Source organism: Cryptomeria japonica, unplaced genomic scaffold (genome assembly GCF_030272615.1).
Source record: "Cryptomeria japonica unplaced genomic scaffold, Sugi_1.0 HiC_scaffold_116, whole genome shotgun sequence".
Classification (NCBI taxonomy): Eukaryota; Viridiplantae; Streptophyta; class Pinopsida; order Cupressales; family Cupressaceae; genus Cryptomeria; species Cryptomeria japonica.
In genome coordinates, this window is record NW_026728938.1 from 256383 (window position 1) to 328471 (window position 72089).

The 72089-nt window shown below is 35.9% G+C and overlaps 6 protein-coding genes across 6 annotated transcripts; all 6 read left to right on the forward strand.

Annotated features, from left to right (window-relative positions):
• The first annotated feature begins 9032 nt into the window (after positions 1-9032).
• Positions 9033-10358, forward strand: LOC131865678 (aspartic proteinase nepenthesin-1-like). Its single transcript, XM_059215351.1, has one exon. The coding sequence runs from the start codon at positions 9033-9035 to the stop codon at positions 10356-10358; it is 1326 nt and encodes a 441-aa protein (XP_059071334.1).
• A 10084-nt stretch (positions 10359-20442) lies between these two features.
• LOC131865679 (aspartic proteinase nepenthesin-1-like) lies at positions 20443-21768 on the forward strand. Its single transcript, XM_059215353.1, has one exon. It carries the CDS (start codon positions 20443-20445, stop codon positions 21766-21768), a length of 1326 nt encoding a protein of 441 aa, XP_059071336.1.
• Positions 21769-31875: 10107 nt separating this feature from the next.
• Positions 31876-33201, forward strand: LOC131865680 (aspartic proteinase nepenthesin-1-like). Its single transcript, XM_059215354.1, has one exon. It carries the CDS (start codon positions 31876-31878, stop codon positions 33199-33201), a length of 1326 nt encoding a protein of 441 aa, XP_059071337.1.
• Positions 33202-43300: 10099 nt separating this feature from the next.
• On the forward strand, positions 43301-44626 carry LOC131865681 (aspartic proteinase nepenthesin-1-like). Its single transcript, XM_059215355.1, has one exon. The coding sequence runs from the start codon at positions 43301-43303 to the stop codon at positions 44624-44626; it is 1326 nt and encodes a 441-aa protein (XP_059071338.1).
• A 10102-nt stretch (positions 44627-54728) lies between these two features.
• Positions 54729-56054, forward strand: LOC131865682 (aspartic proteinase nepenthesin-1-like). The gene has a single exon (XM_059215356.1). It carries the CDS (start codon positions 54729-54731, stop codon positions 56052-56054), a length of 1326 nt encoding a protein of 441 aa, XP_059071339.1.
• Positions 56055-66160: 10106 nt separating this feature from the next.
• On the forward strand, positions 66161-67486 carry LOC131865683 (aspartic proteinase nepenthesin-1-like). Its single transcript, XM_059215357.1, has one exon. The coding sequence runs from the start codon at positions 66161-66163 to the stop codon at positions 67484-67486; it is 1326 nt and encodes a 441-aa protein (XP_059071340.1).
• The last annotated feature ends 4603 nt before the right edge of the window (positions 67487-72089 follow it).

Consider the following 72089-nt stretch of genomic DNA (forward strand, 5'->3'; position numbering starts at 1 on the left):
CCTTGTAAATCCTAACATGTTAATTTCAATTTCACATGATCTATGTTGCAGTGTCTACTTACGTATTATTATAGTCCAATGAACACAAAGGATACTAAAATCAATTATTTGAGAGAGTTGACACTTATTAGATTTTTAGATAGCCAAAAAACTTCTCAGATGAATAAAATATTGGTTGAGATAATTCTTAAATAGATATTATTATATTTATTTAAATAAACAATAATTTCTTAAAAAATATCCTTAATATAGAGGGAGAGAGAACTAATTATATATTCCAAGGAAAAAGTATTCGTAGTATTACATAGTTTACAATTGATAAAGCATTAACAAGTAAGAAACACACAATGAATAATAAATAAAACATATAAATTTAAAATAATTATTAAATCAACCTCATACTTATTTCACCTTGACAATGCAAGGAGGGTAAGAGGAGGGATGGCGGCCCAATATGCTATTCATATAGTTTCTAAGGGCATTGGACAACATCTAAACTAACATCTTAGCTTATATTTTCTTAGTTTATTCAATTGGGCGATGAAGGTGAAGAGTGGAGTGCATTTACATTTGATTAAATTCTTGTTCTAATTTCATTCTTATTACTTATTTATTATCTTGTAAAACTATTGTGCTAACTAGATAATGTGCAACCTTTGTTAAGGATTTTTCCATCTCCCTCGACCCGATCAACCACCTAAGGTGAGATGCATTTAGAGCTACAAGCGATATAAAAAATTCTATGTTTCTCAATGCTCGACAATGTATGTCACACGAGGATAATATTAGGAAGTTTTAGATTGAACCAGTTTAAACAGAGCCTCCTCTTTTCTTTTTTTATTTTATTTTTGTAATTACTCCTTCAGCAAGGCATTTAACTAGCTACAATTGCTTTGTATCCATTAATTTACTATTTTGGGTCATCAAAATAATGTATTCTAGTATAATGCCATTTCATTTTTCTTTACTTATTATTATTATTATTATTATTATTATTATTTTTCTATCGAAGATTCTTGTTGCAACGGATATAGATGCTGGAAAATATTTATTTACTATTCAATGTATAGCTAGAAAGGAAGAAGGATCATTCAATTGGGAAAGGGATAATTTTACACTCTTAACTTAAATACAATAGAGCACTACAATTATTCAGTTGGTTTACTTTTTTATGGAAGAACTCCTTATAAATCATGTATCATAGTAGAGATGTCGACATTTGAATAATTGGCCGGCACAGGCCAAACCTAATCCCAACTAACTCTTCCATCATATTGCACACGTAGACTACTTTCATATACCGTCCTAAAGAATCCCATCTCAAAGCACATAGAGGTACCATGTTTCGAGAAGTCCAATGGGAAAGTTGATCTTAGCACTCACTTGACAACATTTACTACTTTATCTATTGGCTTGATTCTTGAGGATTCTCTTCTTGCAAAAATCTTTTTCATTTCATTGAAACAAATGACATTGGATTGATTTTTCCCTTTATCTATTAATTCAATAAACTCTTTCTCATATCTTGTTAATCAATTTTTATAACGTTTAAAAAAAAAAATATTGGACCTAAAGTAACATTAATTGATGGTGCAGCGAAGGGGAATCCCGGACCTGCTGGATATGGGGGAGTGGTGCGTGATAATAATGGCAGGATGGTCTCGATGGTGGCCCTCTCTTTGGGTACCTAGACAAACCACTTTAGTGAGGCCTTCACAACGTATACCAATATCAAATTGGCCAAAGAGAAAGGTTTGAGAAGGGTCTTCTTGGAGTGTGACTCCCTAAACATCATTAATTGTTTAACAACTTCCTCCTCCCCTAGTTGGTCGATTAAACATATTATTGAAGATAGCCTAATGCTTCTCAGGGGATTCTACGAATTTAACATTTCACATGTCTATCGTGAAGGTAATAAGGTTGCCGATATTTAGGCCAACATTGGGGCCGACTTGCCAAGTAGGAAAGTTTGGAACATTTATGATCGGATCCCAGAGGATCTTCTTAACCTACTCCGTAATGATCATGATGCGTGCGAAGCTCAAGGGGCTTTCGGAAATGATGGAGAATGACGTCTTCCAAAGTGTCCTGGGCAAGACTTCTTCTATGAGGGGAAAGTCAAACTTTCTGGTGGCGTTTTTTATTGTTTTTGTTTAGCTCAACTCTGTTTGTGTTGCAGGTTGTTGAGAATCGGTATTTTCCAAGATTGGGGGAGATAGGAACCGTTTGGAGCCCATAGTCTATGAAAAATGATGAAATAAGGAAGCAGTATGCAAAGAACTTTCGATAAGTGTTTTTACTAGTTATATCGAGACGCTTCATGGTGCGGATGCCCTTGTTACCGAGGCCTTTGTTCATGGGTGGAAGTATGGTGTGCTCTGTGTCTATGGTATGGAGCTGGAGGTTGATGAGGAGATGGTGGATAAGGTGTCCAACATGCTATTCATATAGTTTCTAAGGGCATTGGACAACATCTAAACTAGTAGCTTAGCTTATATTTTCTTAGTTTATTCAATTGGGCGACGAAGGTGATGAGTGGAGTGCATTTACACTTGATTAAATTCTTGCTCTAATTTCATTCTTATTATTTATTTATTATCTTTTAAAACTATTGTGCTTACTAGATAATGTGCAGCCTTTGTAAAGGATTTTTCCATCTCCATTGACCCAATTAACCACCTAAGGTGAGATGCATTTAGATCTACAATGATATAAAAAATTCTTTCTTAGTGCTTGGCAATGTATGCCAGATGAGGATACTATTAGGAAGTTTTAAATTGAACCAGTTTAAACATAGTCTCCTCTTTTCTCTTTTTTCTTTTATTTTGGTAATTACTCCTTCAGCAAGGCATTTAACTAGCTCCAATCGCTTAGTATCCATTAATTTACTATTTTGGGTCATGAAAATAATGTATTCTAGTATAATGCCATTTCATTTTTCTTTACTTATTATTATTATTTTTCTATCGAAGATTCTTGTCGCAACGGATATAGATGCTGGAAAATATTTATTTATTATTCAATGTATAGCTAGAAAGGAAGAAGGATCATTCAATTGGGAAAGGGATAATTTTACACTCTTAACTTAAATACAATAGAGCACTACAATTATTCAGTTGGTTTATTTTTTTATGGAAATAATCCTTATAAATTATGTATCGTAGTAGAGATTTGGACATCTGAATAATTGCCCAGCACAAGCCAAACCTAATCCCAACTAACTCTTCCACCATATTGCACACGTGGACTACTTTCATATACCGTCCTAAAGAATCCCATCTCAAAGAAAACAGAGGTACCATGTTTTGAGAAGTCCAATGGGAAAGTTGATCTTAGCACTCACTTGACAACATTTACTACTTTATCTATTGTCTTGATTCTTGATGATGCTCTTCCTGCAAAAATATTTTCCATTTCATTGAAAGAAATGACATTGGATTGATTTCTCTCTCTATCTATTAATTCAATAAACTCTTTCTCATATCTTGTTAATCAATTTTTATAACATTTAAAAAAAATATTGGACCTAAAGTAATATTAATTGATGGTGTGGCGAATGGGAATCCCAGACCTGCTGGATGTGGGGAAGTGGTGCGTGATAACAATGGCAGGATGGTCTCGACAATGGCCCTCTCTTTGGGTACCCAGACAAATCACTTTAATGAGGCCTTCACAATTTATACCAATATCAAATTGGCCAAAGAGAAAGGTTTGAGAAGGGTCTGGTTGGAGTGTGATTCCCTAAACATCATTGTTTAACGACTTCCTCCTCTCCTATTTGGTTGATTAAACATATTATTCAAGATAGCCTAATTCCTCTCAGGGGCTTCTGTGAATTTAACATTTCACATGTCTACCATGAAGGTAATAAGGTTGCGGATATTTAGGCCAACATTGGGGCCGACTTGGCAAGTAGGAAACTTTGGAACATTTATGATAAGATCCCAGTGGATCTTCTTAACCTACTCCGTAATGATTATGATGCTTGCGAAGCTCAAGGGGTTTTTGGAAATGATGGAGAATGACATCTTCCAAAGTGTCGTGGGCAAGACTTCTTTTATGAGGGGAAAGAGGAACTTTCTGGTTGCTTTTTTAATTGTTTTTATATGGTTTATGTCAACTCTGTTTGTGTTGCAGGTTGTTGAGAATTAGTATTTTTTAATATTAGGGGAGATAGGAACCATTTGGATCCCATAGTCTGCAAAAAATGACGAAATAAGGAAGCAGTATGGAAAGAACTTTCGGTAGGAGTTTTGACTAGTTATATCGAGATGCTTCATGGTGTGGATGCCCTTGTTACTGAGGCCTTTCTTAATGGGTGGAAGGATGGTTTTATCTGTGTCTATGGTATGGAGCTGGAGGTTAATGAGGAGATGGTGGCTAAGGTGTCCAAAATTCTGAACAAGGGCACCAAATTCTACAAGCATAAGAAATGTGCGATGGTGGCGATGAAAACCTTTTTCCCGCCGAAGGAAAGGGAGAAGGTGAGAAAGAATAATAATGTTGGGTGGGAGAAAAAATCACTTTCAAAGCCATGGTACGAGGTCTCAGAGGTTATCGTGCGCCACCTCACCGTTGATGGTAAATTCTGTAGCTTACTTAGCTATCACTTTGTCATTATTAATCATTTTCGGCATCACAAGTGCATTTCCTTGGCCTTTTATTTGGTCTCATCATTGAATAATAGCTTTAGGGCTCACGAGAAATGTGCATCCTCCCTTGTTCTCCATGAGGGCTTATGACCGTTGATTATGAAGTATGCCAAGACTATCCATGTCGAGAGGAATACGAGTGCTAAAACTGGTATAGAATACAAGAAGAATGTCCATATTCATTATGGGGAAATCTCTTCTGATGAAGAGGTGGACTTCGATGGGAACGAAGTCTTTCACATTTATAATAAACAAGGACCCTCATCGTCTAAAATCCCTAACCGTACTAGCAGAAAATAAATTATTTTATCTAACGAGGAGGATGACCCTGAACATGTCCCTAATTCGGTGGACGGTAGTTCTGATGTGAAGGTTAAAAGAGTGGCCAGCGTTTCTATGTCAAGAGCTATTGACAAAACCAAAGTATTTAACAATGTCAACGAGAATTATTCTAAGCGACCGAATGCCTCTCAGATTGATTTGGACGGGCCTGCGGAGGATTAGGGTGTCAATGTTTCTATACCTACTCTTGGTGGTGGGTTTACTCCTAAGGAGATGGTTTGTCAGTCCCTGAGAATACGATTACGAATATTAACTTGAGGAATTTAAAGGATAACCAAAATGCCCAATTCACCTAGATTTTTCAAGAGATTAATAATCTCAAAGAGAAGGCCAATCCACCTAATGGGGACCTCGACAGTACTAGGTCTCGAATACGCATACCCTGGCTAATGGTATTAAAGACCTTAAGGAGGAACATGAAGAGCACATTAAGGCTTTGGAAAATGACTTATAAACATCAGCATAGTTTGAGTGTGGTGGTGGAGGTGAGTATGTCTGCCATGAACAATACTAGCATTGGTCTACGTAGACTCAATGAATAGGCTGAAGTTCTTCATTATATTTCTCAGGGCAAGTGCCCCACTGGTAGCATTGAGATGGTGAAGAAAGCTAAGGTTGTGAATGCTGGTACCTGTAAGAAACTTAGGGCTCCCTCAGAGGATGTGGATGCGGATCTGGATACGAAAGAGAAGCCCCTACTTGGTCCAGCGACGAGGCTCCATAGAAAAGATAAGGGTGTGACCCGTGTTGACAACATCATTAAGAAAGTTCAGAAAATCAATGAGGATGTCATTCAGAAGAATGACAAATTGGTCAAAGTGTTGTAGTTTTGTTATGTAGAAATTCTGTATTGTTCTTGTCTGTTGTTCTATGGGGCTGCTTTTCCCTGGTTTTTATGGGTTGGTTCGCAACTGTTTTTTTGTTGGGTCCTTGAAGGTCGAGTTTTTATGATAATATTACAATAATACTAATACAATTTACATGATTTGTATAGTTTATTTCTATTTGAAAATAAAAAATCATTCTATTCTATTTACATTTTCACCATAAATTACTTGAACTATTTAAACAAATAGGTTTCTATTCAATAATATTATTATTATATATAATACATTAACAGAATAATAAGTAAATAACTTAAAACCCACTAACATAGTCATTTTAACACATACAAACATAGTAAATTTTGAAGTGTCTATAAAACCCATACAACTTTTTTAGGGTTTCGGAATTACTAGATGGTTTGATTTAGACAAATGGAAACATAAAGGTTGAGTGTACTTAGTAATTAAAAAAGGTCCCACCATTCACTTATCATGGGAAACCGTGCAACAACTAAATTGTATAGAAATAAAAAACAAGAAAATAATGACATTTATGAATTATTAAAGAGGCACACGGAACAAGTGGCAGGAACCCTAAAATTTAGATTGTGAGAGCTCAAATATTTGAGAGTACTATGTTTGCATTAATGGAGGAGTAGAATTTTCGAAAAAATCTCATCTGATCGTGACTGCAAGAGGAGAGATAGTGGTAAAATGAGAAGATCGAGAGATGATGGGCAGTGCACACATTCTGACAAAAAATGAAGAATAAAACTAATGGACAGCGGACAGCTCCAATATTCCCAATCGTCTTGCAATGCTGTCTCCTTTACTCACAATCGTTGATGCCCAAAAACAGCTCATCCAATTCATATAAGAGACGCCTTCGGCATAATAAATTCATGTACTATTTTCCCTCTTCTATAATTTCTCTCATATGAAGCATGCAATCACCATTTCTAAATAAAGCTTTTATATGATAGGATGTGGTAGTATCAATATACCATAGGGCACTACGTCACAGAACCTTTTGCACATGAAGATACCCCTAAACTTACTACTCATTTTCATATTTCTTAATCTTCTAGATTGTTAAATAGGTTCACGTATTTTATTGATGTCTATTTAATTCTTGAGATATAAGCTACTCACTATACATAATTTCTCTAGTTTTTAGGCTCTCATGAAGGATTCAAATGTAAAGAATGAGTATCACATGCTAGTATGTGCCAAGGTCCATTACTCTATCTATATTAACTATTATTTGACGTCCAAGCATCTAATTTAAACGATATATTCCACATTCCATATGCTTTGAGATGTATTACTATTTTAGGATTCACATGCACATCAATGTATGGTCAAAACATAATGGTAAAATATTTTAATCTAGTCAAACTATCCTTAGTTTTGGGTATATTATTAGAGGATGGATTAATTCAACCATATATCAAGAAATGATGCAATCTTGTCGAAATCTTGGCCCATTCTCTAATTAGCCACCCTTATTAATTTACATACACCCCCTTATATTCTATCTTATCCCGTGGATTCATGCACACATTCGTATGTATCACATTTATTATTAGATTATTCCCATCCACCTCTCAATGTCTAGGCATTTATTCTCTACATAAGTATTAGCCTTTTTTCTGTTATTGGTCAATAATGGGGCGTCCAATCAATATTGCACCATACAATACTGACCCTTGAGATTTAGCAATTTAAATTCGAATTTTTTAACTCCAAACCTTTTATTCTATCATAATTACATTTAGTACCTGTTTTATGTGATTTATTGAACATTTTGGTTTTTGAAAGAATTCAATGTGCATTTATTTAACATGCAGTCGCTTTGAGAATTCATTGAATACGAATTTGCATAAATGAAACATTTATCATAGAAACGCTTTTGGTTGGAGCACCAAGATGAATCTATCTCCATCAAAGTTTTCATCTTGGGAAATTTGCATGCTTCTTTTCCATTTACCTAAATTGGCCAGGCTCGTGAAGCCGACCATTCCGAAGGATAACCTAGGAGAACTTGACCCTAGTGATCTACCAGGCTCCCTAATGTGATTTTAACTATTGCGAATACTTGACAATTAGTGAAGAGTTAACTTCAAGGTAAATTGACGAAAAGTGAGATTTATTAGATCAAATGTTAGGGAAGAATTTATATTCACACATATAGAACTTACGCATATCTATGGATTTGACATAAAACAATCGTGGACATGGGGAGTGATCCCTAGTTGACATGACTTTCATGCTTATCACTGATACAACTACATACCCAATTCTTAAAAGATGGATTCTTAAATTCAATTTAGATGATTTATATACTTGCATGTTCAACCACATAGATTACGCTAACTTTTATCTACTTTTTCCTTCTGGTATAAATCCTTGAGCAAAACGTTATGATAGGATATGGCAATGTGAATATATAATAGAACATTGCATATAACACTTCTGCACAAGTAAAATTGAGAAATAAGATAAATAAGAACGAGAATAAAAATAAAATTCAATTTAGATGATTTATATATGTGGATGTTCAACCACATAGATTACATTAACTTTCATGTACTTTTTCTTTCTGGTATAAATCCTTGAATAGAACTTTATGATAGGATACGGTAATGTGAATACATAATAGAGCATTGAATATAACACTTTTGTACAAGTAAAATCTCTAAATCTTAAAAATGAATAAACTAATTAGAGCAAAATTTAAGAATGAGATAAACAAGAATGAGAATAAGTTGGAAAGCCGGATAAACCGACTAAGAATAATTATGTGTAAACTAATTTTAAATATTTTTAGAAAACTAACCCTCCGGTTACAACACGTTTTGGAATTTCGATCTGAATGGGTCCAAAAAATTCAATGGGAAGAAGGAATTGGATTACGAGTTAAGTGTACGGAAATACTTAGTGAAGGTATGGACAGAAAAAAATACGATTCACTTCGAATTGCAGCAGTCTATTCTACTTCTAGAACAATTCCAGACGGGCAGAGATAGAGAAGGGGAAATTAAATAAATTCGTCTATCCTTCTAAGAGGATCGATATTGTTATGTGGACACGTCGGGGAATCTGTTGATTTTGATTTAAGGCTCCTTCTCACTCTCTCTGTGTATATATATTGCATGGAGTGGAGTAGATGAGAGCAGAAAAAGGTTTCGAGGTTTAGAAAAGAAAAAGAGAAATGGGGCGTTCAAAGCTGTTGGGTTTTGTGGTCTTGATATGCTTTACTATTCCAACGATATCATGTTCTTCGGACAGACTGTTTAGTGGTTGGCCGAAGTCTAGCAGCGATGAAAATGTAAAAATAAGGGTGAATATGACGCGCAGATCAGAGAGAGTGTTGGGTTTTTCTGAGAGATTGGGTTTGGCTGTGGATCGAAGTAAGAAGCGAATGAAGAAGATAGAGGCATTGATAAGAGGGCAATTAGACGCTGAAACGCCCGTTGAAGTAGGGGATGGAGAATTTCTGATGAGCGTTGCACTGGGAACGCCCTCTGTGAGCTTCGAAGCGATTGTGGACACGGGGAGCGATCTGATTTGGACTCAGTGCAAGCCTTGCAAGGACTGCTTCTCTCAGCCTACGCCAATCTTCGACCCCTCCAAGTCCCCCACATTTTCCACAATTCCCTGCGGTGATTCTCTTTGTGACGCCTTGGGGAGTACACAAACCGGATGCAATCCAGATTGTACCTTTATGTATCAGTATGGCTTTGGTTCCTTCACCAGCGGCGACCTGGCTTACGAGACATTGTCAATTGGGAGCAGCAAGGTTAAAGGCATTGCATTTGGATGCGGGCATGACAACGAAGGACAAGGATTCTCTCAGGGTGGTGGCCTTGTGGGACTGGGAAGAGGTGGTCTCTCCCTTATCTCACAGCTGGGTTCCAAAGCAGAGAACATGTTCTCTTACTGTCTTTCGCCCATCACCGACTCTTCTTCACAAACCAGCCCCCTCTTTTTCGGCGAGGGTGCTTCCTTGAGCGGAGGAGCCAAGACTCTCCCACTCATCAAGAGCCGTATCATTCCCACTTTCTGGTACATTCCTATTACAGGAATCACCCTCAATGGTAAGGCACTAGATATTTCTCCTGGAACTTTCGATCTGCAATCGGACGGCAGCGGAGGTATGATCATCGACTCCGGAACCACTGTTACCATCCTGGACCAGGCTGCCTACTCTCCTCTTAAGGAAGCAATTCAGTCCGCCATTGATCTCACTCCTGTAGACGGGTCTTCTACAGGTTTGGATCTTTGTTACCACACATCATCCGCTCACCTCACCTTGCCAACCCTCGTCTTCAACTTCAAAGGCGGCGTGGATTACGAGCTTCCGGCAGACAACTTTTTCATTCAGGCATCTGAAAATCTCTTGTGCCTGGCAATGTTCGGTGAACAATCGGGGAATCCTTCCATCTTCGGAAACATACAGCAGCAAAACTTCCATATCCTTTACAACAATGCTCAGAACACGCTCTCTTTCAAGCCCACTAAGTGTGATTCTCTTTAAATCATCATCTCCCTCTTCTAATTCTTCTTCTTCTCTTTTTCTGTCTCTCTCATTTCCTCTTCCTCTGTCCTTCGAATGCAATATGTGATCTCGTCTCCTGCGTCTGCCTATTGCACTGTCCGATATGCGAATCATGTAAATTTTCATCTTCGTAGCTGCTTATTTTCAGTAAAATTGTTTGGCCCCTGTTGTTCTCGGGGACCTTCATTTATGGTTCCTTATGATATGCTACACTATGTGTGTTATTTTGGCATGGAAATGAAGGTGCGATAATTGATTATCAAAATATAAATTGCGTGTTAAAACAACGACAAGAGAATTTATATAATTATAAAGCATTTGTAATGGTCTTATCTTTTCTTCAAGTCTTAAGTGTAAAATAAATTATTGTATGCCTATGAATATTTTTAATGGTATTTAACTTTAAGATCCGTGTCTGTGATTTATACATTCAAATAATACTTATTTTCAATCATGTCCGCATTTCACATTACTAAGATCAAACACAATTTAATGTAGCCTATATATAAGGTAAGGTTGTTGCTAAGAAGGTCTCTCTAATTTTCTCACAATTACTATTGTATAATTTTCTACTAGAGAAGACGAGTTCTCGAGAATTAAGAATATCATTTTGGAGCCTTTGCAATTTATTTAAAAGTGCTAATATTTAAGGCTATGCCTATATCACGATTCACGATTACCTATCAACGCTTTATAGTGCATTCGATGACATCTTACACAAATCTTATATAGAAAACTTATTGATGGTGAATCGGGGCCTCTCATTTGAAAGGTTGCTACTACACTATCACGCACCTTAGATAATAAAATTAAATTATGTAATGTATTTGTGCTTCAGAGTATGGATGTTAGACCACACATCAATTTTCAGCCATTGATAATGTGACATGATTACTTGTTATCAACATTTTAATAGGATTGCATTAGGTTTTGGAACTTTTTTTCGTGACCTAAAAAATTAAAATATTAGTGGACTACAACATAATAACACAATTATTGAGAAAAGTTTTGATTGCCTACAAAAAATCATAGTATCTTCACTCTTTCACCTTGTAAATCCTAACATGTTAATTTCAATTTCACATGATCTATGTTGCAGTGTCTACTTACGTATTATTATAGTCCAATGAACACAAAGGATACTAAAATCAATTATTTGAGAGAGTTGACACTTATTAGATTTTTAGATAGCCAAAAAACTTCTCAGATGAATAAAATATTGGTTGAGATAATTCTTAAATAGATATTATTATATTTATTTAAATAAACAATAATTTCTTAAAAAATATCCTTAATATAGAGGGAGAGAGAACTAATTATATATTCCAAGGAAAAAGTATTTGTAGTATTACATAGTTTACAATTGATAAAGCATTAACAGGTAAGAAACACACAATGAATAATAAATAAAACATATAAATTTAAAATAATTATTAAATCAACCTCATACTTATTTCACCTTGACAATGCAAGGAGGGTAAGAGGAGGGATGGCGGCCCAATATGCTATTCATATAGTTTCTAAGGGCATTGGACAACATCTAAACTAACATCTTAGCTTATATTTTCTTAGTTTATTCAATTGGGCGATGAAGGTGAAGAGTGGAGTGCATTTACATTTGATTAAATTCTTGTTCTAATTTCATTCTTATTATTTATTTATTATCTTGTAAAACTATTGTGCTAACTAGTTAATGTGCAACCTTTGTTAAGGATTTTTCCATCTCCCTCGACCCGATCAACCACCTAAGGTGAGATGCATTTAGAGCTACAAGCGATATAAAAAATTCTATGTTTCTCAATGCTCGACAATGTATGTCACACGAGGATAATATTAGGAAGTTTTAGATTGAACCAGTTTAAACAGAGCCTCCTCTTTTCTTTTTTTATTTTATTTTGGTAATTATTCCTTCAGCAAGGCATTTAACTAGCTACAATTGCTTTGTATCCATTAATTTACTATTTTGGGTCATCAAAATAATGTATTCTAGTATAATGCCATTTCATTTTTCTTTACTTATTATTATTATTATTTTTCTATCGAAGATTCTTGTTGCAACGGATATAGATGCTGGAAAATATTTATTTATTATTCAATGTATAGCTAGAAAGGAAGAAGGATCATTCAATTGGGAAAGGGATAATTTTACACTCTTAACTTAAATACAATAGAGCACTACAATTATTCGGTTGGTTTACTTTTTTATGGAAGCACTCCTTATAAATCATGTATCATAGTAGAGATGTCGACATTTGAATAATTGGCCGGCACAGGCCAAACCTAATCCCAACTAACTCTTCCATCATATTGCACACGTAGACTACTTTCATATATCGTCCTAAAGAATCCCATCTCAAAGCACATAGAGGTACCATGTTTCGAGAAGTCCAATGGGAAAGTTGATCTTAGCACTCACTTGACAACATTTACTACTTTATCTATTGGCTTGATTCTTGAGGATTCTCTTCCTGCAAAAATCTTTTACATTTCATTGAAACAAATGACATTGGATTGATTTTTACCTTTATCTATTAATTCAATAAACTCTTTCTCATATCTTGTTAATCAATTTTTATAACGTTTAAAAAAAAATATTGGACCTAAAGTAACATTAATTGATGGTGCAGCGAAGGGGAATCCCGGACCTGCTGGATATGGGGGAGTGGTGCGTGATAATAATGGCAGGATGGTCTCGATGGTGGCCCTCTCTTTGGGTACCTAGACAAATCACTTTAGTGAGGCCTTCACAACGTATACCAATATCAAATTGGCCAAAGACAAAGGTTTGAGAAGGGTCTTCTTGGAGTGTGACTCCCTAAACATCATTAATTGTTTAACAACTTCCTCCTCCCCTAGTTGGTCGATTAAACATATTATTGAAGATGGGCTAATGCTTCTCAGGGGATTCTACGAATTTAACATTTCACATGTCTATCGTGAAGGTAATAAGGTTGCCGATATTTAGGCCAACATTGGGGCCGACTTGCCAAGTAGGAAAGTTTGGAACATTTATGATCGGATCCCAGAGGATCTTCTTAACCTACTCCGTAATGATCATGATGCGTGCGAAGCTCAAGGGGCTTTCGGAAATGATGGAGAATGACGTCTTCCAAAGTGTCCTCGGCAAGACTTCTTCTATGAGGGGAAAGTCAAACTTTCTGGTGGCGTTTTTGATTGTTTTTGTTTAGCTCAACTCTGTTTGTGTTGCAGGTTGTTGAGAATCGGTATTTTCCAAGATTGGGGGAGATAGGAACCGTTTGGAGCCCATAGTCTATGAAAAATGATGAAATAAGGAAGCAGTATGCAAAGAACTTTCGATAAGTGTTTTTACTAGTTATATCGAGACGCTTCATGGTGCGGATGCCCTTGTTACCGAGGCCTTTGTTCATGGGTGGAAGTATGGTGTGCTCTGTGTCTATGGTATGGAGCTGGAGGTTGATGAGGAGATGGTGGATAAGGTGTCCAACATGCTATTCATATAGTTTCTAAGGGCATTGGACAACATCTAAACTAGTAGCTTAGCTTATATTTTCTTAGTTTATTCAATTGGGCGACAAAGGTGATGAGTGGAGTGCATTTACATTTGATTAAATTCTTGTTCTAATTTCATTCTTATTATTTATTTATTATCTTTTAAAACTATTGTGCTTACTAGATAATGTGCAGCCTTTGTAAAGGATTTTTCCATCTCCATTGACCCGATTAACCACCTAAGGTGAGATGCATTTAGATCTACAATGATATAAAAAATTCTTTCTTAGTGCTTGGCAATGTATGCCACATGAGGATACTATTAGGAAGTTTTAAATTGAACCAGTTTAAACATAGTCTCCTCTTTTCTCTTTTTTCTTTTATTTTGGTAATTACTCCTTCAGCAAGGCATTTAACTAGCTCCAATCGCTTAGTATCCATTAATTTACTATTTTGGGTCATGAAAATAATGTATTCTAGTATAATGCCATTTCATTTTTCTTTACTTATTATTATTATTTTTCTATCGAAGATTCTTGTCGCAATGGATATAGATGCTGGAAAATATTTATTTATTATTCAATGTATAGCTAGAAAGGAAGAAGGATCATTCAATTGGGAAAGGGATAATTTTACACTCTTAACTTAAATACAATAGAGCACTACAATTATTCAGTTGGTTTATTTTTTTATGGAAATAATCCTCATAAATTATGTATCGTAGTAGAGATTTGGACATCTGAATAATTGGCTAGCACAAGCCAAACCTAATCCCAACTAACTCTTCCACCATATTGCGCACGTGGACTACTTTCATATACCGTCCTAAAGAATCCCATCTCAAAGAAAACAGAGGTACCATGTTTTGAGAAGTCCAATGGGAAAGTTGATCTTAGCACTCACTTGACAACATTTACTACTTTATCTATTGTCTGGATTCTTGATGATGCTCTTCCTGCAAAAATATTTTCCATTTCATTGAAAGAAATGACATTGGATTGATTTTTCTCTCTATCTATTAATTCAATAAACTCTTTCTCATATCTTGTTAATCAATTTTTATAACATTTAGAAAAAATATTGGACCTAAAGTAACATTAATTGATGGTGTGGCAAATGGGAATCCCAGACCTCCTAGATGTGGGGAAGTGGTGCGTGATAACAATGGCAGGATGGTCTCGACAATGGCCCTCTCTTTGGGTACCCAGACAAATCACTTTAATGAGGCCTTCACAATTTATACCAATATCAAATTGGCCAAAGAGAAAGGTTTGAGAAGGGTCTGGTTGGAGTGTGACTCCCTAAACATCATTCTTTAATGACTTCCTCCTCTCCTATTTGGTCGATTAAACATATTATTCAAGATAGCCTAATTCCTCTCAGGGGCTTCTATGAATTTAACATTTCACATGTCTACCATGAAGGTAATAAGGTTGCGGATATTTAGGCCAACATTGGGGCCGACTTGCCAAGTAGGAAACTTTGGAACATTTATGATAAGTTCCCAGTGGATCTTCTTAACCTACTCCGTAATGATTATGATGCGTGCGAAGCTCAAGGGGTTTTTGGAAATGATGGAGAATGACATCTTCCAAAGTGTCCTAGGCAAGACTTCTTTTATGAGGGGAAAGATGAACTTTCTGGTGGCTTTTTTAATTGTTTTTATATGGTTTAGGTCAACTCTATTTGTGTTGTAGGTTGTTGAGAATTAGTATTTTTTAATATTAGGGGAGATAGGAACCGTTTGGATCCCATAGTCTGCGAAAAATGACGAAATAAGGAAGCAGTATGGAAAGAACTTTCGGTAGGAGTTTTGACTAGTTATATCGAGATGCTTCATGGTGTGGATGCCCTTGTTACTGAGGCCTTTCTTAATGGGTGGAAGGATGGTTTTATCTGTGTCTATGGTATGGAGCTGGAGGTTAATGAGGAGATGGTGGCTAAGGTGTCCAAAATTCTGAACAAGGGCACCAAATTCTACAAGCATAAGAAATGTGCGATGGTGGCGATGAAAACCTTTTTCCTGCCGAAGGAAAGGGAGAAGGTGAGAAAGAATAATAATGTTGGGTGGGAGAAAAAATCACTTTCAAAGCCATGGTAGGAGGTCTCAGAGGTTATCGTGCGTCGCCTCACCGTTGATGGTAAATTCTGTAGCTTACTTAGCTATCACTTTGTCATTATTAATCATTTACGGCATCACAAGTGCATTTCCTTGGCCTTTTATTTGGTCTCATCATTGAATAATAGAATTAGGGCTCACGAGAAATGTGCATCCTCCCTTGTTCTCCATGAGGGCTTATTCCCGTTGATTATGAAGTATGCCAAGACTATCCATGTCGAGAGGAATACGAGTGCTAAAACTGGTATAGAATACAAGAAGAATGTCCATATTCATTATGGGGAAATCTCTTCTGATGAAGAGGTGGACTTCGATGGGAATGAAGTCTTTCACATTTATAACAAACAAGGACCCTCATCGTCTAAAATCCCTAACCGTACTAGCAGAAAATAAATTATTTTATCTAACGAGGAGGATGACCCTGAACATGTCCCTAATTCGGTGGACGGTAGTTCTGATGTGAAGGTTAAAAGAGTGGCCAGCGTTTCTATGTCAAGAGCTATTGAAAAAACCAAAGTATTTAACAATGTCAACGAGAATTATTCTAAGCGACCGAATGCCTCTCAGATTGATTTGGACGGGCCTGCGGAGGATTAGGGTGTCAATGTTTCTATACCTACTCTTGGTGGTGGGTTTACTCCTAAGGAGATGGTTTGTCGGTCCCTGAGAATACGATTACGAATATTAACTTGAGGAATTTAAAGGATAACCAAAATGCCCAATTCACCTAGATTTTTCAAGAGATTAATAATCTCAAAGAGAAGGCCAATCCACTAATGGGGACCTCGACAGTACTAGGTCTCGAATACGCATACCCTGGCTAATGGTATTAAAGACCTTAAGGAGGAACATGAAGAGCACATTAAGGCTTTGGAAAATGACTTATAAACATCAGCATAGTTTGAGTGTGGTGGTGGAGGTGAGTATGTCTGCCATGAACAATACTAGCATTGGTCTACGTAGACTCAATGAATAGGCTGAAGTTCTTCATTATATTTCTCAGGGCAAGTGCCCCACTGGTAGCATTGAGATGGTGAAGAAAGCTAAGGTTGTGAATGCTGGTACCTGTAAGAAACTTAGGGCTCCCTCAGAGGATGTGGATGCGGATCTGGATACGAAAGAGAAGCCCCTACTTGGTCCAGCGACGAGGCTCCATAGAAAAGATAAGGGTGTGACCCGTGTTGACAACATCATTAAGAAAGTTCAGAAAATCAATGAGGATGTCATTTAGAAGAATGACAAATTGGTCAAAGTGTTGTAGTTTTCTTATGTAGAAATTCTGTATTGTTCTTGTCTGTTGTTCTATGGGGCTGCTTTTCCCTGGTTTTTATGGGTTGGTTCACATCTGTTTTTTTGTTGGGTCCTTGAAGGTTGAGTTTTTATGATAATATTACAATAATACTAATACAATTTACATGATTTGTATAGTTTATTTCTATTTGAAAATAAAAAATTATTCTATTCTATTTACATTTTCACCATAAATTACTTGAACTATTTAAACAAATATGTTTCTATTCAATAATATTATTATTATATATAATACATTAACAGAATAATAAGTAAATAACTTAAAACCCACTAACATAGTCATTTTAACACATACAAACATAGCAAATTTTGAAGTGTCTATAAAACCCATACAACTTTTTTAGGGTTTCGGAATTACTAGATGGTTTGATTTAGACAAATGGAAACATAAAGGTTTAGTGTACTTAGTAATTAAAAAAGGTCCCACCATTCACTTATCATGGAAAACCGTGCAACAACTAAATTGTATAGAAATAAAAAATAAGAAAATAATGACATTTATGAATTATTAAAGAGGCACACGGAACAAGTGGTAGGAACCCTAAAATTTAGATTGTGAGAGCTCAAATATTTGAGAGTACTATGTTTGCATTAATGGAGGAGTAGAATTTTCGAAAAAATCTCATCTGATCGTGACTGCAAGAGGAGAGATAGTGGTAAAATGAGAAGATCGAGAGATGATGGGCAGTGCACACATTCTGACAAAAAATGAAGATTAAAACTAATGGACAGCGGACAGCTCCAATATTCCCAATCGTCTTCCAATGCTGTCTCCTTTACTCACAATCGTTGATGCCCAAAAACAGCTCATCCAATTCATATAAGAGACGCCTTCGGCATAATAAATTCATGTACTATTTTCCCTCTTCTATAATTTCTCTCATATGAAGCATGCAATCACCATTTCTAAATAAAGCTTTTATATGATAGGATGTGGTAGTATCAATATACCATAGGGCACTACGTCACAGAACCTTTTGCACATGAAGATACCCCTAAACTTACTACTCATTTTCATATTTCTTAATCTTCTAGATTGTTAAATAGGTTCACGTATTTTATTGATGTCTATTTAATTCTTGAGATATAAGCTACTCACTATACATAATTTCTCTATTTTTTAGGCTCTCATGAAGGATTCAAATGTAAAGAATGAGTATCACATGCTAGTATGTGCCAAGGTCCATTACTCTATCTATATTAACTATTATTTGACGTCCAAGCATCTAATTTAAACGATATATTCCACATTCCATATGCTTTGAGATGTATTACTATTTTAGGATTCACATGCACGTCAATGTATGGTCAAAACATAATGGTAAAATATTTTAATCTAGTCAAACTATGCTTAGTTTTGGGTATATTATTAGAGGATGGATTAATTCAAACATATATCAAGAAATGATGCAATCTTGTCGAAATCTTGGCCCATTCTCTAATTAGCCACCCTTATTAATTTACATACACCCCCTTATATTCTATCTTATCCCGTGGATTCATGCACACATTCGTATGTATCACATTTATTATTAGATTATTCTCCATCCACACCTCAATGTCTAGGCATTTATTCTCTACATAAGTATTCGCCTTTTTTCTGTTACTGGTCAATAATGGGGCGTCCAATCAATATTGCACCATACAATACTGACCCTTGAGATTTAGCAATTTAAATTCGAATTTTTTAACTCCAAACCTTTTATTCTATCATAATTACATTTAGTACCTGTTTTATGTGATTTATTGAACATTTTGGTTTTTGAAAGAATTCAATGTGCATTTATTTAACATGCAGTCGCTTTGAGAATTCATTGAATACGAATTTGCATAAATGAAACATTTATCATAGAAACGCTTTTGGTTGGAGCACCAAGATGAATCTATCTCCATCAAAGTTTTCATCTTGGGAAATTTGCATGCTTCTTTTCCATTTACCTAAATTGGCCAGGCTCGTGAAGCCGACCATTCCGAAGGATAACCTAGGAGAACTTGACCCTAGTGATCTACCAAGCTCCCTAATGTGATTTTAACTATTGCGAATACTTGACAATCAGTGAAGAGTTAACTTCAAGGTAAATTGACGAAAAGTGAGATTTATTAGATCAAATGTTAGGGAAGAATTTATATTCACACATATAGAACTTACGCATATCTATGGATTTGACATAAAACAATCGTGGACATGGGGAGTGATCCCTAGTTGACATGACTTTCATGCTTATCACTGATACAACTACATACCCAATTCTTAAAAGATGGATTCTTAAATTCAATTTAGATGATTTATATACTTGCATGTTCAACCACATAGATTACGCTAACTTTTATCTACTTTTTCCTTCTGGTATAAATCCTTGAGCAAAACCTTATGATAGGATATGGCAATGTGAATATATAATAGAACATTGCATATAACACTTCTGCACAAGTAAAATTGAGAAATAAGATAAATAAGAACGAGAATAAAAATAAAATTCAATTTAGATGATTTATATATGTGGATGTTCAACCACATAGATTACATTAACTTTCATGTACTTTTTCTTTCTGGTATAAATCCTTGAATAGAACTTTATGACAGGTTACGGTAATGTGAATACATAATAGAGCATTGAATATAACACTTTTGTACAAGTAAAATCTCTAAATCTTAAAAATGAATAAACTAATTAGAGCAAAATTTAAGAATGAGATAAACAAGAATGAGAATAAGTTGGAAAGCCGGATAAACCGACTAAGAATAATTATGTGTAAACTAATTTTAAATATTTTTAGAAAACTAACCCTCCGGTTACAACACGTTTTGGAATTTCGATCTGAATGGGTCCACAAAATTCAATGGGAAGAAGGAATTGGATTACGAGTTAAGTGTACGGAAATACTTAGTGAAGGTATGGACAGAAAAAAATACGATTCACTTCGGATTGCAGCAGTCTATTCTACTTCTAGAACAATTCCAGACGGGCAGAGATAGAGAAGGGGAAATTAAATAAATTCGTCTATCCTTCTAAGAGGATCGATATTGTTATGTGGACACGTCGGGGAATCTGTTGATTTTGATTTAAGGCTCCTTCTCACTCTCTCTGTGTATATATATTGCATGGAGTGGAGTAGATGAGAGCAGAAAAAGGTTTCGAGGTTTAGAAAAGAAAAAGAGAAATGGGGCGTTCAAAGCTGTTGGGTTTTGTGGTCTTGATATGCTTTACTATTCCAACGATATCATGTTCTTCGGACAGACTGTTTAGTGGTTGGCCGAAGTCTAGCAGCGATGAAAATGTAAAAATAAGGGTGAATATGACGCGCAGATCAGAGAGAGAGTTGGGTTTTTCTGAGAGATTGGGTTTGGCTGTGGATCGAAGTAAGAAGCGAATGAAGAAGATAGAGGCATTGATAAGAGGGCAATTAGACGCTGAAACGCCCGTTGAAGTAGGGGATGGAGAATTTCTGATGAGCGTTGCACTGGGAACGCCCTCTGTGAGCTTCGAAGCGATTGTGGACACGGGGAGCGATCTGATTTGGACTCAGTGCAAGCCTTGCAAGGACTGCTTCTCTCAGCCTACGCCAATCTTCGACCCCTCCAAGTCCAGCACATTTTCCACAATTCCCTGCGGTGATTCTCTTTGTGACGCCTTGGGGAGTACACAAACCGGATGCAATCCAGATTGTACCTTTATGTATCAGTATGGCGATGGTTCCTTCACCAGCGGCGACCTGGCTTACGAGACATTGTCAATTGGGAGCAGCAAGGTTAAAGGCATTGCATTTGGATGCGGGCATGACAACGAAGGACAAGGATTCTCTCAGGGTGGTGGCCTTGTGGGACTGGGAAGAGGTGGTCTCTCCCTTATCTCACAGCTGGGTTCCACAGCAGAGAACATGTTCTCTTACTGTCTTTTGCCCATCACCGACTCTTCTTCACAAACCAGCCCCCTCTTTTTCGGCGAGGGTGCTTCCTTGAGCGGAGGAGCCAAGACTCTCCCACTCATCAAGAGCAGTATCATTCCCACTTTCTGGTACATTCCTATTACAGGAATCACCCTCAATGGTAAGGCACTAGATATTCCTCCTGGAACTTTCGATCTGCAATCCGACGGCAGCGGAGGTATGATCATCGACTCCGGAACCACTGTTACCATTCTGGACCAGGCTGCCTACTCTCCTCTTAAGGAAGCAATTCAGTCCGCCATTGATCTCACTCCTGTAGACGGGTCTTCTACAGGTTTGGATCTTTGTTACCACACATCATCCGCTCACCTCACCTTGCCAACCCTCGTCTTCAACTTCAAAGGCGGCGTGGATTACGAGCTTCCGGCAGACAACTTTTTCATTCAGGCATCTGAAAATCTCTTGTGCCTGGCAATGTTGGGTGAACCATCGGGGAATCCTTCCATCTTCGGAAACATACAGCAGCAAAACTTCCATATCCTTTACAACAATGCTCAGAACACGCTCTCTTTCAAGCCCACTAAGTGTGATTCTCTTTAAATCATCATCTCCCTCTTCTAATTCTTCTTCTTCTCTTTTTCTGTCTCTCTCATTTCCTCTTCCTCTGTCCTTCGAATGCAATATGTGATCTCGTCTCCTGCGTCTGCCTATTGCACTGTCCGATATGCGAATCATGTAAATTTTCATCTTCGTAGCTGCTTATTTTCAGTAAAATTGTTTGGCCCCTGTTGTTCTCGGGGACCTTCATTTATGGTTCCTTATGATATGCTACACTATGTGTGTTATTTTGGCATGGAAATGAAGGTGCGATAATTGATTATCAAAATATAAATTGCGTGTTAAAACAACGACAAGAGAATTTATATAATTATAAAGCATTTGTAATGGTCTTATCTTTTCTTCAAGTCTTAAGTGTAAAATAAATTATTGTATGCCTATGAATATTTTTAATGGTATTTAACTTTAAGATCCGTGTCTGTGATTTATACATTCAAATAATACTTATTTTCAATCATGTCCGCATTTCACATTACTAAGATCAAACACAATTTAATGTAGCCTATATATAGGGTAAGGTTGTTGCTAAGAAGGTCTCTCTAATTTTCTCACAATTACTATTGTATAATTTTCTACTAGAGAAGACGAGTTCTCGAGAATTAAGAATATCATTTTGGAGCCTTTGCAATTTATTTAAAAGTGCTAATATTGAAGGCTATGCCTATATCACGATTCACGATTACCTATCAACGCTTTATAGTGCATTCGATGACATCTTACACAAATCTTATATAGAAAACTTATTGATGGTGAATCGGGGCCTCTCATTTGAAAGGTTGCTACTACACTATCACGCACCTTAGATAATAAAATTAAATTATGTAATGTATTTGTGCTTCAGAGTATGGATGTTAGACCACACATCAATTTTCAGCCATTGATAATGTGACATGATTACTTGTTTTCAACATTTTAATACGATTGCATTAGGTTTTGGAACTTTTTTTCGTGACCTAAAAAATTAAAATATTAGTGGACTACAACATAATAAAACAATTATTGAGAAAAGTTTTGATTGCCTATAAAAAATCATAGTATCTTCACTCTTTCACCTTGTAAATCCTAACATGTTAATTTCAATTTCACATGATCTATGTTGCAGTGTCTACTTACGTATTATTATAGTCCAATGAACACAAAGGATGCTAAAATCAATTATTTGAGAGAGTTGACACTTATTAGATTTTTAGATAGCCAAAAAACTTCTCAGATGAATAAAATATTGGTTGAGATAATTCTTAAATAGATATTATTATATTTATTTAAATAAACAATAATTTTTTTAAAAATATCCTTAATATAGAGGGAGAGAGAACTAATTATATATTCCAAGGAAAAAGTATTCGTAGTATTACATAGTTTACAATTGATAAAGCATTAACAAGTAAGAAACACACAATGAATTATAAATAAAACATATAAATTTAAAATAATTATTAAATCAACCTCATACTTATTTCACCTTGACAATGCAAGGAGGGTATGAGGAGGGATAGCGGCCCAATATGCTATTCATATAGTTTCTAAGGGCATTGGACAACATCTAAACTAACATCTTAGCTTATATTTTCTTAGTTTATTCAATTGGGCGATGAAGGTGAAGAGTGGAGTGCATTTACATTTGATTAAATTCTTGTTCTAATTTCATTCTTATTATTTATTTATTATCTTGTAAAACTATTGTGCTAACTAGATAATGTGCAACCTTTGTTAAGGATTTTTCCATCTCCCTCGACCCGATCAACCACCTAATGTGAGATGCATTTAGAGCTACAAGCAATATAAAAAATTCTATGTTTCTCAATGCTCGACAATGTATGTCACACGAGGATAATATTAGGAAGTTTTAGATTGAACCAGTTTAAACAGAGCCTCCTCTTTTCTTTTTTTATTTTATTTTGGTAATTACTCCTTCAGCAAGGCATTTAACTAGCTACAATTGCTTTGTATCCATTAATTTACTATTTTGGGTCATGAAAATAATGTATTCTAGTATAATGCCATTTCATTTTTCTTTACTTATTATTATTATTATTATTATTATTATTATCATTATTTTTCTATCGAAGATTCTTGTTGCAATGGATATAGATGCTAGAAAATATTTATTTATTATTCAATGTATAGCTAGAAAGGAAGAAGGATCATTCAATTGGGAAAGGGATAATTTTATACTCTTAACTTAAATACAATAGAGCACTACAATTATTCGGTTGGTTTACTTTTTTATGGAAGCACTCCTTATAAATCATGTATCATAGTAGAGATGTGGACATCTCAATAATTGGCCGGCACAGGCCAAACCTAATCCCAACTAACTCTTCCATCATATTGCACACGTAGACTACTTTCATATACCGTCCTAAAGAATCCCATCTCAAAGCACATAGAGGTACCATGTTTCGAGAAGTCCAATGGGAAAGTTGATCTTAGCACTCACTTGACAACATTTACTACTTTATCTATTGGCTTGATTCTTGAGGATTCTCTTCCTGCAAAAATCTTTTTCATTTCATTGAAACAAATGACATTGGATTGATTTTTCCCTTTATCTATTAATTCAATAAACTCTTTCTCATATCTTGTTAATCAATTTTTATAACGTTTAAAAAAAATTATTGGAGCTAAAGTAACATTAATTGATGGTGCAGCGAAGGGGAATCCCGGACCTGCTGGATATGGGGGAGTGGTGCGTGATAATAATGGCAGGATGGTCTCGATGGTGGCCCTCTCTTTGGGTACCTAGACAAACCACTTTAGTGAGGCCTTCACAACGTATACCAATATCAAATTGGCCAAAGAGAAAGGTTTGAGAAGGGTCTTCTTGGAGTGTGACTCCCTAAACATCATTAATTGTTTAACAACTTCCTCCTCCCCTAGTTGGTCGATTAAACATATTATTGAAGATAGCCTAATGCTTCTCAGGGGATTCTACGAATTTAACATTTCACATGTCTATCGTGAAGGTAATAAGGTTGCCGATATTTAGGCCAACATTGGGGCCGACTTGCCAAGTAGGAAAGTTTGGAACATTTATGATCGGATCCCAGAGGATCTTCTTAACCTACTCCGTAATGATCATGATGCGTGAGAAGCTTAAGGGGCTTTCGGAAATGATGGAGAATGACGTCTTCCAAAGTGTCCTGGGCAAGACTTCTTCTATGAGGGGAAAGTCAAACTTTCTGGTGGCGTTTTTGATTGTTTTTGTTTAGCTCAACTCTGTTTGTGTTGCAGGTTGTTGAGAATCGGTATTTTCCAAGATTGGGGGAGATAGGAACCGTTTGGAGCCCATAGTCTATGAAAAAGGATGAAATAAGGATGTAGTATGTAAAGAACTTTCGATAAGTGTTTTTACTAGTTATATCGAGACGCTTCATGGTGCGGATGCCCTTGTTACCGAGGCCTTTGTTCATGGGTGGAAGTATGGTGTGCTCTGTGTCTATGGTATGGAGCTGGAGGTTGATGAGGAGATGGTGGATAAGGTGTCCAACAGGCTATTCATATAGTTTCTAAGGGCATTGGACAACATCTAAACTAGTAGCTTAGCTTATATTTTCTTAGTTTATTCAATTGGGCGAGGAAGGTGATGAGTGGAGTGCATTTACATTTGATTAAATTCTTGTTCTAATTTCATTCTTATTATTTATTTATTATCTTTTAAAACTATTGTGCTTACTAGATAATGTGCAGCCTTTGTAAAGGATTTTTCCATCTCCATTGACCCGATTAACCACCTAAGGTGAGATGCATTTAGATCTACAATGATATAAAAAATTCTTTCTTAGTGCTTGTCAATGTATGCCACATGAGGATACTATTAGGAATTTTTAAATTGAACCAGTTTAAACATAGTCTCCTCTTTTCTCTTTTTTCTTTTATTTTGGTAATTACTCCTTCAGCAAGGCATTTAACTAGCTCCAATCGCTTAGTATCCATTAATTTACTATTTTGGGTCATGAAAATAATGTATTCTAGTATAATGCCATTTCATTTTTCTTTACTTATTATTATTATTTTTCTATCGAAGATTCTTGTCGCAACGGATATAGATGCTGGAAAATATTTATTTATTATTCAGTGTATAGCTAGAAAGGAAGAAGGATCATTCAATTGGGAAAGGGATAATTTTACACTCTTAACTTAAATACAATAGAGCACTACAATTATTCAGTTGCTTTATTTTTTTATGGAAATAATCCTTATAAATTATGTATCGTAGTAGAGATTTTGACATCTGAATAATTGGCCAGCACAAGCCAAACCTAATCCCAACTAACTCTTCCACCATATTGCACACGTGGACTACTTTCATATACCGTCCTAAAGAATCCCATCTCAAAGCAAACAGAGGTACCATGTTTTGAGAAGTCCAATGGGAAAGTTGATCTTAGCACTCACTTGACAACATTTACTACTTTATCTATTGTCTTGATTCTTGACGATGCTCTTCCTGCAAAAATATTTTCCATTTCATTGAAAGAAATGACATTGGATTGATTTTTCTCTCTATCTATTAATTCAATAAACTCTTTCCCATATCTTGTTAATCAATTTTTATAACATTTAAAAAAAATATTGGACCTAAAGTAACATTAATTGATGGTGTGGCGAATGGGAATCCCAGACCTGCTGGATGTGGGGAAGTGGTGCGTGATAACAATGGCAGGATGGTCTCGACAATGGCCCTCTCTTTGGGTACCCAGACAAAATCACTTTAATGAGGCCTTCACAATTTATACCAATATCAAATTGGCCAAAGAGAAAGGTTTGAGAAGGGTCTGGTTGGAGTGTGACTCCCTAAACATCATTGTTTAACGACTTCCTCCTCTCCTATTTGGTCGATTAAACATATTATTCAAGATAGCCTAATTCCTCTCAGGGGCTTCTATGAATTTAACATTTCACATGTCTACCATGAAGGTAATAAGGTTGCGGATATTAAGGCCAACATTGAGGCCGGCTTGGCAAGTAGGAAACTTTGGTACATTTATGATAAGATCCCAGTGGATCTTCTTAACCTACTCCGTAATGATTATGATGCATGCGAAGCTCAAGGGGTTTTTGGAAATGATGGAGAATGACATCTTCTAAAGTGTCCTGGGCAAGACTTCTTTTATGAGGGGAAAGACGAACTTTCTGGTGGCTTTTTTAATTGTTTTTATATGGTTTAGGTCAACTATGTTTGTGTTGGAGGTTGTTGAGAATTAGTATTTTTTAATATTAGGGGAGATAGGAACCGTTTGGATCCCATAGTCTACGAAAAATGACAAAATAAGGAAGCAGTATGGAAAGAACTTTTGGTAGGAGTTTTGACTAGTTATATCGAGATGCTTCATGGTGTGGATGCCCTTGTTACTGAGGCCTTTCTTAATGGGTGGAAGGATGGTTTTATCTGTGTCTATGGTATGGAGCTGGAGGTTAATGAGGAGATGGTGGCTAAGGTGTCCAAAATTCTGAACAAGGGCACCAAATTCTACAAGCATAAGAAATGTGCGATGGTGGCGATGAAAACCTTTTTCCCGCCGAAGGAAAGGGAGAAGGTGAGAAAGAATAATAATGTTGGGTGGGAGAAAAAATCACTTTCAAAGCCATGGTAGGAGGTCTCAGAGGTTATCGTGCACCGCCTCACCATTGATGGTAAATTCTGTAGCTTACTAAGCTATCACTTTGTCATTATTAATCATTTTCGGCATCACAAGTGGATTTCCTTGGCCTTTTATTTGGTCTCATCATTGAATAATAGCATTAGGGCTCATGAGAAATGTGCATCCTCCCTTGTTCTCCATGAGGGCTTATTCCCGTTGATTATGAAGTATGCCAAGACTATCCATGTCGAGAGGAATACGAGTGCTAAAACTGGTATAGAATACAAGAAGAATGTCCATATTCATTATCGGGAAATCTCTTCTGATGAAGAGGTGGACTTCGATGGGAATGAAGTCTTTCACATTTATAACAAACAAGGACCCTCATCGTCTAAAATCCCTAACCGTACTAGCAGAAAATAAATTATTTTATCTAACGAGGAGGATGACCCTGAACAGGTCCCTAATTCGGTGGACGGCAGTTCTGATGTGAAGGTTAAAAGAATGGCCAGAGTTTCTATGTCAAGAGCTATTGACAAAACCAAAGTATTTAACAATGTCAACGAGAATTATTCTAAGTGACCGAATGCCTCTCAGATTGATTTGGACGGGCCTGGGGAGGATTAGGGTGTCAGTGTTTCTATACCTACTCTTGGTGGTGGGTTTACTCCTAAGGAGATGGTTTGTCAGTCCCTGAGAATACGATTAGGAATATTAACTTGAGGAATTTAAAGGATAACCAAAATGCCCAATTCACCTAGATTTTTCAAGAGATTAATAATCTCAAAGAGAAGGCCAATCCACCTAATGGGGACCTCGACAGTACTAGGTCTCGAATACGCATACCCAGGCTAATGGTATTAAAGACCTTAAGGAGGAACATGAAGAGCACATTAAGGCTTTGGAAAATGACTTATAAACATCAGCATAGTTTGAGTGTGGTGGTGGAGGTGAGTATGTCTGCCATGAACAATACTAGCATTGGTCTACGTAGACTCAATGAATAGGCTGAAGTTCTTCATTATATTTCTCAGGGCAAGTGCCCCACTGGTAGCATTGAGATGGTGAAGAAAGCTACGGTTGTGAATGCTGGTACCTGTAAGAAACTTAAGGCTCCCTCAGAGGATGTGGATGCGGATCTGGATACGAAAGAGAAGCCCCTACTTGGTCCAGCGACGAGGCTCCATAGAAAAGATAAGGGTGTGACCCATGTTGACAACATCATTAAGAAAGTTCAGAAAATCAATGAGGATGTCATTCAAAAGAATGACAAATTGGTCAATGTGTTGTAGTTTTGTTATGTAGAAATTCTGTATTGTTCTTGTCTGTTGTTCTATGGGGCTGCTTTTCCCTGGTTTTTATGGGTTGGTTCGCATCTGTTTTTTTGTTGGGTCCTTGAAGGTTGAGTTTTTATGATAATATTACAATAATACTAATACAATTTACATGATTTGTATAGTTTATTTCTATTTGAAAATAAAAAATTATTCTATTCTATTTACATTTTCACCATAAATTACTTGAACTATTTAAACAAATATGTTTCTATTCAATAATATTATTATTATATATAATACATTAACAGAATAATAAGTAAATAACTTAAAACCCGCTAACATAGTCATTTTAACACATACAAACATAGTAAATTTTGAAGTGTCTATAAAACCCATACAACTTTTTTAGGGTTTCGGAATTACTAGATTGTTTGATTTAGACAAATGGAAACATAAAGGTTGAGTGTACTTAGTAATTAAAAAAGGTCCCACCATTCACTTATCATGGGAAACCGTGCAACAACTAAATTGTATAGAAATAAAAAATAAGAAAATAATGACATTTATGAATTATTAAAGAGGCACACGAAACAAGGGGCAGGAACCCTAAAATTTAGATTGTGAGAGCTCAAATGTTTGAGAGTACTATGTTTGCATTAATGGAGGAGTAGAATTTTCGAAAAAATCTCATCTGATCGTGACTGGAAGAGGAGAGATAGTGGTAAAATGAGAAGATCGAGAGACGATGAGCAGTGCACACATTCTGACAAAAAATGAAGAATAAAACTAATGGACAGCGAACAGCTCCAATATTCCCAATCGTCTTGCAATGCTGTCTCCTTTACTCACAATCGTTGATGCCCAAAAATAGCTCATCCAATTCATATAAGAGACGCCTTCGACATAATAAATTCATGTACTATTTTCCCTCTTCTATAATTTCTCTCATATGAAGCATGCAATCACCATTTCTAAATAAAGCTCTTATATGATAGGATGTGGTAGTATTAATATACCATAGGGCACTACGTCACAGAACCTTTTGCAAATGAAGATACCCCTAAACTTACTACTCATTTTCATATTTCTTAATCTTCTGGATTGTTAAATAGGTTCACGTATTTTATTGATGTCTATTTAATTCTTGAGATATAAGCTACTCACTATACATAATTTCTCTATTTTTTAGGCTCTCATGAAGGATTCAAATGTAAAGAATGAGTATCACATGCTAGTATGTGCCAAGGTCCATTACTCTATCTATATTAACTATTATTTGACGTCCAAGCATCTAATTTAAACGATATATTCCACATTCCATATGCTTTGAGATGTATTACTATTTTAGGTTTCACATGCACGTCAATGTATGGTCAAAACATAATGGTAAAATATTTTAATCTAGTCAAACTATCCTTAGTTTTGGGTATATTATTAGAGGATGGATTAATTCAACCATATATCAAGAAATGATGCAATCTTGTTGAAATCTTGGCCCATTCTCTAATTAGCCACCCTTATTAATTTACATACACCCCCTTATATTCTATCTTATCCCGTGGATTCATGCACACATTCGTATGTATCACATTTATTATTAGATTATTCTCCATCCACACCTCAATGTCTAGGCATTTATTCTCTACATAAGTATTAGCCTTTTTTCTGTTATTGGTCAATAATGGGGTGTCCAATCAATATTGCACCATACAATACTGACCCTTGAGATTTAGCATTTTAAATTCGAATTTTTTAACTCCAAACCTTTTATTCTATCATAATTACATTTAGTACCTGTTTTATGTGATTTATTGAACATTTTGGTTTTTGAAAGAATTCAATGTGCATTTATTTAACATGCAGTCGCTTTGAGAATTCATTGAATACGAATTTGCATAAATGAAACATTTATCATAGAAACGCTTTTGGTTGGAGCACCAAGATGAATCTATCTCCATCAAAGTTTTCATCTTGGGAAATTTGCATGCTTCTTTTCCATTTACCTAAATTGGCCAGGCTCGTGAAGCCGACCATTCCGAAGGATAACCTAGGAGAACTTGACCCTAGTGATCTACCAGGCTCCCTAATGTGATTTTAACTATTGCGAATACTTGACAATTAGTGAAGAGTTAACTTCAAGGTAAATTGACGAAAAGTGAGATTTATTAGATCAAATGTTAGGGAAGAATTTATATTCACACATATAGAACTTACCAATATCTATGGATTTGACATAAAACAATCGTGGACATGGGGAGTGATCCCTAGTTGACATGACTTTCATGCTTATCACTGATACAACTACATACCCAATTCTTAAAAGATGGATTCTTAAATTCAATTTAGATGATTTATATACTTGCATGTTCAACCACATAGATTACGCTAACTTTTATCTACTTTTTCCTTTTGGTATAAATCCTTGAGCAAAACATTATGATAGGATATGGCAATGTGAATATATAATAGAACATTGCGTATAACACTTCTGCACAAGTAAAATTGAGAAATAAGATAAATAAGAACGAGAATAAAAATAAAATTCAATTTAGATGATTTATATATGTGGATGTTCAACCACATAGATTACATTAACTTTCATGTACTTTTTCTTTCTGGTATAAATCCTTGAATAGAACTTTATGATAGGATACAGTAATGTGAATACATAATAGAGCATTGAATATAACACTTTTGTACAAGTAAAATCTCTAAATCTTAAAAATGAATAAACTAATTAGAGCAAAATTTAAGAATGAGATAAACAAGAATGAGAATAAGTTGGAAAGCCGGATAAACCGACTAAGAATAATTATGTGTAAACTAATTTTAAATATTTTTAGAAAACTAACCCTCCGGTTACAACACGTTTTGGAATTTCGATCTGAATGGGTCCACAAAATTCAATGGGAAGAAGGAATTGGATTACGAGTTAAGTGTACGGAAATACTTAGTGAAGGTATGGACAGAAAAAAATACGATTCACTTCGAATTGCAGCAGTCTATTCTACTTCTAGAACAATTCCAGACGGGCAGAGATAGAGAAGGGGAAATTAAATAAATTCGTCTATCCTTCTAAGAGGATCGATATTGTTATGTGGACACGTCGGGGAATCTGTTGATTTTGATTTAAGGCTCCTTCTCACTCTCTCTGTGTATATATATTGCATGGAGTGGAGTAGATGAGAGCAGAAAAAGGTTTCGAGGTTTAGAAAAGAAAAAGAGAAATGGAGCGTTCAAAGCTGTTGGGTTTTGTGGTCTTGATATGCTTTACTATTCCAACGATATCATGTTCTTCGGACAGACTGTTTAGTGGTTGGCCGAAGTCTAGCAGCGATGAAAATGTAAAAATAAGGGTGAATATGACGCGCAGATCAGAGAGAGAGTTGGGTTTTTCTGAGAGATTGGGTTTGGCTGTGGATCGAAGTAAGAAGCGAATGAAGAAGATAGAGGCATTGATAAGAGGGCAATTAGACGCTGAAACGCCCGTTGAAGTAGGGGATGGAGAATTTCTGATGAGCGTTGCACTGGGAACGCCCTCTGTGAGCTTCGAAGCGATTGTGGACACGGGGAGCGATCTGATTTGGACTCAGTGCAAGCCTTGCAAGGACTGCTTCTCTCAGCCTACGCCAATCTTCGACCCCTCCAAGTCCCCCACATTTTCCACAATTCCCTGCGGTGATTCTCTTTGTGACGCCTTGGGGAGTACACAAACCGGATGCAATCCAGATTGTACCTTTATGTATCAGTATGGCGATGGTTCCTTCACCAGCGGCGACCTGGCTTACGAGACATTGTCAATTGGGAGCAGCAAGGTTAAAGGCATTGCATTTGGATGCGGGTATGACAACGAAGGACAAGGATTCTCTCAGGGTGGTGGCCTTGTGGGACTGGGAAGAGGTGGTCTCTCCCTTATCTCACAGCTGGGTTCCAAAGCAGAGAACATGTTCTCTTACTGTCTTTTGCCCATCACCGACTCTTCTTCACAAACCAGCCCCCTCTTTTTCGGCGAGGGTGCTTCCTTGAGCGGAGGAGCCAAGACTCTCCCACTCATCAAGAGCAGTATCATTCCCACTTTCTGGTACATTCCTATTACAGGAATCACCCTCAATGGTAAGGCACTAGATATTCCTCCTGGAACTTTCGATCTGCAATCCGACGGCAGCGGAGGTATGATCATCGACTCCGGAACCACTGTTACCATTCTGGACCAGGCTGCCTACTCTCCTCTTAAGGAAGCAATTCAGTCCGCCATTGATCTCACTCCTGTAGACGGGTCTTCTACAGGTTTGGATCTTTGTTACCACACATCATCCGCTCACCTCACCTTGCCAACCCTCGTCTTCAACTTCAAAGGCGGCGTGGATTACGAGCTTCCGGCAGACAACTTTTTCATTCAGGCATCTGAAAATCTCTTGTGCCTGGCAATGTTGGGTGAACCATCGGGGAATCCTTCCATCTTCGGAAACATACAGCAGCAAAACTTCCATATCCTTTACAACAATGCTCAGAACACGCTCTCTTTCAAGCCCACTAAGTGTGATTCTCTTTAAATCATCATCTCCCTCTTCTAATTCTTCTTCTTCTCTTTTTCTGTCTCTCTCATTTCCTCTTCCTCTGTCCTTCGAATGCAATATGTGATCTCGTCTCCTGCGTCTGCCTATTGCACTGTCCGATATGCGAATCATGTAAATTTTCATCTTCGTAGCTGCTTATTTTCAGTAAAATTGTTTGGCCCCTGTTGTTCTCGGGGACCTTCATTTATGGTTCCTTATGATATGCTACACTATGTGTGTTATTTTGGCATGGAAATGAAGGTGCGATAATTGATTATCAAAATATAAATTGCGTGTTAAAACAACGACAAGAGAATTTATATAATTATAAAGCATTTGTAATGGTCTTATCTTTTCTTCAAGTCTTAAGTGTAAAATAAATTATTGTATGCCTATGAATATTTTTAATGGTATTTAACTTTAAGATCCGTGTCTGTGATTTATACATTCAAATAATACTTATTTTCAATCATGTCCGCATTTCACATTACTAAGATCAAACACAATTTAATGTAGCCTATATATAAGGTAAGGTTGTTGCTAAGAAGGTCTCTCTAATTTTCTCACAATTACTATTGTATAATTTTCTACTAGAGAAGACGAGTTCTTGAGAATTAAGAATATCATTTTGGAGCCTTTGCAATTTATTTAAAAGTGCTAATATTTAAGGCTATGCCTATATCACGATTCACGATTACCTATCAATGCTTTATAGTGCATTCGATGACATCTTACACAAATCTTATATAGAAAACTTATTGATGGTGAATCGGGGCCTCTCATTTGAAAGGTTGCTACTACACTACAACGCACCTTAGATAATAAAATTAAATTATGTAATGTATTTGTGCTTCAGAGTATGGATGTTAGACCACACATCAATTTTCAGCCATTGATAATGTGACATGATTACTTGTTTTCAACATTTTAATAGGATTGCATTAGGTTTTGGAACTTTTTTTCGTGACCTAAAAAATTAAAATATTAGTGGACTACAACATAATAACACAATTATTGAGAAAAGTTTTGATTGCCTACAAAAAATCATAGTATCTTCACTCTTTCACTTTGTAAATCCTAACATGTTAATTTCAATTTCACATGATCTATGTTGCAGTGTCTACTTACGTATTATTATAGTCCAATGAACACAAAGGATACTAAAATCAATTATTTGAGAGAGTTGACACTTATTAGATTTTTAGATAGCCAAAAAACTTCTCAGATGAATAAAATATTGGTTGAGATAATTCTTAAATAGATATTATTATATTTATTTAAATAAACAATAATTTCTTAAAAAATATCCTTAATATAGAGGGAGAGAGAACTAATTATATATTCCAAGGAAAAAGTATTCGTAGTATTACATAGTTTACAATTGATAAAGCATTAACAAGTAAGAAACACACAATGAATAATAAATAAAACATATAAATTTAAAATAATTATTAAATCAACCTCATACTTATTTCACCTTGACAATGCAAGGAGGGTAAGAGGAGGGATGGCGGCCCAATATGCTATTCATATAGTTTCTAAGGGCATTGGACAACATCTAAACTAACATCTTAGCTTATATTTTCTTAGTTTATTCAATTGGGCGATGAAGGTGAAGAGTGGAGTGCATTTACATTTGATTAAATTCTTGTTCTAATTTCATTCTTATTATTTATTTATTATCTTGTAAAACTATTGTGCTAACTAGATAATGTGCAACCTTTGTTAAGGATTTTTCCATCTCCCTCGACCCGATCAACCACCTAAGGTGAGATGCATTTAGAGCTACAAGCGATATAAAAAATTCTATGTTTCTCAATGCTCGACAATGTATGTCACACGAGGATAATATTAGGAAGTTTTAGATTGAACCAGTTTAAACAGAGCCTCCTCTTTTCTTTTTTTATTTTATTTTGGTAATTACTCCTTCAGCAAGGCATTTAACTAGCTACAATTGCTTTGTATCCATTAATTTACTATTTTGGGTCATGAAAATAATGTATTCTAGTATAATGCCATTTCATTTTTCTTTACTTATTATTATTATTATTATTATCATTATTTTTCTATCGAAGATTCTTGTTGCAACGGATATAGATGCTGGAAAATATTTATTTATTATTCAATGTATAGCTAGAAAGGAAGAAGGATCATTCAATTGGGAAAGGGATAATTTTACACTCTTAACTTAAATACAATAGAGCACTACAATTATTCGGTTGGTTTACTATTTTATGGAAGCACTCCTTATAAATCATGTATCATAGTAGAGATGTGGACATCTCAATAATTGGCCGGCACAGGCCAAACCTAATCCCAACTAACTCTTCCATCATATTGCACACGTAGACTACTTTCATATACCGTCCTAAAGAATCCCATCTCAAAGCACATAGAGGTACCATGTTTCGAGAAGTCCAATGGGAAAGTTGATCTTAGCACTCACTTGACAACATTTACTACTTTATCTATTGGCTTGATTCTTGAGGATTCTCTTCCTGAAAAAATCTTTTTCATTTCATTGAAACAAATGACATTGGATTGATTTTTCCCTTTATCTATTAATTCAATAAACTCTTTCTCATATCTTGTTAATCAATTTTTATAACGTTTAAAAAAAATATTGGACCTAAAGTAACATTAATTGATGGTGCAGCGAAGGGGAATCCCGGACCTACTAGATATGGGGGAGTGGTGCGTGATAATAATGGCAGGATGGGCTCGATGGTGGCCCTCTCTTTGGGTACCTAGACAAACCACTTTAGTGAGGCCTTCACAACGTATACCAATATCAAATTGGCCAAAGAGAAAGGTTTGAGAAGGGTCTTCTTGGAGTGTGACTCCCTAAACATCATTAATTGTATAACAACTTCCTCCTCCCCTAGTTGGTCGATTAAACATATTATTGAAGATAGCCTAATGCTTCTCAGGGGATTCTACGAATTTAACATTTCACATGTCTATCATGAAGGTAATAAGGTTGCCGATATTTAGGCCAACATTGGGGCCGTCGACTTGCCAAGTATGAAAGTTTGGAACATTTATGATCGGATCCCAGAGAATCTTCTTAACCTACTCCGTAATGATCATGATGCGTGCGAAGCTCAAGGGGCTTTCGGAAATGATGGAGAATGACGTCTTCCAAAGTGTCCTCGGCAAGACTTCTTCTATGAGGGGAAAGTCAAACTTTCTGGTGGCGTTTTTGATTGTTTTTGTTTAGCTCAACTCTGTTTGTGTTGCAGGTTGTTGAGAATCGATATTTTCCAAGATTGGGCGAGATAGGAACCGTTTGGAGCCCATAGTCTATGAAAAATGATGAAACAAGGAAGCAGTATGCAAAGAACTTTCGATAAGTGTTTTTACTAGTTATATCGAGACGCTTCATGGTGCGGATGCCCTTGTTACCGAGGCCTTTGTTCATGGGTGGAAGTATGGTGTGCTTTGTGTCTATGGTATGGAGCTGGAGGTTGATGAGGAGATGGTGGATAAGGTGTCCAACATGCTATTCATATAGTTTCTAAGGGCATTGGACAACATCTAAACTAGTAGCTTAGCTTATATTTTCTTAGTTTATTCAATTGGGCGACAAAGGTGATGAGTGGAGTGCATTTACATTCGATTAAATTCTTGTTCTAATTTCATTCTTATTATTTATTTATTATCTTTTAAAACTATTGTGCTTACTAGATAATGTGTAGCCTTTGTAAAGGATTTTTCCATCTCCATTGACCCGATTAACCACCTAAGGTGAGATGCATTTAGATCTACAATGATATAAAAAATTCTTTCTTAGTGCTTGGCAATGTATGCCACATGAGGATACTATTAGGAAGTTTTAAATTGAACCAGTTTAAACATAGTCTCCTCTTTTCTCTTTTTTCTTTTATTTTGGTAATTACTCCTTCAGCAAGGCATTTAACTAGCTCCAATCGCTTAGTATCCATTAATTTACTATTTTGGGTCATGAAAATAATGTATTCTAGTATAATGCCATTTCATTTTTCTTTACTTATTATTATTATTTTTCTATCGAAGATTCTTGTCGCAATGGATATAGATGCTGGAAAATATTTATTTATTATTCAATGTATAGCTAGAAAGGAAGAAGGATCATTCAATTGGGAAAGGGATAATTTTACACTCTTAACTTAAATACAATAGAGCACTACAATTATTCAGTTGCTTTATTTTTTTATGGAAATAATCCTTATAAATTATGTATCGTAGTAGAGATTTGGACATCTGAATAATTGGCTAGCACAAGCCAAACCTAATCCCAACTAACTCTTCCACCATATTGCACACGTGGACTACTTTCATATACCGTCCTAAAGAATCCCATCTCAAAGCAAATAGAGGTACCATGTTTTGAGAAGTCCAATGGGAAAGTTGATCTTAGCACTCACTTGACAACATTTACTACTTTATCTATTGTCTTGATTCTTGATGATGCTCTTCCTGCAAAAATATTTTCCATTTCATTGAAAGAAATGACATTGGATTGATTTTTCTCTCTATCTATTAATTCAATAAACTCTTTCTCATATCTTGTTAATCAATTTTTATAACATTTAAAAAAAATATTGGACCTAAAGTAACATTAATTGATGGTGTGGCGAATGGGAATCCCAGACCTGCTGGATGTGGGGAAGTGGTGCGTGATAACAATGGCAGGATGGTCTCGACAATGGCCCTCTCTTTGGGTACCCAGACAAATCACTTTAATGAGGCCTTCACAATTTATACCAATATCAAATTGGCCAAAGAGAAAGGTTTGAGAAGGGTCTGGTTGGAGTGTGACTCCCTAAACATCATTGTTTAACGACTTCCTCCTCTCCTATTTGGTCGATTAAACATATTATTCAAGATAGCCTAATTCCTCTCAGGGGCTTCTATGAATTTAACATTTCACATGTCTACCATGAAGGTAATAAGGTTGCGGATATTTAGGTCAACATTGGGGCCGACTTGGCAAGTAGGAAACTTTGGAACATTTATGATAAGATCCCAGTGGATCTTCTTAACATACTCCGTGATGATTATGATGCGTGCGAAGCTCAAGGGGTTTTTGGAAATGATGGAGAATGACATCTTCCAAAGTGTCCTGGGCAAGACTTCTTTTATGAGGGGAAAGATGAACTTTCTGGTGGCTTTTTTAATTGTTTTTATATGGTTTAGGTCAACTCTGTTTGTGTTGCAGGTTGTTGAGAATTAGTATTTTTTAATATTAGGGGAGATAGGAACTGTTTGGATCCCATAGTCTGCGAAAAATGACGAAATAAGGAAGCAGTATGGAAAGAACTTTCGGTAGGAGTTTTGACTAGTTATATCGAGATGCTTCATGGTGTGGATGCCCTTGTTACTAAGGCCTTTCTTAATGGGTGGAAGGATGGTTTTATCTGTGTCTATGGTATGGAGTTGGAGGTTAATGAGGAGATGGTGGCTAAGGTGTCCAAAATTCTGAACAAGGGCACCAAATTCTACAAGCATAAGAAATGTGCGATGGTGGCGATGAAAACCTTTTTCCCGCCGAAGGAAAGGGAGAAGGTGAGAAAGAATAATAATGTTGGGTGGGAGAAAAAATCACTTTCAAAGCCATGGTAGGAGGTCTCAGAGGTTATCGTGCGCCGCCTCACCGTTGATGGTGAATTCTGTAGCTTACTTAGCTATCACTTTGTCATTATTAATCATTTTCGGCATCACAAGTGCATTTCCTTGGCCTTTTATTTGGTCTCATCATTGAATAATAGCATTAGGGCTCACGAGAAATGTGCATCCTCCCTTGTTCTCCATGAGGGCTTATTCCCGTTGATTATGAAGTATGCCAAGACTATCCATGTCGAGAGGAATACGAGTGCTAAAACTAGTATAGAATACAAGAAGAATGTCCATATTCATTATGGGGAAATCTCTTCTGATGAAGAGGTGGACTTCGATGGGAACGAAGTCTTTCACATTTATAACAAACAAGGACCCTCATCGTCTAAAATCCCTAACCGTACTAGCAGAAAATAAATTATTTTATCTAACGAGGAGGATGACCCTGAACATGTCCCTAATTTGGTGGACGGTAGTTCTGATGTGAAGGTTAAAAGAGTGGCCAGCGTTTCTATGTCAAGAGCTATTGACAAAACCAAAGTATTTAACAATGTCAATGAGAATTATTCTAAGCGACCGAATGCCTCTCAGATTGATTTGGACGGGCCTGCAGAGGATTAGGGTGTCAATGTTTCTATACCTACTCTTGGTGGTGGGTTTACTCCTAAGGAGATGGTTTGTCGGTCCCCGAGAATACGATTACGAATATTAACTTGAGGAATTTAAAGGATAACCAAAATGCCCAATTCACCTAGATTTTTCAAGAGATTAATAATCTCAAAGAGAAGGCCAATCCACCTAATCGGGACCTCGACAGTACTAGGTCTCGAATACGCATACCCTGGCTAATTGTATTAAAGACCTTAAGGAGGAACATGAAGAGTACATTAAGGCTTTGGAAAATGACTTATAAACATCAGCATAGTTTGAGTGTGGTGGTGGAGGTGAGTATGTCTGCCATGAACAATACTAGCATTGGTCTACGTAGACTCAATGAATAGGCTGAAGTTCTTCATTATATTTCTTAGGGCAAGTGCCCCACTGGTAGCATTGAGATGGTGAAGAAAGATAAGGTTGTGAATGCTGGTACCTGTAAGTAACTTAGGGCTCCCTCAGAGGATGTGGATGCGGATCTGGATACGAAAGAGAAGCCCCTACTTGGTCCAGCGACGAGGCTCCATAGAAAAGATAAGGGTGTGACCCGTGTTGACAACATCATTAAGAAAGTTCTGAAAATCAATGAGGATGTCATTCAGAAGAATGACAAATTGGTCAAAGTGTTGTAGTTTTGTTATGTAGAAATTCTGTATTGTTCTTGTCTGTTGTTCTATGGGGCTGCTTTTCCTTGGTTTTTATGGGTTGGTTCGCATCTGTTTTTTTGTTGGGTCCTTGAAGGTTGAGTTTTTATGATAATATTACAATAATACTAATACAATTTACATGATTTGTATAGTTTATTTCTATTTGAAAATAAAAAATTATTCTATTCTATTTACATTTTCACCATAAATTACTTGAACTATTTAAACAAATATGTTTCTATTCAATAATATTATTATTATATATAATACAATAACAGAATAATAAGTAAATAACTTAAAACCCACTAACATAGTCATTTTAACACATACAAACATAGTAAATTTTGAAGTGTCTATAAAACCCATACAACTTTTTTAGGGTTTCAGAATTACTAGATGGTTTGATTTAGACAAATGGAAACATAAAGGTTGAGTGTACTTAGTAATTAAAAAAGGTCCCACCATTCACTTATCATGGGAAACTGTGCAACAACTAAATTGTATAGAAATAAAAAATAAGAAAATAATGATATTTATGAATTATTAAAGAGGCACACGGAACAAGTGGCAGGAACCCTAAAATTTAGATTGTGAGAGCTCAAATATTTGAGAGTACTATGTTTGCATTAATGGAGGAGTAGAATTTTCGAAAAAATCTCATCTGATCGTGACTGCAAGAGGAGAGATAGTGGTAAAATGAGAAGATCGAGAGATGATGGGCAGTGCACACATTCTGACAAAAAATGAAGAATAAAACTAATGGACAACGGACAACTCCAATATTCCCAATTGTCTTGCAATGTTGTTTCCTTTACTCACAATCGTTGATGCCCAAAAATAGCTCATCCAATTCATATAAGAGACGCCTTCGGCATAATAAATTCATGTACTATTTTCCCTCTTCTATAATTTCTCTCATATGAAGCATGCAATCACCATTTCTAAATAAAGCTTTTATATGATAGGATGTGGTAGTATCAATATACCATAGGGCACTACGTCACAGAAACTTTTGCACATGAAGATACCCCTAAACTTACTACTCATTTTCATATTTCTTAATCTTCTAGATTGTTAAATAGGTTCACGTATTTTATTGATGTCTATTTAATTCTTGAGATATAAGCTACTCACTATACATAATTTCTCTATTTTTTAGGCTCTCATGAAGGATTCAAATGTAAAGAATGAGTATCACATGCTAGTATGTGCCAAGGTCCATTACTCTATCTATATTAACTATTATTTGACGTCCAAGCATCTAATTTAAACGATATATTCCACATTCCATATGCTTTGAGATGTATTACTATTTTAGGATTCACATGCACGTCAATGTATGGTCAAAACATAATGGTAAAATATTTTAATCTAGTCAAACTATCCTTAGTTTTGGGTATATTATTAGAGGATGGATTAATTCAGCCATATATCAAGAAATGATGCAATCTTGTCGAAATATTGGCCCATTCTCTAATTAGCCACCCTTATTAATTTACATACACCCCCTTATATTCTATCTTATCCCGTGGATTCATGCACACATTCGTATGTATCACATTTATTATTAGATTATTCTCCATCCACACCTCAATGTCTAGGCATTTATTCTCTACATAAGTATTAGCCTTTTTTCTGTTATTGGTCAATAATGGGGCGTCCAATCAATATTGCACCATACAATACTGACCCTTGAGATTTAGCAATTTAAATTCGAATTTTTTAACTCCAAACCTTTTATTCTATCATAATTACATTTAGTACCTGTTTTATGTGATTTATTGAACATTTTGGTTTTTGAAAGAATTCAATGTGCATTTATTTAACATGCAGTCGCTTTGAGAATTCATTGAATACGAATTTGCATAAATGAAACATTTATCATAGAAACGCTTTTGGTTGGAGCACCAAGATGAATCTATCTCCATCAAAGTTTTCATCTTGGGAAATTTGCATGCTTCTTTTCCATTTACCTAAATTGGCCATGCTCGTGAAACCGACCGTTCCGAAGGATAACCTAGGAGAACTTGACCCTAGTGATCTACCAGGCTCCCTAATGTGATTTTAACTATTGCGAATACTTGACAATTAGTGAAGAGTTAACTTCAAGGTAAATTGATGAAAAGTGAGATTTATTAGATCAAATGTTAGGGAAGAATTTATATTCACACATATAGAACTTACACATATCTATGGATTTGACATAAAAAAATCGTGGACATGGGGAGTGATCCCTAGTTGACATGACTTTCATGCTTATCACTGATACAACTACATACCCAATTCTTAAAAGATGGATTCTTAAATTCAATTTAGATGATTTATATACTTGCATGTTCAACCACATAGATTACGCTAACTTTTATCTACTTTTTCCTTCTGGTATAAATCCTTGAGCAAAACGTTATGATAGGATATGGCAATGTGAATATATAATAGAACATTGCGTATAACACTTCTGCACAAGTAAAATTGAGAAATAAGATAAATAAGAACGAGAATAAAAATAAAATTCAATTTAGATGATTTATATATGTGGATGTTCAACCACATAGATTACATTAACTTTCATGTACTTTTTCTTTCTGGTATAAATCCTTGAATAGAACTTTATGATAGGATACGGTAATGTGAATACATAATAGAGCATTGAATATAACACTTTTGTACAAGTAAAATCTCTAAATCTTAAAAATGAATAAACTAATTAGAGCAAAATTTAAGAATGAGATAAACAAGAATGAGAATAAGTTGGAAAGCCGGATAAACCGACTAAGAATAATTATGTGTAAACTAATTTTAAATATTTTTAGAAAACTAACCCTCCGGTTACAACACGTTTTGGAATTTCGATCTGAATGGGTCCACAAAATTCAATGGGAAGAAGGAATTGGATTACGAGTTAAGTGTACGGAAATACTTAGTGAAGGTATGGACAGAAAAAAATACGATTCACTTCGAATTGCAGCAGTCTATTCTACTTCTAGAACAATTCCAGACGGGCAGAGATAGAGAAGGGGAAATTAAATAAATTCGTCTATCCTTCTAAGAGGATCGATATTGTTATGTGGACACGTCGGGGAATCTGTTGATTTTGATTTAAGGCTCCTTCTCACTCTCTCTGTGTATATATATTGCATGGAGTGGAGTAGATGAGAGCAGAAAAAGGTTTCGAGGTTTAGAAAAGAAAAAGAGAAATGGAGCGTTCAAAGCTGTTGGGTTTTGTGGTCTTGATATGCTTTACTATTCCAACGATATCATGTTCTTCGGACAGACTGTTTAGTGGTTGGCCGAAGTCTAGCAGCGATGAAAATGTAAAAATAAGGGTGAATATGACGCGCAGATCAGAGAGAGAGTTGGGTTTTTCTGAGAGATTGGGTTTGGCTGTGGATCGAAGTAAGAAGCGAATGAAGAAGATAGAGGCATTGATAAGAGGGCAATTAGACGCTGAAACGCCCGTTGAAGTAGGGGATGGAGAATTTCTGGTGAGCGTTGCACTGGGAACGCCCTCTGTGAGCTTCGAAGCGATTGTGGACACGGGGAGCGATCTGATTTGGACTCAGTGCAAGCCTTGCAAGGACTGCTTCTCTCAGCCTACGCCAATCTTCGACCCCTCCAAGTCCCCCACATTTTCCACAATTCCCTGCGGTGATTCTCTTTGTGACGCCTTGGGGAGTACACAAACCGGATGCAATCCAGATTGTACCTTTATGTATCAGTATGGCGATGGTTCCTTCACCAGCGGCGACCTGGCTTACGAGACATTGTCAATTGGGAGCAGCAAGGTTAAAGGCATTGCATTTGGATGCGGGCATGACAACGAAGGACAAGGATTCTCTCAGGGTGGTGGCCTTGTGGGACTGGGAAGAGGTGGTCTCTCCCTTATCTCACAGCTGGGTTCCAAAGCAGAGAACATGTTCTCTTACTGTCTTTTGCCCATCACCGACTCTTCTTCACAAACCAGCCCCCTCTTTTTCGGCGACGGTGCTTCCTTGAGCGGAGGAGCCAAGACTCTCCCACTCATCAAGAGCAGTATCATTCCCACTTTCTGGTACATTCCTATTACAGGAATCACCCTCAATGGTAAGGCACTAGATATTCCTCCTGGAACTTTCGATCTGCAATCGGACGGCAGCGGAGGTATGATCATCGACTCCGGAACCACTGTTACCATTCTGGACCAGGCTGCCTACTCTCCTCTTAAGGAAGCAATTCAGTCCGCCATTGATCTCACTCCTGTAGACGGGTCTTCTACAGGTTTGGATCTTTGTTACCACACATCATCCGCTCACCTCACCTTGCCAACCCTCGTCTTCAACTTCAAAGGCGGCGTGGATTACGAGCTTCCGGCAGACAACTTTTTCATTCAGGCATCTGAAAATCTCTTGTGCCTGGCAATGTTGGGTGAACCATCGGGGAATCCTTCCATCTTCGGAAACATACAGCAGCAAAACTTCCATATCCTTTACAACAATGCTCAGAACACGCTCTCTTTCAAGCCCACTAAGTGTGATTCTCTTTAAATCATCATCTCCCTCTTCTAATTCTTCTTCTTCTCTTTTTCTGTCTCTCTCATTTCCTCTTCCTCTGTCCTTCGAATGCAATATGTGATCTCGTCTCCTGCGTCTGCCTATTGCAGTGTCCGATATGCGAATCATGTAAATTTTCATCTTCGTAGCTGCTTATTTTCAGTAAAATTGTTTGGCCCCTGTTGTTCTCGGGGACCTTCATTTATGGTTCCTTATGATATGCTACACTATGTGTGTTATTTTGGCATGGAAATGAAGGTGCGATAATTGATTATCAAAATATAAATTGCGTGTTAAAACAACGACAAGAGAATTTATATAATTATAAAGCATCTGTAATGGTCTTATCTTTTCTTCAAGTCTTAAGTGTAAAATAAATTATTGTATGCCTATGAATATTTTTAATGGTATTTAACTTTAAGATCCGTGTCTGTGATTTATACATTCAAATAATACTTATTTTCAATCATGTCCGCATTTCACATTACTAAGATCAAACACAATTTAATGTAGCCTATATATAAGGTAAGGTTGTTGCTAAGAAGGTCTCTCTAATTTTCTCACAATTACTATTGTATAATTTTCTACTAGAGAAGACGAGTTCTCGAGAATTAAGAATATCATTTTGGAGCCTTTGCAATTTATTTAAAAGTGCTAATATTTAAGGCTATGCCTATATCACGATTCACGATTACCTATCAACGCTTTATAGTGCATTCGATGACATCTTACACAAATCTTATATAGAAAACTTATTGATGGTGAATCGGGGCCTCTCATTTGAAAGATTGCTACTACACTACAATGCACCTTAGATAATAAAATTAAATTATGTAATGTATTTGTGCTTCAGAGTATGGATGTTAGACCACACATCAATTTTCAGCCATTGATAATGTGACATGATTACTTGTTTTCAACATTTTAATAGGATTGCATTAGGTTTTGGAACTTTTTTTCGTGACCTAAAAAATTAAAATATTAGTGGACTACAACATAATAACACAATTATTGAGAAAAGTTTTGATTGCCTACAAAAAATCATAGTATCTTCACTCTTTCACCTTGTAAATCCTAACATGTTAATTTCAATTTCACATGATCTATGTTGCAGTGTCTACTTACGTATTATTATAGTCCAATGAACACAAAGGATACTAAAATCAATTATTTGAGAGAGTTGACACTTATTAGATTTTTAGATAGCCAAAAAACTTCTCAGATGAATAAAATATTGGTTGAGATAATTCTTAAATAGATATTATTATATTTATTTAAATAAACAATAATTTCTTAAAAAATATCCTTAATATAGAGGGAGAGAGAACTAATTATATATTCCAAGGAAAAAGTATTCGCACTATTACATAGTTTACAATTGATAAAGCATTAACAAGTAAGAAACACACAATGAATAATAAATAAAACATATAAATTTAAAATAATTATTAAATCAACCTCATACTTATTTCACCTTGACAATGCAAGGAGGGTAAGAGGAGGGATGGCGGCCCAATATGCTATTCATATAGTTTCTAAGGGCATTGGACAACATCTAAACTAACATCTTAGCTTATATTTTCTTAGTTTATTCAATTGGGCGATGAAGGTGAAGAGTGGAGTGCATTTACATTTGATTAAATTCTTGTTCTAATTTCATTCTTATTATTTATTTATTATCTTGTAAAACTATTGTGCTAACTAGATAATGTGCAACCTTTGTTAAGGATTTTTCCATCTCCCTCGACCCGATCAACCACCTAAGGTGAGATGCATTTAGAGCTACAAGCGATATAAAAAATTCTATGTTTCTCAATGCTCGACAATGTATGTCACACGAGGATAATATTAGGAAGTTTTAGATTGAACCAGTTTAAACAGAGCCTCCTCTTTTCTTTTTTTATTTTATTTTGGTAATTACTCCTTCAGCAAGGCATTTAACTAGCTACAATTGCTTTGTATCCATTAATTTACTATTTTGGTTCATGAAAATAATGTATTCTAGTATAATGCCATTTCATTTTTCTTTACTTATTATTATTATTATTATTATCATTATTTTTCTATCGAAGATTCTTGTTGCAACGGATATAGATGGTGGAAAATATTTATTTATTATTCAATGTATAGCTAGAAAGGAAGAATGATCATTCAATTGGGAAAGGGATAATTTTACACTCTTAACTTAAATACAATAGAGCACTACAATTATTCGGTTGGTTTACTTTTTTATGGAAGCACTCCTTAAAAATCATGTATCATAGTAGAGATGTGGACATCTGAATAATTGGCCGGCATAGGCCAAACCTAATCCCAACTAACTCTTCCATCATATTGCACACGTAGACTACTTTCGTATACCATCCTAAAGAATCCAATCTCAAAGCACATAGAGGTACCATGTTTCGAGAAGTCCAATGGGAAAGTTGATCTTAGCACTCACTTGACAACATTTACTACTTTATCTATTGGCTTGATTCTTGAGGATTCTCTTCCTGCAAAAATCTTTTTCATTTCATTGAAACAAATGACATTGGATTGATTTTTCCCTTTATCTATTAATTCAATAAACTCTTTCTCATATCTTGTTAATCAATTTTTATAACGTTTAAAAAAAAATATTGGACCTAAAGTAACATTAATTGATGGTGCAGCGAAGGGGAATCCCGGACCTGCTGGATATGGGGGAGTGGTGCATGATAATAATGGCAGGATGGGCTCGATGGTGGCCCTCTCTTTGGGTACCTAGACAAACCACTTTAGTGAGGCCTTCACAACGTATACCAATATCAAATTGGCCAAAGAGAAAGGTTTGAGAAGGGTCTTCTTGGAGTGTGACTCCCTAAACATCATTAATTGTTTAACAACTTCCTCCTCCCCTAGTTGGTCGATTAAACATATTATTGAAGATAGCCTAATGCTTCTCAGGGGATTCTACAAATTTAACATTTCACATGTCTATCGTGAAGGTAATAAGGTTGCCGATATTTAGGCCAACATTGGGGCCGCCGACTTGCCAAGTAGGAAAGTTTGGAACATTTATGATCGGATCCCAGAGGATCTTCTTAACCTACTCCGTAATGATCATGATGCGTGCGAAGCTCAAGGGGCTTTCGGAAATGATGGAGAATGACGTCTTCCAAAGTGTCCTAGGCAAGACTTCTTCTATGAGGGGAAAGTCAAACTTTCTGGTGGCGTTTTTGATTGTTTTTGTTTAGCTCAACTCTGTTTGTGTTGCAAGTTGTTGAGAATCGGTATTTTCCAAGATTGGGGGAGATAGGAACCGTTTGGAGCCCATAGTCTATGAAAAATGATGAAACAAGGAAGCAGTATGCAAAGAACTTTCGATAAGTGTTTTTACTAGTTATATCGAGACGCTTCATGGTACGGATGCCCTTGTTACCGAGGCCTTTGTTCATGGGTGGAAGTATGGTGTGCTCTGTGTCTATGGTATGGAGCTGGAGGTTGATGAGGAGATGGTGGATAAGGTGTCCAACATGCTATTCATATAGTTTCTAAGGGCATTGGACAACATCTAAACTAGTAGCTTTTCTTATATTTTCTTAGTTTATTCAATTGGGCGACGAAGGTGATGAGTGGAGTGCATTTACATTTGATTAAATTCTTGTTCTAATTTCATTCTTATTATTTATTTATTATCTTTTAAAACTATTGTGCTTACTAGATAATGTGCAGCCTTTGTAAAGGATTTTTCCATCTCCATTGACCCGATTAACCACCTAAGGTGAGATGCATTTAGATCTACAATGATATAAAAAATTCTTTCTTAGTGCTTGGCAATGTATGCCACATGAGGATACTATTAGGAAGTTTTAAATTGAACCAGTTTAAACATAGTCTCCTCTTTTCTCTTTTTTCTTTTATTTTGGTAATTACTCCTTCAGCAAGGCATTTAACTAGCTCCAATCGCTTAGTATCCATTAATTTACTATTTTGGGTCATGAAAATAATGTATTCTAGTATAATGCCATTTCATTTTTCTTTACTTATTATTATTATTATTTTTCTATCGAAGATTCTTGTCGCAACGGATATAGATGCTGGAAAATATTTATTTATTATTCAATGTATAGCTAGAAAGGAAGAAGGATCATTCAATTGGGAAAGGGATAATTTTACACTCTTAACTTAAATACAATAGAGCACTACAATTATTCAGTTGCTTTATTTTTTTATGGAAATAATCCTTCTAAATTATGTATCGTAGTAGAGATTTGGACATCTGAATAATTGGCCAGCACAAGCCAAACCTAATCCCAACTAACTCTTCCACCATATTGCACACGTGGACTACTTTCATATACCGTCCTAAAGAATCCCATCTCAAAGAAAACAGAGGTACCATGTTTTGAGAAGTCCAATGGGAAAGTTGATCTTAGCACTCACTTGACAACATTTACTACTTTATCTATTGTCTTGATTCTTGATGATGCTCTTCCTGCAAAAATATTTTCCATTTCATTGAAAGAAATGACATTGGATTGATTTTTCTCTCTATCTATTAATTCAATAAATTCTTTCTCATATCTTGTTAATCAATTTTTATAACATTTAAAAAAAATATTGGACCTAAAGTAACATTAATTGATGGTGTGGCGAATGGGAATCCCAGACCTGCTGGATGTGGGGAAGTGTTGCGTGATAACAATGGCAGGATGGTCTCGACAATGGCCCTCTCTTTGGGTACCCAGACAAATCACTTTAATGAGGCCTTCACAATTTATACCAATATCAAATTGGCCAAAGAGAAAGGTTTGAGAAGGGTCTGGTTGGAGTGTGACTCCCTAAACATCATTGTTTAATGACTTCCTCCTCTCCTATTTGGTCGATTAAACATATTATTCAAGATAGCCTAATTCCTCTCAGGGGCTTCTATGAATTTAACATTTCACATGTCTACCATGAAGGTAATAAGGTTGCGGATATTTAGGCCAACATTGGGGCCGACTTGGCAAGTAGGAAACTTTGGAACATTTATGATAAGATCCCAGTGGATCTTCTTAACCTACTCCGTAATGATTATGATGCGTGCGAAGCTCAAGGGGTTTTTGGAAATGATGGAGAATGACATCTTCCAAAGTGTCCTGGGCAAGACTTCTTTTATGAGGGGAAAGACGAACTTTCTGGTGGCTTTTTTAATTGTTTTTATATGGTTTAGGTCAACTCTGTTTGTGTTGCAGGTTGTTGAGAATTAGTATTTTTTAATATTAGGGGAGATAGGAACCGTTTGGATCCCATAGTCTGCGAAAAATGACGAAATAAGGAAGCAGTATGGAAAGAACTATCGGTAGGAGTTTTGACTAGTTATATCGAGATGCTTCATGGTGTGGATGCCCTTGTTACTGAGGCCTTTCTTAATGGGTGGAAGGATGGTTTTATCTGTGTCTATGGTATGGAGCTGGAGGTTAATGAGGAGATGGTGGCTAAGGTGTCCAAAATTCTGAACAAGGGCACCAAATTCTACAAGCATAAGAAATGTGCGATGGTGGCGATGAAAACCTTTTTCCCGCCGAAGGAAAGGGAGAAGGTGAGAAAGAATAATAATGTTGGGTGGGAGAAAAAATCACTTTCAAAGCCATGGTAGGAGGTCTCAGAGGTTATCGTGCGCCGCCCCACCGTTGATGGTGAATTCTGTAGCTTACTTAGCTATCACTTTGTCATTATTAATCATTTTCGGCATCACAAGTGCATTTCCTTGGCCTTTTATTTGGTCTCATCATTGAATAATAGCATTAGGGCTCACGAGAAATGTGCATCCTCCCTTGTTCTCCATGAGGGCTTATTCCCGTTGATTATGAAGTATGCCAAGACTATCCATGTCGAGAGGAATACGAGTGCTAAAACTGGTATAGAATACAAGAAGAATGTCCATATTCATTATGGGAAAATCTCTTCTGATGAAGAGGTGGACTTCGATGGGAACGAAGTCTTTCACATTTATAACAAACAAGGACCCTCATCGTCTAAAATCCCTAACCGTACTAGCAGAAAATAAATTATTTTATCTAACGAGGAGGATGACCCTGAACATGTCCCTAATTCGGTGGACGGTAGTTCTGATGTGAAGGTTAAAAGAGTGGCCAGCATTTCTATGTCAAGAGCTATTGACAAAACCAAAGTATTTAACAATGTCAATGAGAATTATTCTAAGCGACCGAATGCCTCTCAGATTGATTTGGACGGGCCTGCGGAGGATTAGGGTGTCAATGTTTCTATACCTACTCTTGGTGGTGGGTTTACTCCTAAGGAGATGGTTTGTCGGTCCCTGAGAATACGATTACGAATATTAACTTGAGGAATTTAAAGGATAACCAAAATGCCCAATTCACCTAGATTTTTCAAGAGATTAATAATCTCAAAGAGAAGGCCAATCCACCTAAACGGGACCTCGACAGTACTAGGTCTCGAATACGCATACCCTGGCTAATGGTATTAAAGACCTTAAGGAGGAACATGAAGAGTACATTAAGGCTTTGGAAAATGACTTATAAACATCAGCATAGTTTGAGTGTGGTGGTGGACGTGAGTATGTCTGCCATGAACAATACTAGCATTGGTCTACGTAGACTCAATGAATAGGCTGAAGTTCTTCATTATATTTCTTAGGGCAAGTGCCCCACTGGTAGCATTGAGATGGTGAAGAAAGATAAGGTTGTGAATGCTGGTACCTGTAAGAAACTTAGGGCTCCCTCAGAGGATGTGGATGCGGATCTGGATACGAAAGAGAAGCCCCTACTTGGTCCAGCAACGAGGCTCCATAGAAAAGATAAGGGTGTGACCCGTGTTGACAACATCATTAAGAAAGTTCTGAAAATCAATGAGGATGTCATTCAGAAGAATGACAAATTGGTCAAAGTGTTGTAGTTTTGTTATGTAGAAATTCTGTATTGTTCTTGTCTGTTGTTCTATGGGGCTGCTTTTCCTTGGTTTTTATGGGTTGGTTCGCATCTGTTTTTTTGTTGGGTCCTTGAAGGTTGAGTTTTTATGATAATATTACAATAATACTAATACAATTTACATGATTTGTATAGTTTATTTCTATTTGAAAATAAAAAATTATTCTATTCTATTTACATTTTCACCATAAATTACTTGAACTATTTAAACAAATATGTTTCTATTCAATAATATTATTATTATATATAATACAATAACAGAATAATAAGTAAATAACTTAAAACCCACTAACATAGTCATTTTAACACATACAAACATAGTAAATTTTGAAGTGTCTATAAAACCCATACAACTTTTTTAGGGTTTCGGAATTACTAGATGGTTTGATTTAGACAAATGGAAACATAAAGGTTGAGTGTACTTAGTAATTAAAAAAGGTCCCACCATTCACTTATCATGGAAAACTGTGCAACAACTAAATTTTATAGAAATAAAAAATAAGAAAATAATGACATTTATGAATTATTAAAGAGGCACACGGAACAAGTGGCAGGAACCCTAAAATTTAGATTGTGAGAGCTCAAATATTTGAGAGTACTATGTTTGCATTAATGGAGGAGTAGAATTTTCGAAAAAATCTCATCTGATCGTGATTGCAAGAGGAGAGATAGTGGTAAAATGAGAAGATCGAGAGATGATGGGCAGTGCACACATTCTGACAAAAAATGAAGAATAAAACTAATGGCAACGGACAGCTCCAATATTCCCAATTGTCTTGCAATGTTGTTTCCTTTACTCACAATCGTTGATGCCCAAAAATAGCTCATCCAATTCATATAAGAGACGCCTTCGGCATAATAAATTCATGTACTATTTTCCCTCTTCTATAATTTCTCTCATATGAAGCATGCAATCACCATTTCTAAATAAAGCTTTTATATGATAGGATGTGGTAGTATCAATATACCATAGGGCACTACGTCACAGAAACTTTTGCACATGAAGATACCCCTAAACTTACTACTCATTTTCATATTTCTTAATCTTCTAGATTGTTAAATAGGTTCACGTATTTTATTGATGTCTATTTAATTCTTGAGATATAAGCTACTCACTATACATAATTTCTCTATTTTTTAGGCTCTCATGAAGGATTCAAATGTAAAGAATGAGTATCACATGCTAGTATGTGCCAAGGTCCATTACTCTATCTATATTAACTATTATTTGACGTCCAAGCATCTAATTTAAACGATATATTCCGCATTCCATATGCTTTGAGATGTATTACTATTTTAGGATTCACATGCACGTCAATGTATGGTCCAAACATTATGGTAAAATATTTTAATCTAGTCAAACTATCCTTAGTTTTGGGTATATTATTAGAGGATGGATTAATTCAGCCATATATCAAGAAATGATGCAATCTTGTCGAAATCTTGGCCCATTCTCTAATTAGCCACCCTTATTAATTTACATACACCCCCTTATATTCTATCTTATCCCGTGGATTCATGCACACATTCGTATGTATCACATTTATTATTAGATTATTCTCCATCCACACCTCAATGTCTAGGCATTTATTCTCTACATAAGTATTAGCCTTTTTTCTGTTATTGGTCAATAATGGGGCGTCCAATCAATATTGCACCATACAATACTGACCCTTGAGATTTAGCAATTTAAATTCGAATTTTTTAACTCCAAACCTTTTATTCTATCATAATTACATTTAGTACCTGTTTTATGTGATTTATTGAACATTTTGGTTTTTGAAAGAATTCAATGTGCATTTATTTAACATGCAGTCGCTTTGAGAATTCATTGAATACAAATTTGCATAAATGAAACATTTATCATAGAAACGCTTTTGGTTGGAGCACCAAGATGAATCTATCTCCATCAAAGTTTTCATCTTGGGAAATTTGCATGCTTCTTTTCCATTTACCTAAATTGGCCATGCTCGTGAAACCGACCATTCCGAAGGATAACCAAGGAGAACTTGACCCTAGTGATCTACCAGGCTCCCTAATGTGATTTTAACTATTGCGAATACTTGACAATTAGTGAAGAGTTAACTTCAAGGTAAATTGATGAAAAGTGAGATTTATTAGATCAAATGTTAGGGAAGAATTTATATTCACACATATAGAACTTACACATATCTATGGATTTGACATAAAAAAATCGTGGACATGGGGAGTGATCCCTAGTTGACATGACTTTCATGCTTATCACTGATACAACTACATACCCAATTCTTAAAAGATGGATTCTTAAATTCAATTTAGATGATTTATATACTTGCATGTTCAACCACATAGATTACGCTAACTTTTATCTACTTTTTCCTTCTGGTATAAATCCTTGAGCAAAACGTTATGATAGGATATGGCAATGTGAATATATAATAGAACATTGCGTATAACACTTCTGCACAAGTAAAATTGAGAAATAAGATAAATAAGAACGAGAATAAAAATAAAATTCAATTTAGATGATTTATATATGTGGATGTTCAACCACATAGATTACATTAACTTTCATGTACTTTTTCTTTCTGGTATAAATCCTTGAATAGAACTTTATGATAGGATACGGTAATGTGAATACATAATAGAGCATTGAATATAACACTTTTGTACAAGTAAAATCTCTAAATCTTAAAAATGAATAAACTAATTAGAGCAAAATTTAAGAATGAGATAAACAAGAATGAGAATAAGTTGGAAAGCCGGATAAACCGACTAAGAATAATTATGTGTAAACTAATTTTAAATATTTTTAGAAAACTAACCCTCCGGTTACAACACGTTTTGGAATTTCGATCTGAATGGGTCCACAAAATTCAATGGGAAGAAGGAATTGGATTACGAGTTAAGTGTACGGAAATACTTAGTGAAGGTATGGACAGAAAAAAATACGATTCACTTCGAATTGCAGCAGTCTATTCTACTTCTAGAACAATTCCAGACGGGCAGAGATAGAGAAGGGGAAATTAAATAAATTCGTCTATCCTTCTAAGAGGATCGATATTGTTATGTGGACACGTCGGGGAATCTGTTGATTTTGATTTAAGGCTCCTTCTCACTCTCTCTGTGTATATATATTGCATGGAGTGGAGTAGATGAGAGCAGAAAAAGGTTTCGAGGTTTAGAAAAGAAAAAGAGAAATGGAGCGTTCAAAGCTGTTGGGTTTTGTGGTCTTGATATGCTTTACTATTCCAACGATATCATGTTCTTCGGACAGACTGTTTAGTGGTTGGCCGAAGTCTAGCAGCGATGAAAATGTAAAAATAAGGGTGAATATGACGCGCAGATCAGAGAGAGAGTTGGGTTTTTCTGAGAGATTGGGTTTGGCTGTGGATCGAAGTAAGAAGCGAATGAAGAAGATAGAGGCATTGATAAGAGGGCAATTAGACGCTGAAACGCCCGTTGAAGTAGGGGATGGAGAATTTCTGGTGAGCGTTGCACTGGGAACGCCCTCTGTGAGCTTCGAAGCGATTTTGGACACGGGGAGCGATCTGATTTGGACTCAGTGCAAGCCTTGCAAGGACTGCTTCTCTCAGCCTACGCCAATCTTCGACCCCTCCAAGTCCCCCACATTTTCCACAATTCCCTGCGGTGATTCTCTTTGTGACGCCTTGGGGAGTACACAAACCGGATGCAATCCAGATTGTACCTTTATGTATCAGTATGGCGATGGTTCCTTCACCAGCGGCGACCTGGCTTACGAGACATTGTCAATTGGGAGCAGCAAGGTTAAAGGCATTGCATTTGGATGCGGGCATGACAACGAAGGACAAGGATTCTCTCAGGGTGGTGGCCTTGTGGGACTGGGAAGAGGTGGTCTCTCCCTTATCTCACAGCTGGGTTCCAAAGCAGAGAACATGTTCTCTTACTGTCTTTTGCCCATCACCGACTCTTCTTCACAAACCAGCCCCCTCTTTTTCGGCGAGGGTGCTTCCTTGAGCGGAGGAGCCAAGACTCTCCCACTCATCAAGAGCAGTATCATTCCCACTTTCTGGTACATTCCTATTACAGGAATCACCCTCAATGGTAAGGCACTAGATATTCCTCCTGGAACTTTCGATCTGCAATCGGACGGCAGCGGAGGTATGATCATCGACTCCGGAACCACTGTTACCATTCTGGACCAGGCTGCCTACTCTCCTCTTAAGGAAGCAATTCAGTCCGCCATTGATCTCACTCCTGTAGACGGGTCTTCTACAGGTTTGGATCTTTGTTACCACACATCATCCGCTCACCTCACCTTGCCAACCCTCGTCTTCAACTTCAAAGGCGGCGTGGATTACGAGCTTCCGGCAGACAACTTTTTCATTCAGGCATCTGAAAATCTCTTGTGCCTGGCAATGTTGGGTGAACCATCGGGGAATCCTTCCATCTTCGGAAACATACAGCAGCAAAACTTCCATATCCTTTACAACAATGCTCAGAACACGCTCTCTTTCAAGCCCACTAAGTGTGATTCTCTTTAAATCATCATCTCCCTCTTCTAATTCTTCTTCTTCTCTTTTTCTGTCTCTCTCATTTCCTCTTCCTCTGTCCTTCGAATGCAATATGTGATCTCGTCTCCTGCGTCTGCCTATTGCACTGTCCGATATGCGAATCATGTAAATTTTCATCTTCGTAGCTGCTTATTTTCAGTAAAATTGTTTGGCCCCTGTTGTTCTCGGGGACCTTCATTTATGGTTCCTTATGATATGCTACACTATGTGTGTTATTTTGGCATGGAAATGAAGGTGCGATAATTGATTATCAAAATATAAATTGCGTGTTAAAACAACGACAAGAGAATTTATATAATTATAAAGCATCTGTAATGGTCTTATCTTTTCTTCAAGTCTTAAGTGTAAAATAAATTATTGTATGCCTATGAATATTTTTAATGGTATTTAACTTTAAGATCCGTGTCTGTGATTTATACATTCAAATAATACTTATTTTCAATCATGTCCGCATTTCACATTACTAAGATCAAACACAATTTAATGTAGCCTATATATAAGGTAAGGTTGTTGCTAAGAAGGTCTCTCTAATTTTCTCACAATTACTATTGTATAATTTTCTACTAGAGAAGACGAGTTCTCGAGAATTAAGAATATCATTTTGGAGCCTTTGCAATTTATTTAAAAGTGCTAATATTTAAGGCTATGCCTATATCACGATTCACGATTACCTATCAACGCTTTATAGTGCATTCGATGACATCTTACACAAATCTTATATAGAAAACTTATTGATGGTGAATCGGGGCCTCTCATTTGAAAGATTGCTACTACACTACAATGCACCTTAGATAATAAAATTAAATTATGTAATGTATTTGTGCTTCAGAGTATGGATGTTAGACCACAAATCAATTTTCAGCCATTGATAATGTGACATGATTACTTGTTTTCAACATTTTAATAGGATTGCATTAGGTTTTGGAACTTTTTTTCGTGACCTAAAAAATTAAAATATTAGTGGACTACAACATAATAACACAATTATTGAGAAAAGTTTTGATTGCCTACAAAAAATCATAGTATCTTCACTCTTTCACCTTGTAAATCCTAACATGTTAATTTCAATTTCACATGATCTATGTTGCAGTGTCTACTTACGTATTATTATAGTCCAATGAACACAAAGGATACTAAAATCAATTATTTGAGAGAGTTGACACTTATTAGATTTTTAGATAGCCAAAAAACTTCTCAGATGAATAAAATATTGGTTGAGATAATTCTTAAATAGATATTATTATATTTATTTAAATAAACAATAATTTCTTAAAAAATATCCTTAATATAGAGGGAGAGAGAACTAATTATATATTCCAAGGAAAAAGTATTCGCACTATTACATAGTTTACAATTGATAAAGCATTAACAAGTAAGAAACACACAATGAATAATAAATAAAACATATAAATTTAAAATAATTATTAAATCAACCTCATACTTATTTCACCTTGACAATGCAAGGAGGGTAAGAGGAGGGATGGCGGCCCAATATGCTATTCATATAGTTTCTAAGGGCATTGGACAACATCTAAACTAACATCTTAGCTTATATTTTCTTAGTTTATTCAATTGGGCGATGAAGGTGAAGAGTGGAGTGCATTTACATTTGATTAAATTCTTGTTCTAATTTCATTCTTATTATTTATTTATTATCTTGTAAAACTATTGTGCTAACTAGATAATGTGCAACCTTTGTTAAGGATTTTTCCATCTCCCTCGACCCGATCAACCACCTAAGGTGAGATGCATTTAGAGCTATAAGCGATATAAAAAATTCTATGTTTCTCAATGCTCGACAATGTATGTCACACGAGGATAATATTAGGAAGTTTTAGATTGAACCAGTTTAAACAGAGCCTCCTCTTTTCTTTTTTTATTTTATTTTGGTAATTACTCCTTCAGCAAGGCATTTAACTAGCTACAATTGCTTTGTATCCATTAATTTACTATTTTGGTTCATGAAAATAATGTATTCTAGTATAATGCCATTTCATTTTTCTTTACTTATTATTATTATTATTATTATTATCATTATTTTTCTATCGAAGATTCTTGTTGCAACGGATATAGATGCTGGAAAATATTTATTTATTATTCAATGTATAGCTAGAAAGGAAGAATGATCATTCAATTGGGAAAGGGATAATTTTACACTCTTAACTTAAATACAATAGAGCACTACAATTATTCGGTTGGTTTACTTTTTTATGGAAGCACTCCTTATAAATCATGTATCATAGTAGAGATGTGGACATCTGAATAATTAGCCGGCACAGGCCAAACCTAATCCCAACTAACTCTTCCATCATATTGCACACGTAGAATACTTTCATATACCATCCTAAAGAATCCCATCTCAAAGCACATAGAGGTACCATGTTTCGAGAAGTCCAATGGGAAAGTTGATCTTAGCACTCACTTGACAACATTTACTACTTTATCTATTGGCTTGATTCTTGAGGATTCTCTTCCTGCAAAAATCTTTTTCATTTCATTGAAACAAATGACATTGGATTGATTTTTCCCTTTATCTATTAATTCAATAAACTCTTTCTCATATCTTGTTAATCAATTTTTATAACGTTAAAAAAAAAATATTGGACCTAAAGTAACATTAATTGATGGTGCAGCGAAGGGGAATCCCGGACCTGCTGGATATGGGGGAGTGGTGCATGATAATAATGGCAGGATGGGCTCGATGGTGGCCCTCTCTTTGGGTACCTAGACAAACCACTTTAGTGAGGCCTTCACAACGTATACCAATATCAAATTGGCCAAAGAGAAAGGTTTGAGAAGGGTCTTCTTGGAGTGTGACTCCCTAAACATCATTAATTGTTTAACAACTTCCTCCTCCCCTAGTTGGTCGATTAAACATATTATTGAAGATAGCCTAATGCTTCTCAGGGGATTCTACAAATTTAACATTTCACATGTCTATCGTGAAGGTAATAAGGTTGCCGATATTTAGGCCAACATTGGGGCCGCCGACTTGCCAAGTAGGAAAGTTTGGAACATTTATGATCGGATCCCAGAGGATCTTCTTAACCTACTCCGTAATGATCGTGATGCGTGCGAAGCTCAAGGGGCTTTCGGAAATGATGGAGAATGACGTCTTCCAAAGTGTCCTAGGCAAGACTTCTTCTATGAGGGGAAAGTCAAACTTTCTGGTGGTGTTTTTGATTGTTTTTGTTTAGCTCAACTCTGTTTGTGTTGCAGGTTGTTGAGAATCGGTATTTTCCAAGATTGGGGGAGATAGGAACCATTTGAAGCCCATAGTCTATGAAAAATGATGAAACAAGGAAGCAGTATGCAAAGAACTTTCGATAAGTGTTTTTACTAGTTATATCGAGACGCTTCATGGTGCGGATGCCCTTGTTACCGAGGCCTTTGTTCATGGGTGGAAGTATGGTGTGCTCTGTGTCTATGGTATGGAGCTGGAGGTTGATGAGGAGATGGTGGATAAGGTGTCCAACATGCTATTCATATAGTTTCTAAGGGCATTGGACAACATCTAAACTAGTAGCTTTTCTTATATTTTCTTAGTTTATTCAATTGGGCGACGAAGGTGATGAGTGGAGTGCATTTACATTTGATTAAATTCTTGTTCTAATTTCATTCTTATTATTTATTTATTATCTTTTAAAACTATTGTGCTTACTAGATAATGTGCAGCCTTTGTAAAGGATTTTTCCATCTCCATTGACCCGATTAACCACCTAAGGTGAGATGCATTTAGATCTACAATGATATAAAAAATTCATTCTTAGTGCTTGGCAATGTATGCCACATGAGGATACTATTAGGAAGTTTTAAATTGAACCAGTTTAAACATAGTCTCCTCTTTTCTCTTTTTTCTTTTATTTTGGTAATTACTCCTTCAGCAAGGCATTTAACTAGCTCCAATCGCTTAGTATCCATTAATTTAATATTTTGGGTCATGAAAATAATGTATTCTAGTATAATGCCATTTCATTTTTCTTTACTTATTATTATTATTATTTTTCTATCGAAGATTCTTGTCGCAACGGATATAGATGCTGGAAAATATTTATTTATTATTCAATGTATAGCTAGAAAGGAAGAAGGATCATTCAATTGGGAAAGGGATAATTTTACACTCTTAACTTAAATACAATAGAGCACTACAATTATTCAGTTGCTTTATTTTTTTATGGAAATAATCCTTCTAAATTATGTATCGTAGTAGAGATTTGGACATCTGAATAATTGGCCAGCACAAGCCAAACCTAATCCCAACTAACTCTTCCACCATATTGCACACGTGGACTACTTTCATATACCGTCCTAAAGAATCCCATCTCAAAGCAAACAGAGGTACCATGTTTTGAGAAGTCCAATGGGAAAGTTGATCTTAGCACTCACTTGACAACCTTTACTACTTTATCTATTGTCTTGATTCTTGATGATGCTCTTCCTGCAAAAATATTTTCCATTTCATTGAAAGAAATGACATTGGATTGATTTTTCTCTCTATCTATTAATTCAATAAATTCTTTCTCATATCTTGTTAATCAATTTTTATAACATTTAAAAAAAATATTGGACCTAAAGTAACATTAATTGATGGTGTGGCGAATGGGAATCCCAGACCTGCTGGATGTGGGAAAGTGGTGCGTGATAACAATGGCAGGATGGTCTCGACAATGGCCCTCTCTTTGGGTACCCAGACAAATCACTTTAATGAGGCCTTCACAATTTATACCAATATCAAATTGGCCAAAGAGAAAGGTTTGAGAAGGGTCTGGTTGGAGTGTGACTCCCTAAACATCATTGTTTAACGACTTCCTCCTCTCCTATTTGGTCGATTAAACATATTATTCAAGATAGCCTAATTACTCTCAGGGGCTTCTATGAATTTAACATTTCACATGTCTACCATGAATGTAATAAGGTTGCGGATATTTAGGCCAACATTGGGGCCGACTTGGCAAGTAGGAAACTTTGGAACATTTATGATAAGATCCCAGTGGATCTTCTTAACCTACTCCGTAATGATTATGATGCGTGCGAAGCTCAAGGGGTTTTTGGAAATGATGGAGAATGACATCTTCCAATGTGTCCTGGGCAAGACTTCTTTTATGAGGGGAAAGATGAACTTTCTGGTGGCTTTTTTAATTGTTTTTATATGGTTTAGGTCAACTCTGTTTGTGTTGCAGGTTGTTGAGAATTAGTATTTTTTAATATTAGGGGAGATAGGAACCGTTTGGATCCCATAGTCTGCGAAAAATGACGAAATAAGGAAGCAGTATGGAAAGAACTTTCCTTAGGTGTTTTGACTAGTTATATCGAGATGCTTCATGGTGTGGATGCCCTTGTTACTGAGGCCTTTCTTAATGGGTGGAAGGATGGTTTTATCTGTGTCTATGGTATGGAGCTGGAGGTTAATGAGGAGATGGTGGCTAAGGTGTCCAAAATTCTGAACAAGGGCACCAAATTCTACAAGCATAAGAAATGTGCGATGGTGGCGATGAAAACCTTTTTCCCGCCGAAGGAAAGGGAGAAGGTGAGAAAGAATAATAATGTTGGGTGGGAGAAAAAATCACTTTCAAAGCCATGGTAGGAGGTCTCAGAGGTTATCGTGCGCCGCCCCACCGTTGATGGTGAATTCTGTAGCTTACTTAGCTATCACTTTGTCATTATTAATCATTTTCGGCATCACAAGTGCATTTCCTTGGCCTTTTATTTGGTCTCATCATTGAATAATAGCATTAGGGCTCACGAGAAATGTGCATCCTCCCTTGTTCTCCATGAGGGCTTATTCCCGTTGATTATGAAGTATGCCAAGACTATCCATGTCGAGAGGAATACGAGTGCTAAAACTGGTATAGAATACAAGAAGAATGTCCATATTCATTATGGGGAAATCTCTTCTGATGAAGAGGTGGACTTCGATGGGAACGAAGTCTTTCACATTTATAACAAACAAGGACCCTCATCGTCTAAAATCCCTAACCGTACTAGCAGAAAATAAATTATTTTATCTAACGAGGAGGATGACCCTGAACATGTCCCTAATTCGGTGGACGGTAGTTCTGATGTGAAGGTTAAAAGAGTGGCCAGCGTTTCTATGTCAAGAGCTATTGACAAAACCAAAGTATTTAACAATGTCAATGAGAATTATTCTAAGCGACCGAATGCCTCTCAGATTGATTTGGATGGGGCTGCAGAGGATTAGGGTGTCAATGTTTCTATACCTACTCTTGGTGGTGGGTTTACTCCTAAGGAGATGGTTTGTCGGTCCCTGAGAATACGATTACGAATATTAACTTGAGGAATTTAAAGGATAACCAAAATGCCCAATTCACCTAGATTTTTCAAGAGATTAATAATCTCAAAGAGAAGGCCAATCCACCTAATCGGGACCTCGACAGTACTAGGTCTCGAATACGCATACCCTGGCTAATGGTATTAAAGACCTTAAGGAGGAACATGAAGAGTACATTAAGGCTTTGGAAAATGACTTATAAACATCAGCATAGTTTGAGTGTGGTGGTGGAGGTGAGTATGTCTGCCATGAACAATACTAGCATTGGTCTACGTAGACTCAATGAATAGGCTGAAGTTCTTCATTATATTTCTTAGGGCAAGTGCCCCACTGGTAGCATTGAGATGGTGAAGAAAGATAAGGTTGTGAATGCTGGTACCTGTAAGAAACTTAGGGCTCCCTCAGAGGATGTGGATGCGGATCTGGATACGAAAGAGAAGCCCCTACTTGGTCCAGCGACGAGGCTCCATAGAAAAGATAAGGGTGTGACCCGTGTTGACAACATCATTAAGAAAGTTCTGAAAATCAATGAGGATGTCATTCAGAAGAATGACAAATTGGTCAAAGTGTTGTAGTTTTGTTATGTAGAAATTCTGTATTGTTCTTGTCTGTTGTTCTATGGGGCTGCTTTTCCTTGGTTTTTATGGGTTGGTTCGCATCTGTTTTTTTGTTGGGTCCTTGAAGGTTGAGTTTTTATGATAATATTACAATAATACTAATACAATTTACATGATTTGTATAGTTTATTTCTATTTGAAAATAAAAAATTATTCTATTCTATTTACATTTTCACCATAAATTACTTGAACTATTTAAACAAATATGTTTCTATTCAATAATATTATTATTATATATAATACATTAACAGAATAATAAGTAAATAACTTAAAACCCACTAACATAGTCATTTTAACACATACAAACATAGTAAATTTTGAAGTGTCTATAAAACCCATACAACTTTTTTAGGGTTTCGGAATTACTAGATGGTTTGATTTAGACAAATGGAAACATAAAGGTTGAGTGTACTTAGTAATTAAAAAAGGTCCCACCATTCACTTATCATGGGAAACTGTGCAACAACTAAATTGTATAGAAATAAAAAATAAGAAAATAATGACATTTATGAATTATTAAAGAGGCACACGGAACAAGTGGCAGGAACCCTAAAATTTAGATTGTGAGAGCTCAAATATTTGAGAGTACTATGTTTGCATTAATGGAGGAGTAGAATTTTCGAAAAAATCTCATCTGATCGTGACTGCAAGAGGAGAGATAGTGGTAAAATGAGAAGATCGAGAGATGATGGGCAGTGCACACATTCTGACAAAAAATGAAGAATAAAACTAATGGACAACGGACAGCTCCAATATTCCCAATTGTCTTGCAATGTTGTTTCCTTTACTCACAATCGTTGATGCCCAAAAATAGCTCATCCAATTCATATAAGAGACGCCTTCGGCATAATAAATTCATGTACTATTTTCCCTCTTCTATAATTTGTCTCATATGAAGCATGCAATCACCATTTCTAAATAAAGCTTTTATATGATAGGATGTGGTAGTATCAATATACCATAGGGCACTACGTCACAGAAACTTTTGCACATGAAGATACCCCTAAACTTACTACTCATTTTCATATTTCTTAATCTTCTAGATTGTTAAATAGGTTCACGTATTTTATTGATGTCTATTTAATTCTTGAGATATAAGCTACTCACTATACATAATTTCTCTATTTTTTAGGCTCTCATGAAGGATTCAAATGTAAAGAATGAGTATCACATGCTAGTATGTGCCAAGGTCCATTACTCTATCTATATTAACTATTATTTGACATCCAAGCATCTAATTTAAACGATATATTCCACATTCCATATGCTTTGAGATGTATTACTATTTTAGGATTCACATGCACGTCAATGTATGGTCAAAACATAATGGTAAAATATTTTAATCTAGTCAAACTATCCTTAGTTTTGGGTATATTATTAGAGGATGGATTAATTCAGCCATATATCAAGAAATGATGCAATCTTGTCGAAATCTTGGCCCATTCTCTAATTAGCCACCCTTATTAATTTACATACACCCCCTTATATTCTATCTTATCCCGTGGATTCATGCACACATTCGTATGTATCACATTTATTATTAGATTATTCTCCATCCACACCTCAATTTCTAGGCATTTATTCTCTACATAAGTATTAGCCTTTTTTCTATTATTGGTCAATAATGGGGCGTCCAATCAATATTGCACCATACAATACTGACCCTTGAGATTTAGCAATTTAAATTCGAATTTTTTAACTCCAAACCTTTTATTCTATCATAATTACATTTAGTACCTGTTTTATGTGATTTATTGAACATTTTGGTTTTTGAAAGAATTCAATGTGCATTTATTTAACATGCAGTCGCTTTGAGAATTCATTGAATACGAATGTGCATAAATGAAACATTTATCATAGAAACGCTTTTGGTTGGAGCACCAAGATGAATCTATCTCCATCAAAGTTTTCATCTTGGGAAATTTGCATGCTTCTTTTCCATTTACCTAAATTGGCCATGCTCGTGAAACCGACCATTCCGAAGGATAACCTAGGAGAACTTGACCCTAGTGATCTACCAGGCTCCCTAATGTGATTTTAACTATTGCGAATACTTGACAATTAGTGAAGAGTTAACTTCAAGGTAAATTGACGAAAAGTGAGATTTATTAGATCAAATGTTAGGGAAGAATTTATATTCACACATATAGAACTTACACATATCTATGGATTTGACATAAAAAAATTGTGGACATGGGGAGTGATCCCTAGTTGACATGACTTTCATGCTTATCACTGATACAACTACATACCCAATTCTTAAAAGATGGATTCTTAAATTCAATTTAGATGATTTATATACTTGCATGTTCAACCACATAGATTACGCTAACTTTTATCTACTTTTTCCTTCTGGTATAAATCCTTGAGCAAAACGTTATGATAGGATATGGCAATGTGAATATATAATAGAACATTGCGTATAACACTTCTGCACAAGTAAAATTGAGAAATAAGATAAATAAGAACGAGAATAAAAATAAAATTCAATTTAGATGATTTATATATGTGGATGTTCAACCACATAGATTACATTAACTTTCATGTACTTTTTCTTTCTGGTATAAATCCTTGAATAGAACTTTATGATAGGATACGGTAATGTGAATACATAATAGAGCATTGAATATAACACTTTTGTACAAGTAAAATCTCTAAATCTTAAAAATGAATAAACTAATTAGAGCAAAATTTAAGAATGAGATAAACAAGAATGAGAATAAGTTGGAAAGCCGGATAAACCGACTAAGAATAATTATGTGTAAACTAATTTTAAATATTTTTAGAAAACCAACCCTCCGGTTACAACACGTTTTGGAATTTCGATCTGAATGGGTCCACAAAATTCAATGGGAAGAAGGAATTGGATTACGAGTTAAGTGTACGGAAATACTTAGTGAAGGTATGGACAGAAAAAAATACGATTCACTTCGAATTGCAGCAGTCTATTCTACTTCTAGAACAATTCCAGACGGGCAGAGATAGAGAAGGGGAAATTAAATAAATTCGTCTATCCTTCTAAGAGGATCGATATTGTTATGTGGACACGTCGGGGAATCTGTTGATTTTGATTTAAGGCTCCTTCTCACTCTCTCTGTGTATATATATTGCATGGAGTGGAGTAGATGAGAGCAGAAAAAGGTTTCGAGGTTTAGAAAAGAAAAAGAGAAATGGAGCGTTCAAAGCTGTTGGGTTTTGTGGTCTTGATATGCTTTACTATTCCAACGATATCATGTTCTTCGGACAGACTGTTTAGTGGTTGGCCGAAGTCTAGCAGCGATGAAAATGTAAAAATAAGGGTGAATATGACGCGCAGATCAGAGAGAGAGTTGGGTTTTTCTGAGAGATTGGGTTTGGATTTGGATCGAAGTAAGAAGCGAATGAAGAAGATAGAGGCATTGATAAGAGGGCAATTAGACGCTGAAACGCCCGTTGAAGTAGGGGATGGAGAATTTCTGATGAGCGTTGCACTGGGAACGCCCTCTGTGAGCTTCGAAGCGATTGTGGACACGGGGAGCGATCTGATTTGGACTCAGTGTAAGCCTTGCAAGGACTGCTTCTCTCAGCCTACGCCAATCTTCGACCCCTCCAAGTCCCCCACATTTTCCACAATTCCCTGCGGTGATTCTCTTTGTGACGCCTTGGGGAGTACACAAACCGGATGCAATCCAGATTGTACCTTTATGTATCAGTATGGCGATGGTTCCTTCACCAGCGGCGACCTGGCTTACGAGACATTGTCAATTGGGAGCAGCAAGGTTAAAGGCATTGCATTTGGATGCGGGCATGACAACGAAGGACAAGGATTCTCTCAGGGTGGTGGCCTTGTGGGACTGGGAAGAGGTGGTCTCTCCCTTATCTCACAGCTGGGTTCCAAAGCAGAGAACATGTTCTCTTACTGTCTTTTGCCCATCACCGACTCTTCTTCACAAACCAGCCCCCTCTTTTTCGGCGAGGGTGCTTCCTTGAGCGGAGGAGCCAAGACTCTCCCACTCATCAAGAGCAGTATCATTCCCACTTTCTGGTACATTCCTATTACAGGAATCACCCTCAATGGTAAGGCACTAGATATTCCTCCTGGAACTTTCGATCTGCAATCGGACGGCAGCGGAGGTATGATCATCGACTCCGGAACCACTGTTACCATTCTGGACCAGGCTGCCTACTCTCCTCTTAAGGAAGCAATTCAGTCCGCCATTGATCTCACTCCTGTAGACGGGTCTTCTACAGGTTTGGATCTTTGTTACCACACATCATCCGCTCACCTCACCTTGCCAACCCTCGTCTTCAACTTCAAAGGCGGCGTGGATTACGAGCTTCCGGCAGACAACTTTTTCATTCAGGCATCTGAAAATCTCTTGTGCCTGGCAATGTTGGGTGAACCATCGGGGAATCCTTCCATCTTCGGAAACATACAGCAGCAAAACTTCCATATCCTTTACAACAATGCTCAGAACACGCTCTCTTTCAAGCCCACTAAGTGTGATTCTCTTTAAATCATCATCTCCCTCTTCTAATTCTTCTTTTTCTCTTTTTCTGTCTCTCTCATTTCCTCTTCCTCTGTCCTTAGAATGCAATATGTGATCTCGTCTCCTGCGTCTGCCTTTTGCACTGTCCGATATGCGAATCATGTAAATTTTCATCTTCGTAGCTGCTTATTTTCAGTAAAATTGTTTTGCCCCTGTTGTTCTCGGGGACCTTCATTTATGGTTCCTTATGATATGCTACACTATGTGTGTTATTTTGGCATGGAAATGAAGGTGCGATAATTGATTATCAATATAAATTGCGTGTTAAAAAAACGACAAGAGAATTTATATAATTATGAAGCATTTGTAATGGTCTTATCTTTTCTTCAAGTCTTAAGTGTAAAATAAATTATTGTATGTCTATGAATATTTTTAATGGTATTTAACTTTAACATTCGTGTCTGTGATTTATACATTCAAATAATACTTATTTTCAATCATGTCCGCATTTCACATTACTAAGATCAAACACAATTTAATGTAGCCTATATATAAGGTAAGGTTGTTGCTAAGAAGGTCTCTCTAATTTTCTTACAATTACTATTGTATAATTTTCTACTAGAGAAGACGAGTTCTCGAGAATTAAGAATATCATTTTGGAGCCTTTGCAATTTATTTAAAAGTGCTAATATTTAAGGCTATTCCTATATCACGATTCACGATTATCTATCAACGCTTTATAGTGCATTTGATGACATCTTACACAAATATTATATAGAAAACTTATTGATGGTGAATCGGGGCCTCTCATTTGAAAGGTTGCTACTACACTACAACGCACCTTAGATAATAAAATTAAATTATGTAATGTATTTGTGCTTCAGAGTATGGATGTTAGACCACACATCAATTTTCAGCCATTGATAATGTGACACGATTACTTGTTTTCAACATTTTAATAGGATTGCATTAGGTTTTGGAGAATTTTTTTCGTGACCTAAAAAATTAAAATATTAGTGGACTACAACATAATAACACAATTATTGAGAAAAGTTTTGATTGCCTACAAAAAATCATAGTATCTTCACTCTTTCACCTTGTAAATCGTAACATGTTAATTTCAATTTCACATGATCTATGTTGCAGTGTCTACTTACGTATTATTATAGTCCAATGAACACAAAGGATACTAAAATCAATTATTTGAGAGAGTTGACACTTATTAGATTTTTAGATAGCCAAAAAACTTCTCAGATGAATAGAATATTGGTTGAGATACTTCTTAAATAGATATTATTATAAATATTTAAATAAACAATAATTTCTTAAAAAATATCCTTAATATAGAGGGAGAGAGAACTAATTATATATTCCAAGGAAAAAGTATTCGTAGTATTACATAGTTTACAATTGATAAAGCATTAACAAGTAAGAAACACACAATGAATAATAAATCAAACATATAAATTTAAAATAATTATTAAATCAACCTCATACTTATTTCACCTTGACAATGCAAGGAGGGTAAGAGGAGGGATGGCGGCCCAATATGCTATTCATATAGTTTCTAAGGGCATTGGACAACATCTAAACTAACATCTTAGCTTATATTTTCTTAGTTTATTCAATTGGGCGATGAAGGTGAAGAGTGGAGTGCATTTACATTTGATTAAATTCTTGTTCTAATTTCATTCTTATTATTTATTTATTATCTTGTAAAACTATTGTGCTAACTAGATAATGTGCAACCTTTGATAAGGATTTTTCCATCTCCCTTGACCCGATCAACCACCTAAGGTGAGATGCATTTAGAGCTACAAGCGATATAAAAAATTCTATGTTTCTCAATGCTCGACAATGTATGTCACACGAGGATAATATTAGGAAGTTTTAGATTGAACCAGTTTAAACAGAGCCTCCTCTTTTCTTTTTTTATTTTATTTTGGTAATTACTCCTTCAGCAAGGCATTTAACTAGCTACAATTGCTTTGTATCCATTAATTTACTATTTTGGGTCATGAAAATAATGTATTCTAGTATAATGCCATTTCATTTTTCTTTACTTATTATTATTATTATTATTATTATTATTATTATTATTATTATTATTATTTTTCTATCGAAGATTCTTGTTGCAACAGATATAGATGCTGGAAAATATTTATTTATTATTCAATGTATAGCTAGAAAGGAAGAAGGATCATTCAATTGGGAAAGGGATAATTTTACACTCTTAACTTAAATACAATAGAGCACTGCAATTATTCGGTTGGTTTACTTTTTGATGGAAGCACTCCTTATAAATCATGTATCATACTAGAGATGTGGACATCTGTATAATTGGCCAGCACAGGCCAAACCTAATCCCAACTAACTCTTCCATCATATTGCACACGTAGACTACATTCATATACCGTCCTAAAGAATCCCATCTCAAAGCACATAGAGGTACCATGTTTCGAGAAGTCCAATGGGAAAGTTGATCTTAGCATTCACTTGACAACATTTACTACTTTATCTATTGGCTTGATTCTTGAGGATTCTCTTCCTGCAAAAATCTTTTTCATTTCATTGAAAGAAATGACATTGGATTGATTTTTCCCTTTATCTATTAATTCAATAAACTCTTTCTCATATCTTGTTAATCAATTTTCATAACGTTTAAAAAAAAATATTGGACCTAAAGTAACATTAATTGATGGTGCAGCGAAGGGGAATCCCGGACCTGCTGGATATGGGGGAGTGGTGCGTGATAATAATGGCAGGATGGTCTCGATCGTGGCCCTCTCTTTGGGTACCTAGACAAACCACTTTAGTGAGACCTTCACAACGTATACCAATATCAAATTGGCCAAAGAGAAAGGTTTGAGAAGGGTTTGCTTGGAGTGTGACTCCCTAAACATCATTAATTGTTTAACAACTTCCTCCTCCCCTAGTTGGTCGATTAAACATATTATTGAAGATAGCGTAATGCTTCTCAGGGGATTCTACGAATTTAACATTTCACATGTCTATCGTGAGGGTAATAAGGTTGCCGATATTTAGGCCAACATTGGGGCCGACTTGCCAAGTAGGAAAGTTTGGAACATTTATGATCGGATCCCAGTGGATCATCTTAACCTACTCCGTAATGATCATGATGCATGCAAAGCTCAAGGGGCTTTCGGAAATGATGGAGAATGACGTCTTCCAAAGTGTCCTGGGCAAGACTTCTTCTATGAGGGGAAAGTCAAACTTTTTGGTGGCGTTTTTGATTGTTTTTGTTTAGCTCAACTCTGTTTGTGTTGCAGGTTGTTGAGAATCGGTATTTTTCAAGATTGGGGGAGATAGGAACCGTTTGGAGCCCATAGTCTATGAAAAATGATGAAATAAGGAAGCAGTATGCAAAGAACTTTCGATAAGTGTTTTTACTAGTTATATCGAGATGCTTCATGGTGCGGATGCCCTTGTTACCGAGGCCTTTGCTCATGGGTGGAAGTATGGTGTGCTCTGTGTCTATGGTATGGAGCTGGAGGTTGATGAGGAGATGGTGGATAAGGTGTCCAACATGCTATTCATATAGTTTCTAAGGGCATTGGACAACATCTAAACTAGTAGCTTTTCTTATATTTTCTTAGTTTATTCAATTGGGCGACGAAGGTGATGAGTGGAGTGCATTTACATTTGATTAAATTCTTGTTCTAATTTCATTCTTATTATTTATTTATTATCTTTTAAAACTATTGTGCTTACTAGATAATGTGCAGCCTTTGTAAAGGATTTTTCCATCTCCATTGACCCGATTAACCACCTAAGGTGAGATGCATTTAGATCTACAATGATATAAAAAATTCTTTCTTAGTGCTTGGCAATGTATGGCACATGAAGATACTATTAGGAAGTTTTAAATTGAACCAGTTTAAACATAGTCTGCTCTTTTCTCTTTTTTCTTTTATTTTGGTAATTACTCCTTCAGCAAGGCATTTAACTAGCTCCAATCGCTTAGTATCCATTAATTTACTATTTTGGGTCATGAAAATAATGTATTCTAGTATAACGCCATTTCATTTTTCTTTACTTATTATTATTATTTTTCTATCGAAGATTCTTGTCGCAACGGATATAGATGCTAGAAAATATTTATTTATTATTCAATGTATAGCTAGAAAGGAAGAAGGATCATTCAATTGGGAAAGGGATAATTTTACACTCTTAACTTAAGTACAATAGAGCACTTCAATTATTTAGTTGGTTTATTTTTTTATGGAAATAATCCTTATAAATTATGTATCGTAGTAGAGATTTGGATATCTGAATAATTGGCCAGCACAGGCCAAACCTAATCCCAACTAACTCTTCCACCATATTGCACACGTGGACTACTTTCATATACCGTCCTAAAGAATCCCATCTCAAAGCAAACAGAGGTACCATGTTTTGAGAAGTCCAATGGGAAAGTTGATCTTAGCACTCACTTGACAACATTTACTACTTTATCTATTGTCTTGATTCTTGATGATGCTCTTCCTGCAAAAATATTTTCCATTTCATTGAAAGAAATGACATTGGATTGATTTTTCTCTCTATCTATTAATTCAATAAACTCTTTCTCATATCTTGTTAATCAATTTTTATAACATTTAAAAAAAAT

Excerpts from the sequence above, each read along its gene's own strand:
- LOC131865682 (XM_059215356.1), top strand. The coding sequence starts at position 54,729 with ATGGAGCGTTCAAAGCTGTTGGGTTTTGTGGTCTTGATATGCTTTACT.
- LOC131865680 (XM_059215354.1), top strand. The coding sequence starts at position 31,876 with ATGGAGCGTTCAAAGCTGTTGGGTTTTGTGGTCTTGATATGCTTTACT.
- LOC131865678 (XM_059215351.1), top strand. The coding sequence starts at position 9,033 with ATGGGGCGTTCAAAGCTGTTGGGTTTTGTGGTCTTGATATGCTTTACT.
- LOC131865683 (XM_059215357.1), top strand. The coding sequence starts at position 66,161 with ATGGAGCGTTCAAAGCTGTTGGGTTTTGTGGTCTTGATATGCTTTACT.
- LOC131865681 (XM_059215355.1), top strand. The coding sequence starts at position 43,301 with ATGGAGCGTTCAAAGCTGTTGGGTTTTGTGGTCTTGATATGCTTTACT.
- LOC131865679 (XM_059215353.1), top strand. The coding sequence starts at position 20,443 with ATGGGGCGTTCAAAGCTGTTGGGTTTTGTGGTCTTGATATGCTTTACT.